General features: G+C 36.0%; 1 protein-coding gene across 1 annotated transcript; it reads right to left on the minus strand.

The window, feature by feature from the left end:
- Positions 1 to 17,933: 17,933 nt before the first annotated feature.
- On the minus strand, positions 17,934 to 19,319 carry PDHA2 (pyruvate dehydrogenase E1 subunit alpha 2). The gene has a single exon (XM_015081960.3). The coding sequence runs from the start codon at positions 19,221 to 19,223 to the stop codon at positions 18,048 to 18,050; it is 1,176 nt and encodes a 391-aa protein (XP_014937446.1). The 5' UTR covers positions 19,224 to 19,319; the 3' UTR covers positions 17,934 to 18,047.
- Positions 19,320 to 72,089: the final 52,770 nt, after the last annotated feature.

Raw genomic sequence — 72,089 nt, forward strand, 5'->3', positions numbered from 1 at the left:
CCTAAGATATCACTTGCCCCTTTCACTGTATAAACATTTGCATTGATTGTTTAAAAGCAAATACGAGCAAAACTGTTGTCACTTTAATCAGAAAAAAATGCAGTGGCAACAAATTACATTAATAGTCTTTATTTTTCTCCATCATGCACACATAGTTACACACACACAGTTGCACTCATAATATCCTGATGAAGCTCTAAAAATTACTGACTTCATTAAACCTTTACTCTTGAACATATGATTATTATAGTATTTGATATGATGGAGCATGAAGTACACATTACGCACTTCTGTTGCCTACTGAGGTACAATGATTGTCTTCAGGGGAAAACTCTCAGTTGAACTAGCATCTCATTCCATGGAACATTCTCTTCACAAGAAAGAATGATTGACAGACAAACTATGGTTATTCAGACCTGAATATTTGAGAGATATATTTTCTAAAATGAGCAAAGCGAATCTGTCACTTCAAAGAAAACAACTGACCTGGCACTACTTATTGCCAATGATAAAATCTGAGCTTTCAAGCAAAAATTAGAATTTTGAAAAATTATATGCATCACTGAATTTGACAGCTTCCCAATACTTAAAGAGTTTTCTATGGTGATATTAACAAACATGATTTTTTTTCATATTATATAACAAAATGTGTCAACGCTTGACAATCCTTAATAACTTAGGGAAACTATTTTCAAAATGATCCATGCTCTGGGAAAAGGACGATTCAAAATGTAAAATGCAAAATAGATTTTAATGTAACAGTATCAAAAATTAACTTGGTTTTAGATTTCACATTGCAACTAATCTTTTAGAAACTTCCATTTGTCAAGTTTTGATGTAGCATCAAAAAGGAATATCCACAATTTTCTGTAAAGGCTACTAAAATAGTCTTCTCTTCCAACTACGTACGTGCATGAGGCAAATTTTCTTTATCCACTTCACCAGCATTACCATACATTGAATGCTGAAGCAGATGTCAGAGTGAGAGTTCAGCTATCTTCTATTAAGTCAGAGAATAAGATTTGCAACTATATTTTTTAAGTTTATTTATTTTAAGAGAGAGAGAGCGAGACAGTGCACAAGCAGGGGGAGGGGCAGAGAGAAGGAAGACAGAATCCCAACCTGGCTCCATACCATCAGCACAGAGCCAAATGAGGTGCTCGAACTTGAGAACTGTGAGATCATGACCTGAGCCGAGATCAAGAGTCAGATGCTAACTGACTGAGCCACCCATGAGCCCTAATATTTGCAAATATTTAAATGATACCACTCTTCTCACTATTTTTTTTGTTTTTGAAAATATACTTATTCTTTATAAAAATATGTTAACATGCATCAGGTTGGACATTATTTTAAACAAACTAATTAATAAATATTTTGACAATTCCTTTTTTTTTAATTTCTCAGTTTTACTTTTTAGAGTGGAGACTATTGACAGACATACACTTTTTTAAAAAAGTTTTTTTTTTTCCAAAACAAGTCAATAACTTCTAAAAATGCAAAGTGGCCCTTACATCAAAAAGTTTGAGAACAGCTGACTTTGAAAATCTACTAACAAAAAGTCATCTTGAGTAAGTACGCAAAATACTAATGAACCAGTAACCTTAGATATTTCACTTTCTTTCTTTTTCTCAAAGGAAGTTTTTTAATTGAGGTTATCCTAATCCAACTCCACAGTTTATATTGGGAAAAGATATGTTCTCTTTTGGTTTAAAAACTATAATCAGAAGATAGCTTAGGGTGGGGGGGTGCATATATTACACATGAAGGGACATTGCGCCAAAGGGTCGATTAGTGGCAGAGGCTGCCAGTTGTCACCCAATATCAGTTGTCACCTTCTTCTCAATAATAGACCCCATGAATTTAAGCTGGGCAAATGAGCTGCCAAAGATACATTATTTGCTAGGTGTTTTTTGTTTGCTTGCTTGCTTTGTTTTGTTTTGTTTTTTTCAGCTACATGTGACCCATGGAATGTAAGCAAGATGGTAACACAGCTCCTGTGAAGACTGCAATGTGGATGTGATACCTAGAACTGGAAAATATATTTTGTAAAATAAGATGAAGCCACACATTACAGATGGTAGATCGCAGGAAGAGCTTGGGTCCCTTTGGATAATAGAGCCATCATATTAGTCATAGTCTGCCAATAACTTTGTGAAAGGGAAAAAAATTCTATCTTGAAAAAGTTACCACAATTTGAGATTTTCTGTTACTCATAAATGAACCTAATTTTAACTGAGAAGTGACTCAGCAGTACTGTTAGGAATATAGGACTCTATTTTATCTACACAGTTGTTCTCTTTTTCTAGTGTCGATGATTTTCTTTTAGCAGTACCAATGGAGTTTTTCAAGATAGTAGATCACTATTGAAGGTGGCATCTCAAATTCTCTTGAGATATTTGATAATCTTATTTCTATAGCACATGTCCACACAGAGCTACTGATACTTTTTTTTTTTTTTTTACTTACTGGAATATTTTAGAGCTAGTTCGCACTCTAATACACACACAGACACACACACACACACACTCACACATGCTACCTTATTTTGCTTGATTCAATGAACCAACAAAATACTTTTTATTTATAAATTAATAAATATTCCATCAGTAACTAAATTAAGGTTATTAACACAGGAAATGAGCTAGGTATAATCTTATCATCATCGAACTATAAGATGTTAGAATTAGGGGCTCCTGGGTGGCTCAGTCAGTTAAGCGTCTGACTTTGGCTCAGGTCATGATCTCACGGTCCATGAGTTTGAGCCCCACATCAGGCTCTGTGCTGACAGCTCAGAGCCTGGAGCCCGTTTCAGATTCTGTGTCTCCCTTTCTCTCTGCCCCTCCCCTGTTCATGCTCTGTCTCTCTCTCTCTCAAAAAGAAATAAACGTTAAAAAAAATTTTTAAAAAGATGTTAGAATTAGAAGATATCTTAGTACATCCAATTCAACTCATTCCTCTTTACACATAAAGATGTTTAGTGCCACAAGGAACTTGACTTTAAGAAGATTATTTAGAAAGCAGGGACACATAAAAGCACCTATTAATCAATTCTCTAGCACAATTTTTATAACCAGTAAGACCCACTTCATCAGCTTGGGACACTGTAAGTGAACAGCATTTCCTTTTTTTCTCCGTTTAATTACGGAAGACCCTATCTACTACGTTTATTGGCAGGAAGGCCATCAGCCTTCCTTCCAGATTGCTGTAGAACACTGTGTTCATACTTACTTCCGGGTGGTAGTGAGAATGTAATGAACTTGATCAATCACCGAGCTGGGTCACTTTCTCTCTTCTATCTTTGAAACAGATTCTTCCTTGGACATACAGCATTTATTTTATATCATACAGATTTTATGTCACAGTTTTCAGTAGTATAAGTTTATCTAAAAACACTGTAAAATGTGTAGAAATCACAATTACAATGCAAAGTTCATATTATACTTAGTAAAATGTAAGAATTTTAAGTTGATAAAATAAGAATTTATTTTTATTAATACAAATGTGGTTCTTTGATAAAAAATAGTTTAGATAATGCTTTAAAGCTGACTTTAGGAATCTTTAGAGTCTTCTGGGGTCTATTTTATCTAACTTCCATAAATGATGTCTTTCTAAGAGATTGCTTTACAAAAAACTTACTTATGCACACAATCTTTTCAGTAGATGGCAATTATACTTTAATTTAATTCATTGTATCTCTGCCCACTGCATTGATCTTTTGTCTTTTTCCATGCAAGTTAACTTATTTTGATATTTTATGTCATGAATCACTGTAGAAATTTAATTAAATTGATATATTAACTGTGCTGTAATTGCCACTGAAGTATTGTAAATGTCAGGCCACTCTGCTCCCATCCCAGATCATGACTGCAAATAAGATTCTCCAACGCACATTCTTTTATCAAGAGATATACACAAAAATACATAGCACCAATAGCTGATGTTCCAGGATCTGGAATTAGAATTGTACCTTTCAGACAGATATAATAAATGCTTTTGAAGAATATTTGATTAATTAACTGTAATTATTTGTTTCAAATTTTTCTAGTGTTCCCACCTCTAATACTCCTCTGTGTTCATGAACTGATCATGGATAAGTTGTCTGTCAATATTAATGTTATTTGCTTTTTTAGACTCTGATTTATTCAGCTTCTTTTGAAAACATAAGTTAGTTTCATGTCAGTTTTGATTGAGATTATTTTACAAATCTTTCCTGATAATTTATTTTAAGAAGTGCCATTGCTACTTGTTATCAATATAAAATTCTTATAAAAATAAAATACCCAGGGGTGCCTGGGTGGCTCAGTCGGTTAAACATCTGGCTTTGGCTCAGGTCATGATCTCACAGTTCATGAGTTTGAGCCCCGCGTCAGGCTCTGTGCTGACAGCTCAGAGCCTGGAGCCTGCTTTGGATTCTGTGTCTCCCTGTCTCTCTGCCCTTCCCCCACTCGCTCTCTCTCTCTCTCTCTCTCTCTCTCTCTCTCAAAAATAAATAAACATTAAAAAAATAAAAAAGGATAAAATACCAAATCTTGCAAATTCATATTCTGAATACACAGGAGTGATGATTACATACCTTTATTTATCAATTAATAAATTACTACTGACATATTAGTATATGTTGTTAATATTTTACATTTCTATAATTAATGAATTAATACTGAACCATTATTAACTCATGTTCATACTTCATTCATATTTCCTTAGTTTCTATATCAACTTCCTGCTCCTAGATCCTAATAAGGATACCATTGTATTAGCCATCTTGTCTCTGTAATCTCCTCTTGGTAGGTTCTCAGACATTCTTTGTTTTGGATGACCTTAATAGGTTTGGGGACTACTAATCAGACATTCTGTGTAACATCCCTCAATAGGTATTTAATGTTTTTCTCATAATTAGACTAGGGTTACATGTTTTGGGAAGAAGACCGTGGAGTTAAAGTGCCATTTCCATCACATCATTTCAGGAGTACATACTATCAACATGATTTAGTATTATTGATGTTGACCTTTATTAGTTGAATTAGGTGGTGTTTGTCAGATTTCTCCATTATTGAGTTACTATACTTCCTTATTTCCACCCTCTAGTCTTTCGAAGGAAGTCACTATGCATAACCTACATTTAAGAAAATGGAAGTTATGCTCCACACATTTGAAGGTAGAATATCTACAAAAGAGTATTTGCAATTTTTCTGCATGGAAGTTTTCTCTATTATTTTCATTTGTTATTTGCTGATTCAAGCATTTATTCACATCAGTATGGAGGAAATTCTAATTTAATTTTTTTAGTGTTTATTTATTTTTGAGAGAGAGAGAGAGAGCACTAGCAGTGGAGCAGCAGAGAGAGAGGGAGACACAGAATCCAAAGCAGGCTCCAGGCTCCAGCACAGAGCCCAGTGTGGGACTTGAACTCACAAACTGTGGGATCATGACCTGAGCTGAAGTTGGAGGCTTAATCGACTGAGTCACCCAGGTGCCCTAGAAAGACTAATTTAAATCAATAACATCTAGTACCAATGATAATTACTGAATGGAAGGATTGTATAAAAATACTTATGTCAAGAAGGACAATATGAGGGGTGACTGGTTGACTCAGTCAGTTAAGCATCTGACTCTTGGTTTTAGTTCAGGTCATGATCTCACAGTTCATGCTGACAGCTCAGAGCCTGCTTGGGATTCTCTTTCATTATCTCTCAGCCCCTCCCCCACTAGTGTTTTTTTTCTCTTTCTCTTTCTCTCTCTCTCTCTCTTTCTCCCTCAAAATAAATTTAAAAAAAACATTTTTTAGAAGAGCAATATGAGTTTTAATATATGATTTTCTAGCCTTTGGATTGGTAAGGTGCCTCTGGTACTACTCTACACTAATGATGGTTAAAATAAAATAATATTTGCCACTCTTTTCTTTGATTCTCTCTTACATCTTTAAAAAACATGCATCTTTCAGTAAAGAAAGAAAATAAAATCTATTCTCAGTTCCTCTATGGAACCCTTTAGGAAAACTAAGATGGAGAAAGAAAATTTTACCTAAGAGTAATTTTTCATTTTCTCTTTTTCTAATCTACAAATCCAGTTTTCTCCCTTTTTTGGTAAAACTATATATTTGCTTTATTTACTCTTTATTTATGGAGCACTTACGATATGTTATGGGCTGAGGGTAATAAGCAGGTTTGCTATGGTTGACTCTTACATAATATTTCTTATAATTAACTTCAGTTTACTTGTAGTTGAGGAAAGTAGAAATTGGATAGAGTCAGACCTACTGCATTTTTTAATCATGAGACTAAAATTATGTTAGCTATCCTGCTTCAAATACTACATATCTTCCAATAGACCTTAGAAATGTTCAGTTCAAGACTTTGGAAGGTGCTGCAAATCACAACTGGTCAGTCACAGAATAGAAGTCAAAAGAATTTTCTTGGTAAGGCACGGATAATCCAATCTCCTCAATCATAATAGAGTCTTATCCACCAGACCTCTATGTTATTTGCATGTATATAAGATTAACATATATAAAAATGGAAAGATGATGGAACATTGTAATTAGCTTGCATCTTGTATATATTTGCCACCTTCAAGAAAAATGGAAACCTTAAAAGTAATGGAGTGTGTTTAGCATCAGAGATCCCATTTTTAGATAGTAACTCAAGTGAAATTTTATAGATATTTAAAAAAAATATTTTTAAAAATGAATTAAACAGCTTCGGAATTCTGGCCAAAAAACTGGTCCTACTTAAGAATTTATGTTCACTGGGACACCTGGGTGGCTCAGTTGGTTAAACATCTGACTCTTGGTTTTGGTTTAGGTCATGATCTCATGGTCCCTGGGTTCTAACCCCACAGTGACAGTGCGGAGCTTACTTGGGATTTCATCTCCCTCCCTCTCTCTCTGTCCCTCCCCTTCTCTCTCCCTTTGTCACTCCAAATAAATAAACTTTAAAAAAAATTATGTTCACTATTATTTAACTGTATTTACAAAACCATGCTATGATATACGGCTATAAATGTTGACTTATCCAAGAAGCCTCATCCAAAATTGTTATGAAGATGAATAAATGTAGTAAATTTTGCCTGCACGTCACTGTTCAAAAACTAATCATCAACTGCTGGGTGAACAAATCTATACCAAATATAGCTCAAATTGAAAGAGCTGAGAAAAATTTAAATGTAATTTAACTCCAGAAAGATCCAACTTGAGTAGAATATTTGTGAATCAAATTTCTCTGCATGTTATTGATATTTTGCTTTCCTAAATGTTTTGCTTCCGAAAATACTATTGTTAGATGATCATCCTGAACAGAAGCATTTTCCCCCAATTGTACTGTACTTATCTATGTAACATAATTATATTTGCTTGTCTTTGGAACTCTGTGTAATTCAAACGAGTCTCTTTTACTTGTAGTACTATGGCCTTGGATAGCACTTTCTTCTGAAAAATACCTTTTTAGAAATTTAGGTAAGGAAAATGCCAAAACAATTAATGATACTGAAAACATTTGGTATTTGCAGAATTAAGTTGAATTGCATAGAATGTCAGATGGAAAAGAAAAAAAAAATCAAGTAAATATCCATGTAATCATTGAGAAGTTATTGTGGGCAGAGAAATAAGGCCATAGTTTTTAATTTTTATTACCAAGCTCTAGTAACTAAGTAATGATGTATTTCCATTTACAGTAGTGTGTTTTAAAAGATGGTATGTAATGAATCAAGCAACAATAACAGCTGTTTACAGATCCTCAAGCTATCCTATGTTAAAATAAAGATTTCCCTAAATAGAATGTTTTGCAAGCATGCACATAGGTTAATTTACAAAAGAAGATGCAGTCCTGAATCAAGGTATGATTGACTAAAAATATAGACTTTCTCTCTAAATGCTGATAGTTGTTTAATCTTAGAACTTTTATATACTGTATCGCTAATAATAGCTGTAAAAAGAGAACTATCTACTCAGCAGACAAAGACTCTAATTCTGTGGGGCAGAATAGAGCCAGCAGATTGACATCTGTGCATTATGCAAATAGAAGAATAGAAACAAGTAGGTCCTAATAAGCAACTCCTATTCAGATGGAAAAGGGGAGTGGGAGAAAGACTCTTCTGAGATAATTATTAAAGTTGGGAGGGCACTTCTTCCCAGGGTGCATCTCAGGGAGGAATAGTTTGTTTTGGCTTGTTTCCTCAAGTGGAAATTTAAGTGTGAATTAAAAAATGGCATGCTGAGTTTGAGAAACGGCTTCTTCTCTCTTTGCCAAAGAGCAGCATTGGGCAGAGGGCAACATGTCATTGATTTTGAAGCTCCAATGCGCTTTTTATACCCGTATGGTGAATAGTAAGTAGTTTAGTGCTGTTTACAATAGAAACTTTATGAATAATGTTAATAAATAGAGTGTTTGTACTGCTGCTCCTTTAACTTGACAGAATGTTGCCACCTGCCCCTTAATATGTTGATTAGCACTAAAATAAAGTCCTTATTAAGAAATAAAAAGAGTAAATGTATTCTCAAAGGAAACATTTATGCACATGTATTGTGCATATGACAATTCTTTTTCTACATTAGCTCATATAGGAAAGGTTCATTGCATTTTAGAAATTTGAAAGGTTACATATTATTGACATCTTTATAACAAGTGCTATGCTTCACATTAAAATTTGACAAGGGAAGGTGATAAGGTTTTTAGAAAATAAAGAGGCTCAAAGTGGATAAATAGTCTGGATAATAAGGGTAGGCAAGCCAAACCCCCTGGCAACTCATGTCTATACTACATATGCAGTAAACTCAATTTATAGGCCAGGTAACATTTAAATTGTCCACCAATGACCTGTGTAATGTAATAAGAACAATGCTTAGTGAGTTTCAGGAATCACTGAATAAAAATTGTGACTAAGCTTTTAGAATGATGGATTCAAAACCTAAATGACATTTGTGAATGCGAAGAGCCAGGAATGTTTTTCTGTAAGGGTATGTGAGGAAAGTCAAGCCTTTAACATAAGATAGGAGATAAAAGAGAGGAAGGGGAGAAGAGAAAACATAACTACTGTTTGGAACACCTAATGTGTGCCAAGCACTAGGACTTCATGTATGCTATTTCCAATCTTCACAACAGTATCACAGGGTAAGTGTGATATTCCCCTTTTCTACAGAGTAGTCAAGAATGCTTCCGGAAGAACTTAACTCATGCAAGACCACACAGAAAAAAAAAAAATCAACATCAGTTGTGTCAGACCTCAGGTATATTTTAGAATTGAGTTGACTCTGCTCTAATAAGAATTCAGCTCTTTTTCCTCTGTTAGCACAATTCAATGAATAAATAAGAAATAATTCACTGTCAAAATAGTGAAACCGTGTTTCTACAATCTTTAGACCTGTCAGAGTTTTGTTTGTGCAGGGCTTTTGGCTCTAATCTTAACAGTTCAGAAAGATACATGAAAACACACAAAGGGTTAACAAGAATATTAAAAAACAAAACAACAGTGAGAGAACTGACAAAGGCTTTTCAATGTTGATTTTCAATCACAATAATTATGTCTCCTCCACAAGAAGTAAGGTCTTAATGTGCTTTCACACTGCTAGTGGACTCTGCTGCTTGGGTTGCAAAATATGTGATGTTCCATATAACTTCTACAGCCTTTCGTCTTAAAGGAAGCTGTAGGATTTCACAAGATATCAGTGACAGAAAAAGCTCTCCGATTCTTGGAACCTCAATGTCTCCCAAGGAAGCGATGAGCTGTTCACTCTGCAACACTGCAGCCCACATGGATGGTGATGGAGAAATTCTCTGGGCACTGTTGGCAAGTTACTCTCAGTCTCTAATGGAAGCAAATTATATACTTTCTAAAGTGACACTATCACTCAAGTAACGTGCAGATAAATTGCTCCAGTGAAATCTAATAGCTCACACTCGCCAGAAACATTATTAAAATAATTGCTTCCTCCTACTTTTTTCTTCTTTTTTGGCAACGTGCTACTTCATGTGGCAGTAAGTTTTTTAAAAGAAGGTAACATAAACGATAGCAGGACACAGAAACTACAAAGGCAATATTCTCCCTCGACTAATTTTAATGTATGACTGCTGCAATACCACTGCAGCCTGGAAAGCTGCCTTCTACCAGAACGTTTGGGGATAATTGAACTCTTGCTCATTGTTCAAAAGGTCATGAGGTTTGAGTGGGCTCTTTTTCTTTTGGTAAATTATTCAGCTTGAGTATTTATTGGCCCGTCAAAAGGAAAGTATTGTATGAACTGTCTTTGTTGCTCTTCAGTGTTTCCTAATTTGATTGTGTTCTTTTCTGTGCATAAACTTGGCAGAAAATTTCCATCTCTCTCAATTCCACTGCAGAGACCTCTCTTCTTTGCTCTTTGCTGTATAAATCAGCCTCATGGATCAAACAGACGTGAATGAAGTCAATGAAAAAAATATAGAATACTGATTGAATGAGAGTTTTGGCTGGCGTTTTGTTTCAAGCCTGATCAGATCATTGTTTGCATTAATATTTTGGAGCATTCCTTAAAAGGAATCCACGATAAAAAGAGTGGGTCTAATTTTGAAGCAATTTCTAGCATGAGAATATCCATCTATGTTATAATATAATGGAAAAATCTGTACTCTTTCTGCCCTGATTCTACCAAAGTAGTATCTGTGCAATATCTACATGCTTTAGTGTATGTAGTTAGCAGATTGAAAGCCCTGAGTTCTGAACACATTTTGGGTACAAACTGGGGAGTTTCATTATTACTACATCATATTCTACCCAACCTTGATGGCATTTCATAACTACTTTTTGTGTCAAATGCTGCCTGATGAGAATTAGTTAAGAGAAGACGATGAGATATTTTTTCTAATATTTTTTCCTGTGAGTAGGTTTAAAGTATGAAAAAAGTTTAAAATTCAGTGTAGCCTATAATTACGCAGATATAGCATGTCACATGTGTTTTAGTAGCTAAGCGTGCCATTCAAAAAAAGATCACTCATTATTTTCAGTGACCAAAACCAACCACTGTTGTGTAAATACAGCCTTCTTTCTCTGTGCCTAGCTATAATTGGCTTTTGGTGTTTATAAATTGGATCTTAGCATATGTGTGCTTTTCACTATTAATACACTTTCATATGACTAAAAATATTTTAGTGTTATTTTTAAAAATTTCTTAATGTTTTTTTATATGTTTTTAAAAGAGCGTGAGCCGGGGAGGTCTAGAGAGGGAGACACAGAATCTGAAGCAGGCTCTAGACTCTGAGCTGTCAGTGCAGAGCTTGACGCGGGGCTCGAACTCACAAGCTGTAAGATCATGATGTGAGCCAAGTTTGGATGCTTAACTGACAGCCACCCAGGCACCCATGTTTTAGTGTTATTTTAATGGCTATGGATACACATAATTGATGTCACCAGTCTTTCTATTGTAGAACTTACTGTTTATAGGGGTTTTCTTTGTCGTTATAAACAATTCTGTAGTGAATATCCTTGAAACAAAACAAAACAAAACAAAACAAATAGGAGAGAGAGATCATGAGAAAACATAGGGTGGCTAAATTTGTGAAAATCTATTCCACACACAGCTTACATTGTCTTCTGACCACTGCAATCTTTATACCTAGCTACCTACATAAAATTGAAGACTCTTTTTATTGCTTTCAGATGGCATAATCCCTTCTCGCCCTATGGGTCAGAAATTTTTATTTATTGAATCTTGAGTGTACCTGGAACTAAGTTAGATGTTACTTCATTTCTTGCTCTTCATTTAACATTTACAACAATCATATGGATCAACTGAATTATAGAGGATGTGGAGATACAGAGGTAAGTCCCTTGCTCAAGGTACCATTTCTCTTGATTTGAATCTAGATTTAAATGACACCAAAGTCCAGACTCTAATTTATTTCCTTGTTACATAAAGGTAAGGCTGCTTTAAGACCCAATGATACTGGACTAGAAGCATTAGGTTCTAAATGGCCTGTCAATACATGAGGTGCTAGTGATTCAATTCATTCAATAGATTCTAATTTCCATGATAATATAAAGTTCATCAATATGCACACCTATGACTTCTAGTTTCCTTGCCCTTATTGGTTACACCTTTCCATCTCATTCTCCTGGCTTCTCCCTTAGTCTTCCGTCTGTCTCCTCTCTACCTACTGATTTCACTCAGTTCCTGATTTCATTCTAGGTTTGCATCTCAGGTTCTGTAATCCTGAGCCCTCGGCTGCTTGGATTCCTCTTTACTACTTGGGTAGAATGGACATGGGTAGCCTTGAACTCCCAGGGACTTGTTCACATACTACTTTGGCACTTCAAATTCTGGCTTTGACTCATCAAAGCCTGATACTCACCAGTCAACAGAAAACTTCCATCTGGACTCAAGACAAGCCTCAGTCAGTGAAATTGCAACTGTAGTCTTCAGTGTGTTTCTTGACCTATGGTTGACGTTTTACTATAATACCAAAAACCTAACATTGTCATTACTTTAGTTCATCCCAAAACCAGCCACAGATGGTGGGAAAATGTATGTTGAACAGTTGTAATTTTGTTCCTAGGCTTTCTTTTCTGTTGGAGACTTATCTTTCCCCATCCTTTCTACTTCTAAATTGTGAACGTCTGCACTGATATATCCAAGAGTAAGGAACAGCGATGTCACTACTATATGACATATATACTATATGACTATATATACTGTGATATCACAGTATTGTGGCCATCTATTATCTGTTTTACCTCCTATTCTCTGTTTCCCTCCCAATTTTTGTTTTTGTGTTTCTACACTAAGCCTAAAAATCTGAACTCAGATGATGGTGGAGTGATTGACAAAAATCCCTTGGTTCGACTTTAATTCCATTCGTTCATTTGTTAATGTACTTTTTTAAAAAACCTATTGTGTGGTTGAGTATAATTAGAAGCAATGCTTAACAAGCAGTACAAAAAAAGTACTTTTCAAAATATGAACTTTGTTGCCGGTTTTGAATCTTGCCTCCACCATTTATAAATTGTGAAATCTTGAGCAACTTCTTTAACTTGAGTCTTAGTTTCCTCTTTTTAAGTGAAATTAAAATGCCTAATTTATGTAGATATAATTTAAGAGAATAGTGGCTATGATCAATGGCTATATGATCCTGAACTAGCAACCTAATATATTTGGGACTATTCTTCTATATATAGGTTTTTATTATATTATAATTAAGAAACTCAATTTCTGGTTATACTTATGGTTATTGTTTATTACAGTGAAAAGATACAAATCTAAATCAGCAAAGGGAAAAGACACATGGAGAAAATTCTAAGAGAAACTAGGTACAAGCTTCCAGTTATCTCTTCTCAGTGCAGTAACATGGGGACACGTTATTAAGATAAACTTATCTGGACAAACTAGTACAGTATGGCCCAAGGCCTTAGGCATACAGAAAATTCTTATCAGGAAGAATATTCTAGGGGTACAGAAGTTATCTCCCAGGAGTATGAAGACAGACCTTTCTCTGGGATGTGCAGGTTTTGAGACACCTAAGCTACTGAGGTAACCCTTTCCTTGCCACATAGTACTATGAGATGCTAATAATAGGAGAAACTGGGTGTAGGGTATATGGGAATTCGGTACATTGTTCTCAATTTTTCTGTAACTCTAAAATTGTTTTAAAAACTAAAGTCTATTAAATAAAAATCCAATTAGAGTAAGTCATATAAATTGAGAAATATTCAAGTTGAAACTTCTGCTTGTTTTTGTTTTTTTAATGTTTATTTATTTTTAAGTTTTTTAACGTTTATTTATTTTCAAGAGAGAGAGAGAGAGACAGAGCACGAGAGGGGGAGGGGCAGAGAGATGGAGACACAGAGTCAGAAGCAGGCTGCAGGCTCCGAGCTGTCAGCACAGAGCCAGACGCAGGGCTCGAACTCACGAACCGGGAGATCCTGACCTGAGCTGCAGTTGAACACTTAATCGACGGAGCCATCCAGGTGCCCCTCAAGCTGAGAATACTTTAACGTGTCTTTAATTTATTTTACCTAATTGAGATTATAGCAGAAGGATTCTGTTGCATTGCCTTGTCCTAATAATAACTTTAAAATTTCTATCGTACTTGTGTTCACTAAGAAACAGTTTTTTAACTTTTATTATTGATAATAACCAAAATGTCCACTTTGAAAAAATCCAAATGCCCATCAACTGATGAATGGATAAATAAAATGGAATGTTGTTCATAAAAAAGAGTACCAAGGGGCACCTGGGTGGCTCAGTCGGTTGAGCGACCGACTTTGGTTCAGGTCATGATCACATAGTTTGTGGGTTCAAGCTCCACGTTGGGTTCTGCACTGACAGCTCAGAGTATGGAGTCTGCTTCATATTCTGTGTTTCCCTCTCTTTCTGCCCTCTGAGCCCCACCTTGTTCACACTGTGTCTCTCCCTCTCAAAAATAAATAAACATTTAAAAAGTTAAAAAAAAAAAAAGAGTACCAATATATGCTACAGCAAATTTGGAAAACTTTATGCTCAGTGAAAGCAGACACACAAGAGCACATAATTTATGATTTATATAGACTGTGAAGAATACCCAAGTCCAAAAACCGAAAAGTAGATTAGTACTTTCCAGTGGGTGAAGAGATAGGGAAATGGGAAGTAACTGATAATGGATATTGGCTTTTTCTTTGGGGTGATGAAAATATTCTGGAATTAGGTAGTGGTAAGGATTATACAACTTTGTGAACATAATAAAAATCACTGGACTATATACACTTTTTAAAGATGGATTTTATGGTATGAAATTTATATTTCACTCTTTAAAAACAAGCTCTTTCCCACAAATGATCAGGCTAAGTTTCACTAATATCTGCTGCATTTTTTGTATACTTGATTGGCAGGCATATCACATTTTTAAATAAATGTAATTCTTGTGTATCTAAATATTCCCTTTATATATTTTTCTTAACCTCCTTCCTTTCTCATTCCACTCCATCGATATGCACACAATCCTTTACCTTTCTAGAGTATCATAAAGGTGAAGATAGTAGGAATTCCTTTTCTCTCAGATATTCTAGCATTGTTGCAACAGTGAAAATTTTATTATAACCATCATGGCTTGTTAAGCCTTCTAATACCTGGATAAAATAGACTGAATTACATAGTATTATGGGTAGGAAATATAATCCAGCTGCTAAATTTCTACACCTCTCTAATTTATAACTTGATAAGTAATTGCTATTAATAATTTATTGTTTGACCTAACTGAAGACAACAGGGGGGTTTTGTTTTTGTTCTTACTTTTTTAAAATTTTTGCATCACTACAGAACTCTGTGCAGTCATACGTGTATCGTTACTGAATGTACACACAAAAGTCTGGACATTTTTTAATATGGAAAACATTGAAAACTCCTGCTTTAATGGAATTTGATAATGTGTATTATGACAAATGTACTCTATAACTTTAATAGATAAAGATTGGATTTTTCTTGAAATGGATTATCTGTGTATCATGGTTTTGTGATGGATTAATCTCTAATAAGTTGTTTGTATCTTAATTTTTATGGATATTAAAATAATCCATAATATAAGCAAAATTTTAAAATTTCTTTATAGTATATATGGAGAGTTAGCTTTAAACAGCTTATGTTCCACTTGCAAGTTTATAGAAATGTAAGTATGCCAAAGTTAATAAAGAGTAGAGGAATTATTTGTCATATAAACTATGTGATTATTTTTATGGTATTATGAAATGCTTTTGTTTTTAATGGAAGGGATCCAATCAAGGTACCTCTATTTGCATAGACAAAACATATTAGCCAGTAATATTCTTGATTTATAAATACACCAACACTCATCTCCACTTTCTGATTTTAAAATGTTGAGGTTATTTTATGTGCTTAAATCTTTTTGGAGTAAGGCATGGAGATTCAGCCTACACATATGTGTACATATGTTCAAATACTCACAGGTCTCTAAGCTTTTGGTTTTCTCTTAGAGTTCTTAGAAAGTATCTAGCTTTAATTTGTGGAAGTAGATGTTGTACAATTAAACAAAAAGGCTAAAACCTTTTTTACAAATGGAGATACAGTTGACACATAGCAGGATATTGGTTTCAGGTTTACAACATAATGATTGGATACACATATATATTATGAAATGATCACCACAATAAGTCTACTTAACATCCATCATGATGCATAGTTATTTTTTTCTTTGATGTGTTTTAACTTTTAATAACTGATTCTTCTGATGTTTTCTACAAACTATTTCTTAGGTCACAGGCAAATTCTGTTATCTGATTTAGTTAAGTGTATCTCAGAAAAACAAGACATGCCAAACATCATGTTCAATAGGATTTTTGATCATTACTCCACTATAACCAAGTAGAAATGTTTTCACAAGATCATGACTTGTTGTCGTGGTATTGGACTGCCAAGAAAACCAAACCTATATGATCCAAGTTAGATTTTCCTTTGAAAAAATTGTCTGCGAATGTTCAGTTCTAGTCAAGGCAGTTTTTACTTTCCACTTTATTATTATTATTATTATTACTAATACTACTACTATTTTAGAGAAAGAGAGAGTGCAACCAGGGGAAAGGGGCAGAAGAAAAGAGAATATGAGCATGAGACAGAATCCCAAGCAGGCTCCATGCTCAGCAGAGAGCCCGATGAGGGGATCAATCCCACGACCCTGGGATCATGACTTGAATGGAAATCAAGAGTCAGTCGCTCAACTGACTGAGCCACCCAGGTGCCCATCAACTTTTTTTTTTTTAATTTTAATATATATGCTGCTGAAGCAAACATTCAACTTTTTATGAGTATCACCTCCTCCTCTTTCATTTATTTCTTTTGATGTCACCATATCTGCTCTTTTTTCAGTCTGAAATTCACCAGGATAGTTTCTTTAAAATATGGAACACATAATGGTACAAGTGGATTGAAAAATGAGAGTAACTTTAACTTGAAGGTTAAAGCAAAATGCAGTTTTTCCTAACTTTGTTTACATTTTTCCTTTAAATTGATACACTAAAAATATTGCAAGAAAGTACATGAAAAAACTTTCTTGTCCCATCTCCCCCTGCCCTGTTATGTAGCATGTTTCATTGGGAAATGATCAGTATTAACTGACTTCAGCATCAACATTGAGTAGGCACTCATATGCTTATATGTGTTCACAGGCACACTATTATAGTCGGCAATGGTTAATTCACGTAAACTATTGTAAGTAGCAAAGCTTCAGGGGACCTAACAGCTTGGTGTGGTTTGAAACTCTCTCTACCTTATGATAGTGACTTTACACACAAACTCCTGTCAAGGTGGAGAAGGGACCAAAGAACTATTTTTCCTTTAAATAAGAGTACTTACAAATATAAAGTTAAATCAAATAGGACTATTATAGCAAGTAATATGAGAAGTTAAATAATCTTGTTTTTCCCAATTTAGACTTGTAAAAATTAAAAATTATCTTTAAGGTATTCACATTGTTTAATTAAATAAGGAGGCCATCAGACTAAGGTGGCTGTAATGCCGTGGTAGCCTACTTAAGAAAACCAAAACCTAAGCCAGAGTCAATGGACTCAAATTGAGAAAATGACACTTAAGAGTAAGCAACTACAAACAGCTAGCTAGGCTTTCCCAGCAGCACCTTAAGGTATAGCCAATAAAATAATTTCTTTGCTTTGCTTCTGTATAAAAATGCTTCCCCTAGCTCCTGTTGATGGAGCACACCTAACCGTCTCTGGTCTGGCATTGCCTGATTCCTACTGATGCATGTTCAAACAAATTCTTGAAAATTTTCATGTGCCAGAGTTTACCTTTCAACAACGCTAAATGATTAAATGAATGATATCTTTTAATGCAACAATGTACAATTGAATGAAATATCCTTTGTAATTAAATGTACATTTTTTCAATGATCTCTTTTATTCTCTTCTAATAATCACTTAATCATCTCAATTTATTTTAGTAAAAGTTTACAGGGCCCTTATTTAATGGGTTTTAGTCCTTCATGGGTTTTATTCCTGCTTAGCCAAACTGGGCACACAGTTTCTTAAAGTGGACCATGAACATTCCCATGAAGGACTAAAAGTAAATTTACGTAAGTCTCCCTTTAACTGAGGGACTTGAACTTGATCCACTGGTTTGCACCACGAACTTCAAAAGCTGGAGTATTGCAGTAGATGTGATGAGCTAATTCTTCCAAAGGTGGTTCAGGATCAGTCATAGCAAACTGGGCTGCATCCTCAACTTCTTTCCTCACTTCAACATCAATATCCTTTAGTTCCTCAACAGTGGCAAGCTTACTGTTTACCATTCTGTCTTTGAGAAGCATAATAGGATCGCTCTCCCTTCTCACATTCTGAACTTCTTCTCGGGTACGATAACTGATCCCAGGGTCACTCATACTGTGTCCATGATACCGGTAGGTCTGCAGCTCCATCACTATGGGCCCCTTTCCAGATCTACAGTAGTCAGCTACAAACTTAGTTGCCTCCCGAACACCTAGAACATCCATTCCATCTACCCTTAGTCCAGGGATAAAATTTCCTCTCTTATAGTAATCGGTGCTGGCTGATGCTCTCTCAACAGGGGTTCCCATTCCATAGAGGTTATTCTCACAGATGAAAACACAGGGTAATTTCCACAAAGCTGCCATATTGTGAGCTTCAGCTATCTGACCCTGATTCGCAGCACCATCCCCATAAAGAGCCAAACAGACCTCCTTGTTTCCCTTGTATTTACAGGCCAGAGCAATACCAGCTCCCAGGGGCCCCTGTGCGCCAACAATGCCATTGCCCCCATAGAAATTCTTGACATACATATGCATCGATCCTCCTTTTCCTTTAGCACAGCCTCCCCTTCGTCCTGTCAGCTCTGCAAGAATTGATCGGACAGAGAGTCCACGAGTATAGCACAAGCCATGAGCCCGATAGGATGTGATGACATGGTCGGTGGGATTTATCCCGGCCTCCAGGCCCACAGAACAAGCTTCCTGACCATCGCACAAGTGACAGAAGCCACGGATAAATTTTTGTTTATACAGCTGATCTGCCTTCAGCTCCATTCGGCGAACAGTCTGCATCATCCTGTAGTATTTGAGCCCATCCTCCCGAGTGAGCACTGTTGTGACAGGGGGACCCTCTTCTAAGCGATAAAGATCACATTTCTTAATTGCAAACATCGCATCATTTGAATAGTTACAGGATGCCACCAGCACTCTGCTAGCGGGCTTCTGCGTGACCCCGGACAACACGCGGGAGATAGCGGCAGCGAGCATCTTCCTCATGGAGAACAGCCCAAGGTGGTGGCCCCGACTCTCAGCTGCCCAGAGGCCTGGCTGCGCCGGTCCCCTCCGGAGCCTCCTTCCGCGTCAGAATGCCATCGGCGCCACAATGACCACGCTGGCAACAGAGGCCACGTCGCGCCGCTCCGTGTCACCAGGTTGCCAGACCTGACGGACTGATTTTTGCAGTGCCTTCCAACTGTAATTAAGAATAAAGGTTGTTTCGTTTCTTGAAAGACTCGGCTGAACAACCACCCTATCCTAATTAGTGCCATCATCATTGCCTAAACGTAACCAGAGTCCCTTCTTCGTGCTAAACACTATATAGAGCGCTTCTTGACCCTACATCAATGGAACAGAGGCGCAAACACAGTCCCCAAGGGACATGAGGGATCCGAGAGGTTAGGCCAAAGATATTCTTGCCAGTATTTCTTTAAAGTCTTTAAAATTTTGTTTTGAATATGTATGGATATTTTATCCTACTCCATAGTATACCATATTTATTTGAATGTAAAAATAAAGATGCAAATTACTTGTAATTTAAATATTTAACTTTAAACACACACAGACTTTTTAAAGAAAAGTTGGTGTCGCCAAAGAATACGGCACATTTACCCTATGGCTTCTAGCACGTGTGTCACCTGAGGGAGGGGTGGAGAGTGCAAGGCAGGTGATGATACATAAACCCCAGCCAGAGTATAGCAGTCTAAACCCAATAATAAGGTTTTCCTGAAGTGGGGAGATTAAAGGCAGAGTTGAGATGCAGATTGCGGTAAGTTTTTGATATGGCACCTTTCCTTGTGTTTCTTACAATCCCGACTCTTATCCCTTTTTGTGTCCCTCTATTTTCTGACTAATTTACCTTTTTTGTCTTTTCCTTGTAATGTCTTCAACAGGCTTCCATAGAAAACATCAAGATGCAAGTGATGCTGGATTTTGTTTTTATATCAACCTAAATTGAATCAGTCTTAGTCCACGAAATTGAGAAGTGTTTTCTTATTGTTATTTCTTATTACCTTATTTAAAAAAAAAAACTTTCTTTTGCTTATTTTTGAGAGAAATACAGAGCATGAGTGCGGGAGGGGCAGACAGAGGGTGACACAGAATCCCAAGCAGGCTCCAGGCTCTGAGCTGTCAGCACAGTGCTGGAAATGGGGTTGGAACTCATGGACTGAGGGATCATGCCCTGAGCTGAAGTTGGAGGCTTAACCAGCTGAGCCACCCAGGCACCCCATATAATATCTCTTTATAGTAAACATTAGAGAGGGTAACTTCTTATAAAGTGACCCACTAAACAGTGTGCAGTTTGGACTGAAAGAGAGCAATAGAATTTGCTTAAGTCACTGGTAACAGTTCAATCATAGGACAAGAGAAGTCATAGGCCTAGTGTTATAGAGATCACATATCATTTTCCTCTTTTGCACTTTTACTAGTAAGGTGATTTTTGTACCCCAATAATCCAACCACATCCAGGAATCTGGTTCTATGTAGACTATTAAATCATTCACCTTACTGAGTCTTCTGTTTTATATCCATTGCCTATTTGTAAACAAAGATACAAATAAAATACAAAATCCTTGTTTGTCAATAAATCTTTAGCCAAATTTCCCTATGACACGTTCAAAGCAGCTGCCTTCTCTATGTCTAGTTGCAGGTGTTATGTTGGACACTCCTTTTGATATTCAGGCAGGAAGTAGAAAATAGCTTGTAAAAAGTTACAATATCTCTTAAAACTTGACTCCCCCCAACTCCTTCCCATCCAGTCATTTCAATGGGCCTCATCTTTTCGTTCAACTTAAAATTCTGCTGTTGGAATTCATGGTCTTGCTGTGTTATTTGCTCTCTCTTTGATAGTTAGCCTCTCTCTGCTGTTCTCTTTCATTCCTGCAGGTATTGGACATCTCCAGGGAGCATTATCTCCATGAGAATGAGAAAAATGACACTGCAGGATGGAACAGTAGTGTTAATGGGTCACTGAGTGACAGCTGAGCCTTCTCTCAGAGGTATCAGCCAGGCTAGTCCTGCCAGGAACACAAGAGTTATATAGTAAAGTGTGCCAATTTAATCTTGTCATGTGTAGCCTGGGCTGCAAAGATAGAGTTCCCCATAAAAGCCCAACGTGACAAGGCTAAACCCAACTCATTGCAAAGGAGAATATGCAAAGATGCTAATTGGAAAATAACTGTGCTACAGGTCCCACAGAAGATAGCCCTGTTTAAGCAACAGGGTCTGGTTAAGATAATAAATAATAAAATGTGAAACTTCCAGAGGCCTCTTGGACATCATATATAATTAACCTATATTAACCTAGGTTCAACCTAAGGGTAGGTGCAGTTATATGTACAGAATATGATATCAAAGCATTTCCATTAAACTGATTAATCCCCATGATGTTGTTGTTTGTTTGCTCACTTTTTAAATTTTTGTTATGTTCCTAAGCCCATCCACATTTTTAAAGTAAAAGTGAAATTTCCAGACAGCAGTGTAAAAGTTTAAAACTCACCAAGGAGATCCTGAGCTTCTGAGTTTCTCCTCTTATCTGCCCTCAGCTAGACAGGATTCAGGCTTATGCATGGACCACAGAGCCGATCAGGTCATACTGCTCTTCATATAATTTATCTTTTGTCCTGTCGTTGTTCAATATCGTGTTTATTACAAAACAGAACTAATAGTCATCTGCATGCTCACCATTGAAATGCTGTTTGCAATTAAAATCCCCATAAATTCCAAGTTTTAATTAACACCAAATCTTACTTTTAATCTATTTGAAATTAAAGGAAAACAGATGAGCACTTTTATAAGGCCAATGGTAGACTTTACATTTAATTAATAAAAAACCTAATAAAAGTGGAGCCAGTGATTATAGTAGCACTTATTCATGTCTGTGTGACAGAATTTCACATTTCATGTCTAATGGTTGATACTCCAGGGGCATTTCTGAATTTATCTTAAAAGTGTCACCCTACTGCATCAATAGCGTATAAAATACTTTTTAATAAGTGACAAGGAAATGTAAAAAAAAAAAAGAACAGTATATTTTAAGGGTATTTCAATTCCTCCAGCAATAATTGCACTCTTTCACCAAATGTTAAGTGAAAAAAACTGTTAAAAAGTGAATATGTTCCAGATAAATAATATCAGATTTCATGATATGATTAGTGGCAATGTATTTTTTTCATCGCTCTAAGATTTGGCAATTAAGAGTGATGAGTAAGAACTTGGTGAAAAAATTAAGAGTTATATATAACTCAGGGAAGAATTTTTCCCATTTGGTCTATAACTTTATCTCCCTCGGAGAAAAGGGAAAATGTCAGTACCATATATTCTGCAAAATAATGACAATCAAGCAAAGTTCCTATTTAATGTTATAATAAGCGAGGTTGTTTCAGAATAGTTCAGAGCCCTGGGCAACCAATATTTTTTTTCTTCTCACCCCCACGATAATTCTGAGGTATTGTTAAATAAAAATTCAGGACAAATTATTATGAAGAAAAGACTTAATTGAAAACAAGATGTAAAGTGAGAGCGCTCCTCATTCCACCCAAACAATGATGGTGTTAGAAAAGGAAAGACATTGTGGGTTAATTTTTAGTAGCAACTGATGAAACCACCGTCTTTCTTCTGCCAGATGAACAAAATCAATCATCTGAGTCGTCATCCCTCAATATGTGACCCCTTATCCTTAAAGTTTGGGACCAGGGTCTGGCAGATAATGGTAAAAGGGATCGTTACACAAAACTATAAAAGAAAACTTTTCAAACTTTTAATAAGCTTCCTATAATTAGAGCTGTAATTGAATGTGGCCAAGTGAGATAAGAAATAAAAATTTATGTATAACTTGGTGTCGAGATTTAGTATGGTCTAATGTCTCAACCAGTAAATTATTAGTATAGATGTCAGAAGTTGTAAATTCGTTTCTGCTTAGTACTTTGAGTTGTTTTATAAAATCGGAATCCCCATTCAGAAGAAAAGTCATCAATTCCATACATATTTCTAACAAATCAAAACAAATTGATGAAAGCCTAAGTCACAGTTAGGTCTATTTGCATTTCCTCCAGAAAGTATTATTTACACTTCCTGGGAAAGTGTTTTGTTCAAAAGATTTTAATTTTCACATAATTAAAAACTCATGTCTCAAATTTTTATCTTTTAAATAAACATAAATGTAGCCTGAGAACCTTAATTTTAATAGAAATAAAATATATATTAAGTGTGATAGTAAAAATAAACTATGAATTCAATAGTGAAATGAAGGCTTCTCTGGATAGTTTTTAGTTTCTCTTAACTGTACCATTTTTGATGTTTTCTTTATGTACGACCTCCAACAACTTTGGGTACACTCTTACCTTTTTCTAATATCGGTATACAATAACAAAATTAGCACATTTATTTCTTTTCACTTTGCTTCTTTGAAGCCCCAAGTCGCTCACTAAACTAGGTTTAAAGAGACAAAGGAATGTTGGCAAAATTCCAGGGCACTGCTGCCCCCTAGAAGGAAGTTTGAGCAGCACATTTGACCATTACAGGCAAATCGTGGGAAAAAGCACTCTGAGGAAGAAGGCAAATCTTGCACCCCTCTTTAACAACCTACTGTTGGCCACATCATCAGTTTTCTTTGCCCTATTCCTGTCTAAGCTGGGACACAGTGTTGCCTACTACACCCTAAATTGAGATCCCAATAGATTTCATGGTTCTCTTGGGAGATCCTTGTGAATATGTATAGATACATACAAGCAACGTTTCCTGGCAAAATAATATTTTCTAAAAATAAAAGATGAAATTTTAAGCTATCATGTGCATCAATTTGATATTTAAGGCATCGTTGTAAATATTGCCCAGGTATATGATAGCCTTGCATATCTTTGCTGGAGATACAAGGTTTGTTTATGTGATATTCACAGAGACAGGTAAAGTGGCTTCTATTATTTGTCAATTTCCGTGTGAGGAAACTGAGGCATAGAGAGTTTAGGTGAAAGGCAAAATCTACAAAGCCAGTAAAAAAAAGTGTAATATGCATTCTTCACTTATTCAGCCCATATAACAAAGTGCTTTCCTTCTATATGTCTCCTTTGTGTACTAAGTTGTAGAAATACAATGATGACATACAATTAGATTTCTCTCTACTTGATCCGGTTCATATGGAAGTGTTGTGCTGTGAGCTTTCCCAGATTTTCTGGCACTGGGTGTAGAAAAGGACACATCATCATTGAATGACAGAGGAAGCGACACATGAGCAGCTGTTATAGAGGCAATAAAACTAATGTATTGCATTCCAGGCAATGGTTACAATGACAGTTTGTCTTTATTAGGATCAATGATGAACAAATTAAAAATAGAGTACTGTCAAACTGCAACATTCAAAACAGAACACTATAATTTTGTAAAGTTGTGTTGTCTTCTTTAATTTGGTAATACAGCAGAGCTGAAAAAGCACACTGGGAAATATGAAAATCAGGATCTCATAATTATGCAATACGTTGTGAATATGAATGCAGTTTCTCCAAGCAACCTAAGACAATGCTGTAGATGTTTTATGGAGCTTTCTGTGCGTGAGAATCTTTCTGTTCCCACGGACCCACTGTGCATCTAGTTTCTAAGATATTTCCATAGTACCCAACACTGTAAATCTAATAGGCCACCATGGGAGAAGCCTCAGAGAGGATTTTAAATAAGAGGCCCAAGAAACATCATCCATATTGGTAAATGAAGATAGGCGCAAGAAGTGATTTTAAGCTCAAACATCTCAGGCGCTTCTCAAAAGTACCATATTCAGAAAGCAAGGTTACTGGGGGATTGTAGAGAAATTTAACAAGCTCCTATCAGGGCCAGCTGGCTATGCTGTTTCCATTCTCTTAGACAATGAACACCCTACTGACGTTTATGATGAGTTTCTCCAAAAACTCTTAGCTTTTATCTGCCCTCATCTAGTCCTCTTCCCACTTCATTCTACAATAAAATCATCATCTATTTACAAGAATGCATTACAACTTTTAAAGGGATTTTCCACATTTTATGGACATTTTCCATATTATATGGAAAATTGTATGGAATTTTAAATATTAAATTTTATGGAATGCATCATATCCCCATTGACCTGAAGAAAAGCAGACCTAGGGAGGTTAATAAGCCCAGTAAACATTAAGCATGTCCTCAGGTTATGCACCTAGTTCATGCACAGCCAGTCTCACCTTCGGATGTACTGTTCCTTGCCTGAATGTACTACACTGCTCTCCCCAGCCCTGTCCCCTGGTGAAGTTTTATGTCTATGAAGGCTTCCTTCCCACTAATCTTAGCAAAAGAGGAGTTGTCTTCTTATCTGGAAATCTAACTCCTCAGCCCTTGCCTCAGAATCCACTGTTCATTCAGAATGAGACACCCCTGTCTCTTGTACACTCCCCACTCCGTCCCCCACCAGAGAATCATCAATTCTGTCTTCTCCTTTGGCCTTCTTTCATGCTCATATTTCCAAAACTCTGAAAGAAGAAACTTAAGTCGCCATTGCCTCTTTTAGATCTCATCCTACAGCATTCCTTTTATCTAGTCAAGTTCCACAAACATGCAGCCAGTATCCACAGTCTCCATTTACTTTCCTCTAATTGCTTCCATATGTTTCTACAATCTGTGTCATCAACAATGAACTGAAAGTTCTCACATCAAGGACTTGGCTAAATTTAATGACAGCTTCAGTATTATCAATTTCTGGAACTCTTTGCCATATAACATAAATGTTTCTCCATGGATATTACCTTACTCTAATTTTAAGGAAAAAAAAAAAAAAGCCATGTTCTTGTGCTGCTTATACCCCTCACTTTATTCCCTGATATATCAACCTTGACCCACCCAAAAAAGTAAATGTGGGTCTACAGCTTAATACTGTGTGCTCTATTCTCACCAGCTTAAATGATTACCCACAGACTGTCACGTGATTTATTGGTTTAATTCTCACTAGTAGGGAACTGCCAACTCTATTTTCAACATTAACTTCCTTCATTCTCTCTAATCTACCAGGGAAAAACTACATTTTAAATCTCAGTAGTTATTTAGGCCTGAAAAAAAGTCTAGAAAGAAAGAGCTCTTGCCATTTACCCACTTAAATAAAAATATCTTCCCTTCCCAATTTTCTTATTATCATCAGGAACCCATTCTGGGGGTTTATAAATTCAACATATACTATGACTATAAAATATTGTTGAAAACTCTATACTGTAAATGTAGAAAAGCAAGAGAACAAAATATTTAAATAATCCCAAGATAATTACTTTTAAATTTTAATTTCTCTTTTCTTTTTTCTAATATAATTCCCTTTATTTTTTAAATTTCTAATAAAATTAAGATATATTGTGCATTTTTATCTCTTGAGCTATTTTTCTTAGTGTCATATATAATTAATATCCAAATAATCAAAACCTATTTGAAAGATAATTTCAATGGCTGCCAAAAAATCTCCATTATATGGATGTGTCATAACTAAAATGTTCCCCTAAGACTGAACACTCCTGTTACTACTAATTTCATACTATGTTCCAGGTGTTATGTATTAGGGAAGTACTGCTTTTTTTTAAAGAGAGAGATTGAGAGAGAGAGAGAGAGAGAGAGAGAGAGAAAGAACACATGCACATGGGGCAGAGGGAGAAAGAGAGAGACAATCTTAAGCAGTCTCCAAGCTGGGTGTGGAGGTGGGGCTCAATCTCATTACCATGAGATCATGACCTGAGCTAAAATCAAGAGTTAGACGCTCAACAGACTAAGCCACCCAGACACCCCGGTGACTTTAATAGACAATTATTTATTGACTTCTTAGTATGTTCCAGGTACTTTGCTAACTGTTTTGCAAGTGATATTTTAATTAATGTATCAATTCAATGACATAAGTGAAATTGCATTACTTATTTCTACTGATAAGAAAACTAAGCATTTAATAGTAAATATTTCCAGAAACCAAAAGCCAGAAACTTAAATCTGATTTGTCCAACTCTAAATCTTCTAATATTTTGTCAATGATTATACAAGCTCTAAAAGGATGATCTGTTGAGAATTGATGGCTCATTATAAAGGTAAACAAAGTGTATATGTTAAAAATGTTACCAAAAAAAAAAAATTGGGGGCGCCTGGGTGGCTCAGTCAGTTAAGCGGCCAACTTCGGCTCAGGTCATGATCTTGTGGTCCGTGAGTTCGAGCCCCGCGTCGGGCTCTGTGCTGACAGCTCAGAGCCTGGAGCCTGTTTCAGATACTGTGTCTCCCTCTCTCTGACCCTCCCCCGTTCATGCTCTGTCTCTCTCTGTCTCCAAAATAAACATTACAAAAAAAAGTTACCAATTTTGTCAAAAGAATGAAATACAGGTATTTAACAGTTCAAGAAATAAGTATGTTGAAGAACAGACTCTTGACTCTGATTAACTCCATGAAATCATAGTTTCTATAAAATAACAAAAAACCAAGCAGAGATAATAAACATGAGGAAACAATGCAAGTGAAACAATAGTCATTTACTTTTTAAAAGAAGACAGTGAGGTTCAAAAGGTACTTTGCATTACACTCAATGCCCTTTAAGCTCAAATCTTATCTATTCCTGAAAGGTTACTGCATTTATCTGCCATTACTGAAAGTTGTTGAAAGATAACAAGTTAACATGCAGTCCATTATGAATGAAGAGGAAGCATACATGACACTTTGTTAAGGGAAATTGTGTATGCATTTGCTTTAGCAATTCAATATTGTTAATTTGTGGTTGAGCCACAGCACAAAATTACTTTAAATCTTAAATAACAGAAGATTAAGGGCCCCAAATATGAAAATATAGATGGCTGCATACCATTGACAATAAAGTAAAACAACAACAATAAGCAAAAAAAATGAGGATGATGCTAAAACAAGAGTAATTTGTAAATAAAAAGAAGAATATCAACTGTCAGACATTCGGTGTACTTCAGACATCATCAATATGCTATATCAAGGCTTTCGGTAAGCTATGTGCTAATTTTGGATTATGAATATGAAATGTTAGTAACCACATATATCTTAATCAGGAGGTTAGTAGTAAATATCCCTTAATCACATGTAAAAAACGGCTCTTTCAAACTTTGTTCATTCTCCTATATAATAGAATAAGAGATTTTCATCTTTGGATAAATTCTCAGTCCATCAAGAGGATCTCTTGTGGCTTTTCAGTAGGCAATTAGATAATAATTTAAGCATCCTGGCTGAGTAGCAGGAGCTTCAGAGGAAGAAGAAGAAGAAGAAGAAGAAGAAGAAGAAGAAGAAGAGGAGGAGGAAGGAGGAGGAGGAGGAAGGAGGAGAAGGGGAAGGAGGAGAAGAAGGGGAAGAAGAAGAAGAAGAAAGAGAAGGAAAAAAGAAGAAAGAGAGGAGGAAAGGAAAGAAAGAAAGAAAGAAAGAAAGAAAGAAAGAAAGAAAGAAAGAAAGAGCACATTTAGGGGTTATTCTACCACTGTCGATTCACCTGTGTGGTGGGGCTGGAATAGAAAATTCTGGGTTAAGAAGTTCATTTCTTTTTCTCTTCAGCTAGCTTGAGAAGCAGTTCATGTTGGCGTGGGTGGGGAAGAAACAAAAAGAGGGAAGAGGAGGGTAGAGAGAAAAGAAAGGAAGGGAAGGGAAGGGAAGGGAAGGGAAGGGAAGGGAAGGGAAGGGAAGGGAAGGGGAACTATATTAGGAAACACTACAAGAGCCACAAAGTCTTCATTCTGAGAAGAATACCCTATCATTTGCCTCTCAGTCATCACTGTTTGCTAAAAGACAGAATGTTTATGGGGTATCTGGGTGGTTCAGTTGGTTAAGCTTCTGACTTTGCACGGTTCATGAGTTTCAGCCCCGGGTCAGGCTCCGTGCTGACAGCTCAGAGCCTGGAGCCTGCTTTAGATTCTGTGTCTCCCTCTCTCTCTGCGCCTCCCTCTTTGTGCTCTCTCTCTCTCTCTCTCTACCTCTCTCTCGCAAAAACAAATAAACATTTTAAAAAAGGATGCAGTAATGACATGGAGCATTAACACAAGCAGTTGTCTGTGTTACTTAAGGCAAGGGAAACAGTATAACTAATGAAAATTAAAAAGTGACACATAATATTACCATAAGACCTCACCTCCACTTATCAGCATAGTTCAGTGGTTCTCAACCAGGGGTTTCAGAGTTTTAAGCCTGGTTCTCAAGCCTTTGAACTTAGACTGAATTAATATCAGCTTTTTTGTTCTTCAGTTCTCAGATGGCAGATTATGGGACTTCTTAGCCTCCATAACTATGTGAGCCATTCCTCTAATAAATCTCTTCATATCTGTATCTATGTCTACACCTATACTTATACCTATACCGGTACCTATATCCATATCTATGTCTGTATCATATCTATATCTATACCTATAGCTATGCATCTATCTATCTATTCTATTGGTTCTATTTCTCTGGAGAACCCTAATACCCTTGTATATTAAAACTTCCATTCCCTCAAGTAGAAGACACATCAGGAACTCAGGCTCCTTCCCGTTCTTTGCTTCCTTATCCCAGCATGTAGCTTTTGTTTTTACACTTCAAGATGGTTGCTAGATCTCCCAAACATCTCCCCTCTGCTTTTCAGGGGGCAATATAGAGAGAGAACAAGAAGTACAAAAAAAATAGATGAAGGGTACATGCCAAACATCTTCTAAGTAATTTACCTTGAATTTACACATTTTTCTGCTTATATTTCATTGGCCATTAATTAGTGACAATGCACATTTAATGAACGGCAGGAAAGCTGGAAATACAGTCTTTCCATGAAGCACATAAATAAAATAGATGATACAATTACTAAAGAAGAAGAAGCAGGGAATTGATTTCGCCAAAGGTAACTATCAATTTGTCACAGAATAAATTAAATAAACACTAGAGGCTACACTGTTACCAGGGCTAAAGTTCCACTCAACCTAAATGATGTCCAGTCACCTATTTCACGTCCATTATCAGAGATTTTGCAGTGAAATTGAAAGAAAGTGATAAGAGACTCTGATAATAAAAGCTGAAACAAATATGATGACAAGGTGAAAAACTTTTTCCTCAATTGTGGCCAAAAACACAGAAGCATTTCGAGAGCATCCAAGAAATGGAGAAAAGTATTTGGGTTTAGCCTCATCCGGATGCTAATAACTTCTATAGACTCAAGACTTGTGAACTTTAACGAAGTTAGGAGCAACCTCTCGCTAGAGTGAAATTTTGACACTGCACATTTGACCTCTCAGAAGAAGGAGGTGGTGGAAGTCTCTCATGTCTACCACATCCTCTCTCAGAGTGTCGTTCTTGAGAAAGTTTCAAAGTGTTGCAAGACACAGTCACCTAATTTTACTTTTGGCTTTTCTAAGTCATTATCTTCCAAAGTCTTTTAATATCTTTTTTTTTTTTTTTTACTTTGAGTCCCTAGCCCTTGATGTGGCATTCATGGTGAGGTCTGTCTAGAATACAGCCACCACTATTTCTTGTGAATCAGCAATTTAGCCCAATGTCCAATTGCTTCTGCCATTGACTTCTTTCTGAACTGAAGCTGCTCTTGACACTCTAGGCTTCTAGGGTTGGGAAGGAGCAGCTCCACAGGCTCAACCTCTTGCCACCATTTTGCTGCCACTCACCTTGCCATTCCTCATTTTTGAACTCCATAAAATGTTTGGGAATGTTCTATTAGAGCACAGCCAAATCCTGCAGGCCAAGTTATAATTGCCAGATCATCTTGAACCACACCCAGAAATTATTTGAATAATTTCCATTCTTAAGACAACGAGCAAGTGACTTGAAATTAAGAACTGTTCTTCCAGATTTTCTTTCTTAGTCCCGAATTTAGAACAGAATCTTGAATTCTACTTCTACTGCTGACCTAATGTAGCTTAGTGAGAAAGGTAAATGGGCTTGCTGACTATGCTCTATAACTAGGCAGACTTACCCACCAAGATGCCAGCTATACTATGAATTTTCCCACAAGAAAAAGCAGAATTGTGGACAATCCACGGGAGGAAATACATTGAACAGGATCCCTGGGTTGTATTTCCCAAACTTCCAAGTCAAATAAGCCCTTCCCCTCCCATGAGGTAAAATGAGTTAAGGAAGGAGCATTCCAAATACTGAATGACGGGTCTAGTAGAACACATCAGTTATAAAGATCCTTCACCCTTGCCCAATAATTTTGTTGGGCCTAATATTAGATAGCTAATGAAATTATTTATTTAAAATTTTAATAAATGTAGAGATCAGAAAGCTAATAGAAATTTTAATAAAGGACTTGATCTAGTCTCTCAATCTGTATTTCTCAGTAGGGACACTATTTGCATTTTGAGAGGAATAATATTTCAAGGTGCAAAATTGAACTCACACTGTGGATCCTTTAGCATCCTTGTCCCTGTGCACCAAAAGGTAGCCTCATTCAGTCCAGCCATCATCATTATAATAAAAAATGCTTCTACTTGTCTTTAAATAGTTTCTAAGCGGTGTCATCTCCCTCATTTGCTAATTACTACTCCAGGTGTTCCAGAAGAATTCTCAGAGAAGAAAAAAATTCCACTCTGAATTCTGAAATATGAGTAAAAGTTGGATTCTTGGGGATGGGAAGAAATTGTTTTCCAAGCAGAGGAAATAGCATGTTGCATGACCTTGAAACCAGGAACAACATGATGTATCAAAGAACTCAAAGAACACCTTTGAGTTTAGAGTCCAGATATTGGGAAAATCTTGGCAAAGGAGACTTTGGTGATGCATGCAGGGATCCATGTCTTATTAGTGCAAAACACGACAGTAGTTTAATAAGGAAATGGCCTATTGAGATTTCTGTTTTAAGTCAGTCCTTTTATTACATGACTATCATCCATTATAAGCTCATTATCAGTAAATACTCATTGTTTGCACTAACTAGAGCAGTTTTCTAATTCTCATGAGTTTGTCTTTTGTGTATATGTATGGATGTTTGCTTGTTTGTTTGTTTTGGGAGATTTTATTTTGCAAATAGAATAAAGGCATTTCACATAATGAAAACAAAGCATCTTTTAATTATCCATGCTTTCACTCCTCATTGATTTCCACAGCACGTTATTGCATATAACATGAAAATAAATCCAATTCTTCCATACCACACATACTGCACAAGAGCCTCACTCTCACAACGCTTAGTCTTTAAAACTTGAGGAAAGAAAGCTTGATAGATCTGCTGATGAAGGTGTTCAGTTAATTAACAAAGAGTAAAGTAATGAAGACTTACTTTAATTGTGCATTTCCCCACTCCCACCCTGAGGACAGGTCCTTTTTTTTTTTTCCTAATAAAAGAACACAAGTGCTGACAAAAGGGGAAAATATCATAAAACAACATAATTACTCCAAAAAATATGAAGAAATAGACTGGATATTGCACATTCCTTCTTTAAAACATTTAATGATGGAATATTCATTTTATTTTTAAGACAAGATACGGTGATTAACCAAGGAACAATATACACCTTTCTATAATATATACAGGAAAGTCCTAGTTAATGCTGCTTGTAGAATGAAGTCATTATGCTCAAGGGAGAGATTGTAATTTCAGTAGATCTGGTATACCACAGGAAGCTCAAGGTTAATTTTTTTCCTCCATTTAACTAAATTCATTCTAATTGTCTGTAATATTCCTCTTGAAATTTTAGAATTCATCCTTTTACCCTTAAGTGATTAGATAGAGACTTTCTCAAAACTTATAAAAGCTTTTTCAAATAAATACCTGACAGCCTTCAGTATTCATTATATCAGTTTCTAGAAAACCAAACATATAATTTTGCAGTAAATTTAGGAACTAAACTTAACATGAAATATTTTAATTCTTAGCATATGCTTTCTCCAGAGTAATTACATAGCACATAAAAACTTTATAAAACATGTATTTTGGAATTTTTATTTCGAGATGGCTTTCAAATTACAAAGGAAATATCCAAGATTGCTTCATGCTAACGAGATTTTTGAAACCAGCAGCAAATGAGACCCATGAAAAATATAAGCAATTATTATTTTATCTGAGGAAAGCTTCAACACAATTCTGTGCATTGCCTTCCTGAGAATGCCATAAGGTCAATGAAATTAAGGATTTAATTTTAGACATGCTAAGTTTGAAATGTTGTAAAGCAGTTTGACTATTCAGTGGGCACGATGTCTCAGGAGAAAGATTTGAGCTGGAAATATCAATGTGATTTTTAATAGCATGGGCATGACAATGAGTCAACCTGGAAATATAGACAAGAGCTTAACAGCATGGGCATTGATGCCATAGGGAGGATGAGATCGCTTATTAAAAGTGGGTACTAATGGCACCAGGGTGGCTCAGTAAGTTAAGTGCCCTACTCTTGACTTAGGCTCAGGTCATGATCTACTGGGATTGAGCCCTTTGTTGGACTCTGTGCTGACAGTCCAGAGCCTGCTTGGGATTCTCTCTCTCCATCTTTCTCAGTGGCTCCCCCAATCACGCACTCTTTCTCTCTCAAAACAAATAAATAAACATTAAAAAATAAATAAGATTAACATTTAATCAATAATTCTATTTGTCCTCATAGAACTTAGAAAAACTTTGTTGGATAATGATTGACAACATTATCCTGGGTGGCTCAGTCAGTTAAGTGTCAACCTTGGCTTGGGTCCTAATCTCACAGTTCCTAAGTTCGAATCCTACCTAAGGCTCTGCACTGACAGTGCAGAAGCCTGCTTGGGATTCTTTCTCTCCCTGTCTCTGTCCCTCCCCCACCTGCTTGTGCTCTCTCTCTCTCTCTCTCATCTATCTATGTATCTATCTATCTCAATGAATAAACTGAAAAAAATTTAAAAATCAAAAATAAAAGTGTATACCATAAGAGAGAGAAGAAAATTGAGGCTAAAAACCTGAGAAAACTAATATTAAAAGGGCAGGAAAAGGAAATGGAATCCTTAAGAGAAGATAAAAGCAAAAAAAAACAAACCATAAAGGAGGAGAAAGGTAAGGCACTATGTTGCTTTGCTTACAAACTAAAGAAGAAGGTATCAGTGTGGAAGACAAGGGTAAACATAGTCACATGCTATAGGGAGCACAGGCAGGATAGAGTCAATTTTTCTTAAGGGAGACTCTTGTATTTACAACTAAAGTTATCATTCCAGGGGCCAGAAGTCTTGTTTTTCCAATGTTTTTTTATCCTACAGAATGTCTAGTATATTATATATGTATTTAAATGCTTAACATGGTGAAAATGTGATAGAATCTGTGTTTTATCAAGGCAAATCTTTTCAATGCTTTAATTAACACTATATATTTTAAAGGTCCCTGGATGGTTCATTTGGTTAAGCATCTGACTCTTGATTTCAGCTCAGGTCATGATCTCACAGTTTATGAGTTCAAGTCCTGTGTTGGTCTCTGTGCTGACACCATGGAGCCTGCTTGGGATTCTCTGTCTCCCTCTCTCTCTCTGCCTCTCCCCCACTCTCTCTGTCTCTCTCAAAAATAAATAAATAAACTTAAAATATATATACAGTAAACTTCATATATATTGATGTATGTGGCATAAATACATTAAAATTTTTTTGTGGCCTTTAAATATTCAAATATATATTTATATTTATATATACTTAATAATATATTATATAATATATGTATGTGCATATATATATTTGTTCTGACCCTTCATAAATATGTATATATATAACCCTTTAATAAATAAATAAATATATATATATATATACATATATATTTATGACAGAGCAGGCTAGCTACATTTATCTCTATAATAATAATAAGCTTTCTCATTAGTTACAGGTCTCTTCATTGATATACTGAGTATGATTTGTCATATTTATTACTTATATTCATATACAGTTGACTCAAACAATGCAGGTGCTAGAAGTACTGATCCCTCTCATAGTCAAAAATCCCCATATACATTTTGAGTCCCCCAAAACTGAACTACTAATAGCCTAATCTTGACCAGAAGCCTTACTTATTATACAGTCTATTAACATATACACTATTTATGTTATACACTGTACTCTTAAAATAAAGTAAACTAGAGGAAAAAAATGTAATTAAGGGGGGCGTCTGGGTGGCTCAGTCCTTTAAGCATCCAACTTTGGCTCAGGACATGATCTCTCCATTCGCAGGTTTGAGCGCCATGTCAGGCTCTGGGCTGATGGCTCAGAGCCTGGAGCCTGCTTCGGACTCTGTGTCTCCCTCTCTCTCTGCCCCTCCCCCACTCATACTCTATCTCTCTCAAAAATAAATAAACATTAAAAAAAAGAAAACGTAATTAAAGGAATCATAACGAAGATAAAATACATGTACAGTACTGTACTGTATCTTTACTTTTATCTTTAAAAATATACATGTAAGTGGACCTACACATATCAAACCTGTACTGTTCAAAGGTCCATAGTATACATGGATTCTTCATTTTATGGCACAAATATGGCAATTTTAGAAAGGGAATATACTTTATTCACTTATTTAATAAACATTAACTACTAGGAATTGCCAAAAGGATGGTCAGACTTCCCTGCAGATATTCAGGAAGTTATGGGTCATCAAACTCACTTGTAATAACAACTTAATAACATCAAATAGCCTGCCTGCTCTTAAGTCCAGCTAAAACCTCACTAGAACTTTTAAACTAAGTACTGGCATTCTTGCTTATTTAATTTTTAAACTTGAAGGGATTATTCCTGTAGGTAACTATGGTTAACAGGATTGAAAGTGACTCTTTCCCTTTTAGACTTACTTGTTTTTCTCAATAGTGCTACCCTCAATTTGGATGAAGGATATTTGAAAAACATTTTAGGATGGGGTTGCAATCAGGGTTTCTAATCTCAAATGCTCAAAGAGGCCAGTAATAAGAGCAAAGCTGGTTGGTGGTTAATGCAACATGTTATGGATCAGACCAGTGAAGAGGGACTTTATGTCCAGATGAAGGAGGTACTACCCAGCTGCAGGCACCATTTGTTTTCCCCATTCTATGTTTGAAAACTGATGCATATGTAACGCAGTCACTAATGGTTACCACAGAGAATAGGAATGTTTCTTTGGGGTATAATTCATGTTTATATACAACATCAAGTATTAGACATGTAGTTTTGTCTTCACTACCATCTTCTCTCGTCTGTACTTATGGTACACTTGGTTTTCCTCATGGATTGTGGCATTTGGTATTTTAATTAAATAATGCCTTTCTTCATCCTGTTCTAACATGAGAAAAGTTTGACTGTGTAATTGTAGGGTTCCATTTTATTTTCATTGTTTAGATTACCACTTTCTTTTAATTGTATATCTTCAGAAAGAATTATAGGAAAAAGTCTGAGATGGTTATAATTATAGTGGCACTTAGGTTAAATAGTAGAGAACATATGTTCCAAGTCTAAAAGCACATTCAGTTCTCCAAAGGTCGGAGATTCAGAGTATTGGACTGAAATGGGTGTAGCACTGTTTGATTTGTTGTGATTGCTGTATGTTTGCTTAAAATTTTAACCAGGACCAAATAAGCTCTATTGCTGAAAGAAACTTTTTGAAAACATAACCTCCAACATTTTTAATATGGAAAGCTACAATGTGGAATACAGGTAGCCTCCAAGAGAATACTCATGTCTGACTTCAAAATATCTGTTGGTCATCATGAGTTCATTCCTGTAAGGACTCCCTCAGCTGCTTGGTGAAGATCAAGGGGGAAAAAAAAGCTCTTGTCTATATCCATCCGTCTGTTGTTGACTGTCTTTGTGAAATAATGGGGGAAAGGTCTGCCTTTTATTCCTAAGATGGAGTGTGGGATTGTCTGCTGGAAATGTTAAATGATGCTAGAAGGCTTTTTGCTCTCCCATCAACCTCTTTTCCTTGACTGGAGTTAAGACTGAGAAGCGGTGGTTTATTAGTTTAAAAAAAAAAAAGAATGCTTTTAGGGATTTCTTTCCCTCAGAGCATTTCAAAGTTCAATGTTGAAGAACTTGGTTTGGATTTGTGTGGACTGGGGTTCCTTTCCATACTTTCCATTATCAAGTATAGAGAACACGACCTTGGGCCCTTCCTACTTGTTCACTTCACCTTAATATGCCCTATCTCTTCCTGTTTTTCCATGACCTGCTTAATTCTAGGTGTTGGAAAATTTCATTCACTCAATCTTTTCAAATCTCAGCCTCTGTCCTTCTCAGTTTTCAGAAGAAATTACATTCATGCTTGGGTGTCAGAGAGTTGATGGTTTGGGGAATTATTCCCACAATTATTCTCCCAAACTCCCCAAGCTGCAGCCTTTATCTTATCCAATCTTCCTTCTCCAATGGCCTCAGTCACGAAGACTTGGCTGGGGGGCGGGGTGGGGGGGTGTTTCTTCCCATTCATTGATGTTTTTCAATTTCCCTGCTGGGACAAGAACCTTCCTATAAAGGTTAGGCTTGGGCTTTGGGCTATTTTTTACAACCTAACTACGGTCACAGTTTTTCTGTAAGGATTATTTTTTGAACCCATTGTCAAGGCCTCCAGGTGTGCTTTGAACAGGAATAGAGTTCCTGGGTTTAAAAAAGGTAACTGCTGCTTATAACATAAGCTTGGGTGATTCCCAGTCTGCTCTGCTTTATCAGCCATTATTTGGATTGCTAACACCTTCACACCCATGCCACCACTACAGATGAGATAGACCCTCCACCACTAACCCATGTGTATTCCCAGTTAATTTTGCACTTGTCCTCTGCTGAAAGTATACCAGACTATTGGCTAAAGGTTAATTGGCTATGTCCTCATCAGCTACCCGAGTTTTTAATAAGAAATGAGTGACTAGCTAAAAGAGCAGAGTAACAGAATATATGAATAAGAGTTCTCCTTCAGTAGGCAGAAATGGAACCTACTGAAATATATATAATTTGAACTCCAGAGGTGGTCAATGTAGCATTAAAGTAATAACTTCCCTTCCAAATTTATCTCCATCTTGCCTCCTTTTAGCTCCCAGGGGGTTCCTCAGACTCTCCTTCCATCGCTAATATGAAGCCTTTCACATCTTCACATGCCTAGTACACGTATTGCTATTGTTTTTCTATCACAAAGCTCAACTCCAAAAACACCATACATGGTAAAGCCTAGAATTTTCTTTAAAGGGTTTGCCTTTTAGAAATAAGTGTGGGTCCAGAGAAACTGATTGGCCAACTTAGGTGATTGCAACCCTAGCTACTAAATTCTATTCATGTATGCTCCATTTCATACAGCATCATGTTTACAAATGCAATTGTGAACAGAACTGAAGAGAACTCTGCTTTATTCTGTCGAGAAAATATAAATAAATCAATGTTAATAAATGACTTAGAAATATCTATGTGTATATCTCCACCTGCATTATATATGTCTCTACATCTATTTATATCTATCCATACATACTCTACCTATACATCTGTATATATCTATCTTCCTATATAAATATAAATTTAGATTTCAAGAACTTCTGGAAAAATATGTAACTTTTGCCCATGATCAGAAATAACAGTCCACCAGTCAGTGACCCCAGCCAAACTCACAAAGAATCCAGAGGATGGTACAAAGCAATTAGTTACTGATCCCCATGGGTTGTTAGAGTCTGGTATGAATCCAACTTGAATGGGTGCCTGGAAGTAATTGCTCCCTTGGTCTCCATTCCCCTTCCTTTACTCCTCTACTCTGGCCTTTGTGTCATAATTCCAGCATGCTGCATTCCCTTGAAATTAAGGCTAGAGTGATAAATTTACAGTTCCAAGCTAATATAACTCAGCAGATTCCTACATTCTTCAGATTGGAGCAAACACAAGAAAACTAATATATCACCCCCCAAATAAACAAACAAAAACACAGCAAAAGAGATCACCACTCAAATCAACAAAAACAACAAAAAAGCTTCTCCTATGTTCATTTTTATCACCTACTTCCTATAACATCATGTCAACTTGATAATCTTTGTACTAAAAGGCCTCTTTAGTAGATGGAGGAGGAGGATATGGAAAAAGAGTGAATAGGACAGAGGATCTTGTCTTGTTCAGTTATGACCTCTCTGTCTCTCTGTCTCTGTCTCTGTCTCCCTCTCTCAGTATGTCTCATCACTCTATCTCTATAGATTTCGTTTTCTGTGTGAGTATATGTAAACAATACATTGAGCTAGCATGAAAACCAGATTCTAATAAAGTTGCATTTCATTTTTGTCTTCCAATTTCCTTTTATATTCAATGGTGGTAATCTTCCCCTTCCTTCTGATGACAATTCTAGCATGTCAAATTACTTTTTTTGCTTACTTACAGACCATGCCTTAGTATAAGTTAAGAAAAATATCTCAAGTTGGAAATTATGTCCATTTCATGATATGGATCAAAATTTTAACCTTAGTGTATCATTAATCTTTTCTCCAGACTCTCTGTTAGTCAATATCATATCTTTGAATATTAGAAAAAGGTGCCCCTTTCTTTGAGCACACTAGAATCTCCTCCAAGGACAAGGGCTGGGCAAATAGAGCACTGGCTGGATTTCAGACCCCTCTCATCCATTCAGTGGATTCAGAATACACCATGGTCAATGTTGAGGGTACACCCTGTACAATCATATAATCACAACTCCTCCATTCTCCTACACTGGGAAGGCAAGGCATGGTTCTTTCACTAGACCTTCTCTTTCTGGTCTCCTCTCCTCTCAACAAACTAGCAGATGCTAACCTGAGATCAGAAATGTGAAGGAAGGCAAAGAATGAAGGTCAACATAGTTCTTATTTAACAGGACAACTCTGTACTCTGACCACACTGAGGCTAAAAGCTGTTTTGTGAGGTACGTACAAGGGATCTTAACAGGTTTCATGTTGAGCCCCTTTCTCCTGAAGTTTCTTTAATGTAGGCAATGTCCTTTCAACACTTTTTTCTTCCTGGTGGCTCACTGTTGTGCCCCAGAAAAACAAATGCATCTCTTGCCTAGACAAAATGTAGGGCTTCAGACCAGCAGATCCCAATAAAATGACATCCTCTCATTTAGCTACCAAACAGTATTTTCCTTACCCCCTTAATTTCCAGAGCAAAAGTCAGATCCAAATCCAACTTTTACACGCGTGGTTCAGGTTCCAAACTTTTGTGTCTACCAAGTTCAAAGAATACCTTTCAAGATTCTCCAGTGTCCTGTCCTGATGCTCTCTAATTAAGGTTAGCACTAGAAAGCAGCTACCTCCACATCCTCCTCCCAAAATGTGCAACATGAAGTGGGAAACACAGAATGCAACTGCTGTCTCCAAACAAATCCATTTATTGATCACAGAATCGTCCTTCTATAAAAACGATCTTTTAAATTATCCTTGTGTATACATGACTCAAAAATGTGAAGCAGGTCCTAGCTAATGCCTATGAAGTGCTGTACAAGTTGATTTCTCTCAGTTGGCCTCTCAAATTGGTACTATAGTCAAAACTTAGGCAGAAAAAGCCCTATTCATAAATACTGTTGAACACAGCTGGCGTGTGTATCAGTCAGGAGAGAGTTAAAAAAAATAATCCCCAAATCTCTGTGGCTTAAAGGAACAAAGGTTGATACCTTGCTCCTGTTTTATGATCATTGGCTAGGGATTGACTCCACATCGCCATCATCTTCACTCTGTGGCCTGACAATTCAACCATTATCTGGAACACTGACAGCTTCAGTGGCAGAGGGAATGAGGAATGTAGAATAGCACTCATGGGTTTTATCTGGACAAAAATAAAATTTTTAAGGTACATGGATGCACTTAAATTTAACAGGTAGAGAAACATAATTTCTTGCAGAGAGAATATTACATCGTTGGAAATATTTAATTATACCTTCTATCACACCACTTTAGCCATTCCTGTCTTGGAGGGAAACTAGAGAGAGGGCATTCAGTTGTCTACTCACTGGTTACATGAGAGAATGAATGACAAAGGATCAGATATGAATCAGGAAAGAAAACTTCATCTACCAATACTGACTTCGGGCTTACCTATTTGATAGAGGGGATATTGTAAGTTATTTTTTACAAAAATTTTCTTGCTTTCATATATTATAAATATACCTGTTTTAGCGGTTATTGTCCTCAGTGCTTAATCAGATGAGGAAAGGACATATAGGCCAGGATGTAAAAATATATTAATATTAAATAGTATATAAAATACATAAAAAGAACAATTATTAAATACATATTATGTGTTAGACATGTTCATAGTCACTTAACATTGTTAATATTTAATTCTTCTCTGAAGTAGTAATTATCATCTCTGTTTGTATAGGAGGAAACTGAGGCTTCTAGAGTTTAACCGATCAACAGTGATTGTTTTTCTGGGACATACTTTCTTTTTTAGTATTCTAATATTGTTCTTAGAGGATTCTTAAGGCTATCTTTCTTAATAAGGATTCAGTAAATCAACTTAAATACAGCAGGGGAATTTTTGTTTTGGTGGGAGTGGTTGTTTTGTTTTTAAACATGGTTCAGCCTACTTTATGAACCAGCTGATGAGCATTTTGCTATTCAAAAAGCTACTTCTTGCATTTTCACAATATGCAGAGCCATCACATACCCTACTTTCCAAAAAAAGAATTATTGAAAGGAATAGAAATTAGTAGGAGGGTGGGAAACAGAAGATACCAGCTGACTCTACCCCCTCTCTTTCATATGCTTCCTTTGAGAGCCATATGTCCAGCTGAAAAATAAAATCATGAAATTTTAGACTTAGGAAAGAACGAGCTCATATGATAAAATTTCCATATTTGACAGGTGAGAATAAAGAAAATTTATAAGCCTAAAGGTTAGTGCTTATGATTGTCAGCTGCCAAGATGGCCACCAGTGATCTTCATCTTTATGTCCTTATGTAATCCCCTCTCTCACTGAATCAAGGCTGACCCGCGTAGTCAATGAAATATGGTAGATGTCACAGTATATAATACTCAAGGCTGTTTCATAAAGGCATCAAAGCTTTAGATTTGATATTTTACATGACTTGTCCAGGTAAATCCAGCCTCCATGTAGTAGGGACACTCAAGAAGCCCCATGGAGAGGCCCACATGGAAAGGATCTATGTTGTCAGTACCAGCTTGCCAGCCATGTAATTGAGTTCCCTTAGAAATTGAGTCCCCTTGAGTTCCCTGGATCCTCCAGGGCACCTGGGTGGCTCAGTTGGTGAAGCGTCTGACTTCGGCTCAGGTCATATTCTTGAGGTTTGTGGGTTTGAGCCCTATGTCAGACTTTGTGCTGACAGCTCAGAGCCTGAAGCCTACTTCTGATTCTGTGTCTCCCTCTCTCTCTGCCCCTCCCCCCTCTCAAAAATAAATAAATGCTAAAAATAAGAGAGAAAGAAATGGATCTTCCAAACCTAGTCAAGCCTTCAGATGAATAAAGACCCAGTTGACATCTGACTACACCTCATGAAGATCCTGAGCCAGAGCCACCCAACTCAACTTCTTATATATTTCTAGCCTGTATATCCCAACCTTGTGAAATAGTAAATAACCACCATTGTTTTAAGTCATTAGGTTTGGGGCTGATTTGTCATGTAGCAGTAGATAACTAATACAGAAATTTGCTTTAGGACAGAAGAGTCTTTGAAGGGAAGTACACAAATAGATAGACTTTCAATCATCTTCTGAACTCCAACACACTGGGATTTGATATTAGAGTATTGTGCTTTCCCCATGGCCAACACCACCATTATCATGTACCTATATCCTCTCTGTTTCGTCCTAATATTTCCCTTGTTCCAGAATATTTCTAATATCATACAATTATCCTACCATTTTTCCTACTTAAAAAAAGAAACTATTTTTTCTTTTACCCAACATTCTTCTCCAGCTAGCAACCCATTCCTAGGATCCACTTGATAGAAAAACTCCTCAATAGAGTTATCTATATTAGCTGCATATAGCGTCCCAGTTCCAACTCTCCTCTTAAACATACCCCACTCATTTGAGTATCCATACTTCTCTGAAAACATTTACAATAAGATTATCAGTGACCTCCAGATTGCCAAACCCAAAGGACAATTCACAAGTCATAACTACTCAACTATACCACAGCATTTGATAGAGTTGATGATTGACTCCTCCCGGAACTACTTTCTAGGGGTCCCAGACACCATACATTCCTAACTTTGTTCTTGTTTCATTATTTCATTTTATTTTGCTTACCCTCCCAGCTATTGCTGCCCTCTAAATGTCAGAATGCCTAGAACTCAATTTGGACTTCTCTCCTTTATGATTATTCACTCATTTGGTGATTTCAACTAGGCCCGTGACTAATGACTCTCAAATGTAGATTTCTAGCACTCCGTGCTCCAGATCAATGTATGTAACAACCCACTTGATAGCTGCACTGGGATGTCTAGTAGGCCTTACAAATTTAATGTGAACAAATGAAAACTCTTGATTTTTCAGCCTAAGCTAGTTTGCTCTCAGCCTTTTTCACTTCAGCAAGTACAGTCAGCAAATCTGGTACTCCACAGTCTTCTCCACTCACTTGGGTGAAAATCCCTCAAGTCATAACTGTGTTCTATCTTTCATATATAACCCCTTCCCCTAAATCACCAGTCATGAATGTAATATTTACCTTTTAAATATATCCTGAATAAGAGTTCTTATAACTATAACTTTTAGCCACTGCCCTAACTAAGTCACTTTCTATCTTCCTTGGACCACTAGTGTATTACATTCCCACTGGCCCCTCTGCATCCTTTCTTATTCCACTACAGTCTATTTTATGCATAGCAGTTAAAAAAATCCTTAAAACTCTGAAGTGGCTTCTCGCTATAATTAGAATAAAATTTGTGCCATGATCTATAAGGCTTTAAATGAGCTGGTTTGCCTGGCTCAAACTCTAATCTCATTTCTGCCCTCACTCCCCCTCTGAGTTCATGGCTTTCTTGAATGTGAAACACACAAAGCTAATCCCCATCCCAAGACTTCACACTTCATATTCCTTCTGCTAGAAATGGTCCTCCTCATACATTCACGTGCTTCACTCACCCATTTCCATCAAATTCTTCTCTAAAAGCACCTCTTTTAAACAGGCCTTCCCCAATAACCCTTGTAAAAATGCATCCTTTTCTCATCCTCTAAACCTTATCTTAGTTTGATACTTTTTATCGAATGCATAACCCTCTGTCATATTATATCACTCATGTATTTTATTTTCTGTTTTTCCCAGCAGAATATACACTTTATGAGGCAGGGACTATTTTATCTTTCACTACTATAGCACCAGGGCCTCAACTAGTGTCTGACACATAGTGTATGTTTGATAAATGATACTTTTGAATGAATGAGTGAGTTAATGATGACTTGAGTACTCAAGAATCCACTTCAGCAAGTAGATATTGAATGTTCACCGCTGTGCCTCTAGCACTGAGTCCTTTGGCACATAATGGGCACTCCATAAATACTGATCTAATAAGTACATGGAAATGGTACATGACCATGGAGGCAGACATAAATCCAGAGTAACTGAGAAGTCCGTGCTTTGCCTGATGTTTCAAAGTCATTGCTCCCTCTGAGCACCATGCTTAACTAATAGCAAACCCTAAAGAGTACATTTTGAGGAAGTGAATGAATTCTTAATGAAATACATTAAGAAGAGAGAAATGATAGTAACTGATCTGCATATAACATTAGATTCAGAGTATAAAAAGTGAGAAAAGGGATTGGATTTGGTCACTAGAAAATGGTGAATATATTCCAAAAGAAAAAAAAAATTAGTAGAATAGTTAGGATAGAAGCCAGGTCACATGAGATTAAATAAGTTAAACCATGGTGGTTTAATATCAGGCAAAATTTAGAAGAGGTTGGCAGAAAAGGAAGAATAAAAGGACAGTAAGTTAAGTGGGCAGAAGAGTCATTTAACATTATTTTACAGGAAGGATTGATGATTTCCAGCCATGTTTCAATGTAGAGATTGTAGAAAGTGACAATGTCTGTATTTTGAAATGAATACATCTTTTCCTGTTTTCAGAGTCTTAGGAAACAGATTGAGAATATCTAACCAAAGCAAAATGTCTTCCTAGGGAGAAGTGTGACCTAAAATCATCAGAGATTTTGTTTCTCTAATCTCTCAGGCATTGTTATGTTTAAATTATAAACTAATAGTTGGTAATAATTAAGGATTATGGTTTAAATAGAATTATTTAGTCTTTTTAGAAGTTACTGATACTAAGGAATGTAAATTTAATAAATGAAAAATAATAGTTTGTAGTATAAAATTTATGTAACTTATATTTTCTAACCTATAGTAGTTTAGAAATATTCACTTGTTAATTCTCATAATACCTCTTCAATATTAATAGTGTCTGGCATGAGATAATATAGTTTAAGATATTTTTCTTATGTTATTCCCCGAGCAAAATAGATTTTTAAAGGTCAAGGTAATGCAAAAAGTTGTCAGAAATCAGGTTGCACATCATGCCTAAGGTGTAATATTTTCTATGTCGTGGAAGATGATTTTTATGATTATTTTTTATGGGGGGGGCAATGTACTTTTGAAATCTTCACTTCCAATGTTTTCTTAGAAATAAATGACAAGTATCAGTAAACAATGAAAACATAAGTTCTTTGTTGTAAGAGTTATTAAACATATAAACATTATTGAAATTTTTATTTAAAACAGTATGTGATACATATAAAGTGATATTAACAAGTTGAGGGTTGCAATATCTAGAACTAGAGGCTAAGCACTGGGGAAAAGTTGGTATAGCCATAAGCATCTTAGTTTGTGTGTTACCCAAACTGTGAGTGTTTTGTATGATTTTTATTTAAATATTGTGGAAGTTTATTTTTTAGATATTTTAAGAGAATGTTATATATTCTGAGTACTTTAGGGTAGATATATACTCTACTTGTACACATTTATTGACTAAATAAAGTTTCTATCAAATGTGGCTTCAGATATGTCAAATACAATGAGATTACTGTCCTTATAGTAATTTTCCTATTGAATTGCAGTAACAAAATAAACTTTTTGCCTTTATTTTATGGGAATCTTAAATAAATCTATACATTTTTACCTTAGTAAAAAGTGATTAACTCAGAGTGGTTAGCTGAGTGCCAGGCAAAGTTAAATGATCAAAGAAATTCGTATTAATATTGAGGTCCTGAGAGACTGAGATTCTACCTAAAGCAAGATTCTAAGAAAGTAGAAGATACACTGATTTTATTCTACAAAAAAGACTCTGAAATCTACTCATCTGAAATGTTCAGATAAAATCCCAAAGAGTTTTTTTTAATTATTATTACTAAATGCATACTTAGATGTCTCAGTTGTTGACTTGTATGCTAGTTGGTATTTGATCATTTTGTAGGAACAGATTTGTTAATCCCAAATATTCCCCTACCTCATTTATTCCTTAGTCAGCCAGGTAGGAACGGCCACCTCACTTTACAAATGGAGCAACTAAAAAGTGAGCTGACCTAAGACACGTACTTGGCAATAGGCAGAACCACACCTCAATTTCTGACTAGATCTCAAGTACTTCTCCCAGCCTTCTGCTTTTCTCATGAGGATCCCACCACTAATACTAAGACTGTACCCAGCTGGGAGTCACAGAAACGTGCAAAATAGTAATGGCTTAGTCTAAACAGAAATGTCTTCATCTCCCCTCTGGAAGGTGCTCTGCTCTAGAGTCTTTGGATGGCAAGGCCACTGATTTCAGTTCCAGGAACAATTTTAGTTTCAGTTCCAGCAACACTTTTATTGCTCTGCCTGTGCATGTAGACAAGTCTTCTTTGTTTTGCGTGACCATGTACCAAGCTAAAGATATATAAAGTAAGGGCACTAGGGTGGGAAACCTTCAATCTCTGACACAAAGAGAAATAGACATATACATATATTTACATACAAATAAATTTTATATACAATTACATATGTATTTATAATTTTATATATATAGTTTTTTCTTCTGTATCAGGGACTGCATCACTTAGATTAGATTAGATTAGATTAGGTTAGTTATATTCAGTGTCATTTGTATCTGTACATATTTAGATGTAACTATATGGATAACTTGGAAGTTATCTACTTTCAAGTTTTAAAATTGGACATCGTTTCATGGTTTTGATTGTAATGAAATAAGTTCTTGCATTATCCTTTACAAGGCTCAAAATAAATTTTCTTTGAACCAACTGAAAATCCCCAATTTCTTTTCTTTTCCTCTTCTTCTTATTTTTATGTCTTATGTTGCTTTCTTTTTATTTGCTTGTTTTGGCAGAATAAAGGGACAGTAATGCTCCCATCTACAGTATGCAGATGAGCAGCCCATAGCTCCAAGGCTCAAGGGGACCACTCCGCCCCTTCAGGCCCTTGCCTCCTTTGAACAGTTTGAGAGTTCACAGGCAGAACATGGAAGCCTCCAGTAGCCCTCCAGTGGCTAAAGGAGTATGATCCACAGCTTCTCTGTCCCAGTGGTGCAAGATGGCCCTAGCTTCTTCCAAATGCAGTTTCTATTTTAGGGCTATTTATTGTTTATTGAAGTTTTTTCCTTAGTCCTAGGGAAGTAGAAAAGTTGATTCCAAAGAACAGGGTACATGTTTTTAGGGCCCATAGGATCGCGTAGGGATGAGAAATTAAAAATCATCATACTTAAAAGACAATATGTCTTTCCAAGTCCACAATATGTTTTTCCTTCCCATACCATCTGCTTTTTCTTTTGTTTCTGCAGCGGAACTCACATGCCATTCCTGGTACAATTAGAGCAACTTCTAATTGTGGGACTCTGTTGCCTTTTTGCAACACTTAACTTTTTATCTTAAAAACCAGTCTTTATAAAATTACTGCCTGGCAATGGGAAATAGATTAAAATAACCCAGAAGAAAGTAAGTAGCAAAAACATTAATTACATTTAATACTAGATCATAGTCTTTGCTAGATGGTCTAACAAAGGATTCATTCTATGCAGTCATGAAAATAATGTGGTCAAACGAATTTTGTGCTCACTTCTATATACCACATGGAAGCTTTAATTAACCTGTTTGTGAGTCACTGAGCCTTTATGAGTTCCGTTTATATTGCATTGTGGGGATATGACATTTACTTCTTCACACCATTTTGACTCTTTTCAATTATTGCCATGAAAAAAATTTATTGAGCAAATGTCACTGAAAAGAAGCCATGCTCCAATAGTGGCCATTCCTCCAGGTATCTGGTATTGACTGCTAAAAAATGGGACATAAAGGAAGGGCCTGGCGTTTCCCAATGTGACCTTTAACACCTAGAAACACTGTCCTGATCTTGTTCATTAAGTGATTTGGAAACATGCACAGCAAACCCAAAGGAAAAAGCCAGCTTGGTCATTTGTAAAAATCTGAGAATTCATTTTTGCCTTTGAATTCTCTGAAGCAAAATAGAGTTATTTTCATCCATTAAAGACCACATCTGCACTTCCTTGATTTTGATATTCATGGCACAAAAGATGTCAAGCTTGTGCTTGATCTCTCCTAGGTACAATAATATATGTCAGTGACCAGTAAAGTTACTGCGTCAAAGCCATCTGCACAGTTCCAATCCCCTCAGCACCTGAGACAGAGAAGGTTATTCTTTGTATATGCAGAGCCTGACAATCTTTCAGTAATTAGGGCAACTTTTCACTGCTTTGCAGATGCTGAAAAAAGAAAAATGTTATGAGTGTTTAATGAAATACACCATGACCTTGCACTAAGATAATCGTATTTTCTTATAAGATAAATAGAAAAGGCAAATAGATTTTAAAGATGCAAAATAAGGGCAAATCTCAAAGCAATGCACAAAGTAAACATCAGGTGAAATACAAAGGCCTGAAGAATTGATTATGCCACTTGGTTGCTCTCCTGAGGAACATAAAAGAAGCAGGGACATGCTCTGTTACTCCTTGCATGTAGAAGTCGAGCTTGGAAACAATATACTGACATTTCTGCCATGCAGATAACTCCAACAAGCTAATGTGCTGAATCAACTATTATCATTTAGGAACTTTCTGGGCCCACTGATTGACAGCTACAGAGTATCTTAATGGTCTTCTCTTTGCAAGCCAGTTTTAATGAAAATAAAATAAAATTACATGGAAGAGAAAGATCAAAGGCAAAAAGCAAAAATGGCAACAGAAGTTAATATATCAAAAATATTTGCACCGAAGATGCAAATAGCCAGTGGGTTACTCTAGTACTAGTTACATGATAAAAGAAACCTACAACCATTATCCCGTGCTTGGGCACTTCACCAGAAATACTGGCAGAGTGCTTGTAATATTAGATGTTTACCAGTGTTTTTTGACAGTTTCGGTTAATAGCTTCTTATCATTATATTCTGTCTTAATGATCACGACCATACTCATTGGCCCTGATGTGAACACCACAGATTAGATAACCAAGCTCTTTGACATCTTACTGAATAATTAGTGATTGTCAGCATACATATAAGGGAGCTGGTTAACCATCTTATTTGCATTTAACATCCATTGTTGCTACAATTTCAAACTCAAAAGCCCTTTAGCTCTGAAAGAAAAACAAACACTCGGTCAAGCCTATTCTGCTCTAGATTCCAAGGACGCTTTGTCCCTCTTCCCATAACAAACACCAGTATCTTTATTTTTTTTCTTCAATGATGCATTTAAATTCAAGTTAGTTAACAGACAGTGTAGTATTGGTTTCAGGAGTAGAATTTAGTAATTCACTTACATATAACACCCAGTGCTCATCCTAACCAGTGCCCTCCTTAATGCCCATCACCCATTGAGTCCATCGTGCCCACTCACCTCTCCTCTAGCAACTCTCTGTTTTCTGTACTTAAAAGTCTTTTATGATTAGCCACCTCTCTGTTCTGATTTTATTTTTCCTTCCCTTCCCCTGTGTCCAACTGTTTTGTTTTTTAAATTCCACACATGAGTGAAATCAAATAGTATTTTTCTTTTTCTGACTGACTTATTTCACTTAGCCTAATGCACTCTAGCTCCATCCAGGTCATTGCAAATGGCAAGATACAAAAGTACAGAGTTGAAGGGGCACATGCGCCCTAATCTTTATAGCAGCACTGTAAATAATAGCTCTGTCCAAAAGATGGACAGAGCCCAAATGTCCATCAACTGATGTGATGAATGGAAAAAGGATATATATATATATCATTTTATATATATATATACATATATATAATATATAATATAAATAATATATATAATATATATAATATATAATATATATTATATATATTATATTATATATATTATATATATAAATATATATATAATATAATATATATTATATATATATTTATATATATGTATATATGCATATATATATTTATATATATGTATATATGCATATATATATATATCTAATTACACTATATTATACTATATCTTCTTTACATTATACCACCGCTTCTTTATGCATTTGTATCCTTTGGATAAATACCTAGTAGTGCAATTACTGGGTGATAGGATAGTTCTATCTTTCACTTTCTGAGGAAACATCACACTGTCTTCCAGAGTGGCTGCATCAGTTTGCATTCCCAACAGTGTAAGAGGGCTCCCATTCTCCCCAACCTTGCCAACATCTGTTGTTTCTTGAGTTGTTAATTTTAGCATTCTAACAAGTGTGAGGTGGTATCATATTATGGTTTTGATTTGTATTTCCCTGATGATGGTGATGTTGAGCATTTTTTCGTGTGTCTGTCAGCTATTTGCATGTCTTCTTTGGAGAAGTGTTTCTTAATACATTATCTTGATTCCAAAACCAGACAGAGACCCCACTAAAAAGGAGAATTATAGGCCAATATCCCTGATGAACGTGGATGCAAAAATTTTCAACAAGATGCTAGCAAATCGAATCCAACAGTACATTAAAAGGATCATTCACCTCGATCAAGTGGTATTTCTTCCTGGGCTGCAGTGCTGGTTCAATATCTGCAAATCAATCAGTGTGATACAGCACATTAATAAAAGAAAGGATAAGAACCATATAATTCTCTCAATAGATGGAGAAAAAGCATTTGACAAAATACAGCTTCCTTTCTTGATTAAAACCCTCAGGAGAGTAGGGGTAGAAGGAACATACCTCAACATCATAAAGACTATATACAAAAAACCCACAGCTAATCCCATGCTGAATGGGGAAAAACTGAGAGCTTTTCCTCTAAGGCCAGGAACATGACAGGGATGTCCACTCTCACCACTGTTGTCCAACTAGTATGGAAGTCCTAGCCTCAGCAGTCAGACAACAAAAAGAAATAAAGGGCATACAAATTGGCAAAAAAAGTCAAACTTTCACTCTTCACAGTCGACCTGATATCTACACGGAAAACTTGAAAGACTCCATCAAAAACTGCCAGAACTGACATGAAAATGCCACAGTCACAGCACATAAAATCAACATACAGAAATCTGTTGCATTTTTATACACCAATAATGAAGCAGCAGAAAGAGAAATCAAGGAATTGATCCCATTTACAACTGCACCCAAAACCATAGGAATAAACCTATCCAAAGAGGTAAAACATCTGTACTCTGAAAATTATAAAACATTTATGAAGAAATAGAAGAAAACAAAGAAATGGGAGAACATTCCATGCCCATGGATTGGAAGAACAAATATTGTTAAAATGTCTGTACTATCCAAAGCAATTTACACATTCAGCACAATCCCTGTCAAAATAATACCAGCCTTCTTCACAGTGCGAGTACAAGCAATTCTAAAACGTGTATGGAACCAGAAAAGACCTCGAAAAGACAAAGTAATGCTGAAAAAGAAGTGCAAAGCTGGAGGCATCACAGTCTCGGACTTTAGTCTGTATTACAAAGTTGTAATCATAAGACAGTATGGCACTGGCCCCAAAACATACATATACATAGATCAACGGAACAGAATAGAGAACCCAGAAACAGACCCACAACTCTATGAAAAGAATATCCGATGGAAAAAAGATAGTCAACACCCAAACGGTTTTGGGAAAACTGGACAGCAAGATGCAGAAGAATGAAACTGGACCACTTTCTTACACCATTCATAAAAATAAATTCAAAATTTTTGAAAGGCCTAAATATGAGACAGGAAACCATATAAATCCTAGAAGAGAACATAGGCAGCAAACTCTTTGGCCTTGGCTGCTGCAACTTCTTATTAGACATGTTTCCAGAGGCCAGAGAGACAAGCAAAAATGAACTATTGTGACTTCATCAAGATAAAAAGCTTCTGCACAGTGAAGGAAACAATCAACAAAACTAAAAGGAAACCTACAGAATGGGAAAAGATATATGCAAATGACATATCAGATAAAGCACTAGTATCCAAAATTTATAAAGAACTTATCAAACTCCATACCCAAAAAATAAATAATCCAGTAAAGAAATGGACAGAAGCATGAATATCTTTAAAAACCCTGTTAAAAGTTATCAATATTTGCCCATTTCGAGGAAAGTTCCAAGCACATCAGAAAAGGTAAGAGAATAATCAAATTATCTGGAATTTTTTTAATGTTTATTTATTTTGAGAGAGAGCGCATGTAGGAGAGGGAAGGGGAGAGAGAGGGAGGGAGAGAGAGAGTCCCAAGCAGGCTCCACACCATCAACTCAGAGCCTGATGCAGGCCTGGATCCCACAAACCGTGAGATCATGACTTGAGCCTAAATTGAGAGTCGGATGCTTAACTGACTGATCCATATGACACATGCCCCTAAATTTTCTGGAATCGTTTAACTTGTTAATAATTTTCTTTGAGTAATTTGAACTGCAGAACATACACAGTATACAGAGTTTTGTGGGTCTTGATAAAAGAGGAGTTGATGGATTTACTTTAATGATAGTCTATGTTTTTACAGAACAATAAATGTCTATGTTTTTACAGGAAAATAAATATAGGAAGTAATATTGATAACATTAATTTATAATTTATGTCGCACCTACATCTATTAATAATTTAAGGTGACTTCAAGAAGTGGGGTCAGTAGTATCCAAAAGAGCAAAATGTATTGTTCAAAAGTCCACAGAAAACTGAGGATATGGATACCTGAGAAAGGCTAATAATTTGACATGCCTTGAAAGTGGTTTTCTTTAAATATTTATTAAACATTATTAAGAAACAATCCTGAGTACTTTGTGATAAAAAGGTATTCATTGCAGTGGTTCTCTCTCTCTATCCTTGTCCTTAAAAATTCAATTCAGGCACAATTTCACATGCTCCCTGCAAGCAAATCAAAGGTCAACAGTTAACTGGACTCATGCACTTAGAAGGCAGTTCACCATCTGCGAGCTAATAGAAAAAAATATACATATATTGGTCTCTGTTCCAGGTTCCTGACACAGAACTTCTAAGACCCTTGTAAATTTCTGAGTGATAAGAGCACTAAGAGTATCTTTTTTTTAATGAAGTGACTCTGTTTGAGCTCCTGGATGTCTCCTCGGTAGGGAAAGGTCACCAGAAAGACCAAGCCATGATTAGAAACTTGAACTTTTCAGCTTGACTCCCCCACCTCCCCACAAACCCCATTTGTTTTTTCCAGAGAAGGGAGAGGGACTGGACATAGAATTAATAATCCCAATAATATGGGGTTTGGAGGGTTTCCAGATTGGTGAACACATCCACACAGGGAAGGTGATATATCCCAAACCACACAAGGACAGAAGTTCCTGCACTCAGGATGCTGTAGACCTTACCCTGTGTATCTCTTCACCTGGATGTTCATCTGGATCCTTTATCATATCCTTTAGACACTTATAAACATAAGTGACTTCTTTCCTGAGTTCTGTGAGGAGGTCTAACAAATTGATCAAACCCAAGTCAGAGGTCATAGGAACCTCTCAATGGGTGAGAGGTCCAAGTGAGAACCCAGACTTTATTTTTAATGTTTTATTTACTTTTGAGAGAGAGAAAGAGAGAGAGCATGTGATTAGGTTAAGGGCAGAAAGAGAGGTGGACAGAGGATCCCAAACCGGCTCTGAGCTGACAGCAGTGAGCCCCAGTCTCATGCGAGGCTCGAACTCACAAACTATGAGATCGTGACCTAAACCACAGTTACATGCTCAACAGACTGAGCCATCTAGTTGTCTGAGAACCTGGACTTTTGATTAGAATTTGAAGTTGAGAGGGCAATCTTGAGGGACTGAGCTCTTAATCTGTGAGATTTGATGCTGTCTCCAGGTAGATAGTGTGAGAACTGAGTTACATTGTGGGACACCCAACTGGTGTTGCAGAAAATTGCTTGGTGAGAGAACACTCCCCCACACACACATACACACCTTTGGTAATGAGAAGTATCAGAAATGTCGATAGTATGCTAGCAGGGTTACAGTAAAGGAGAAGCATAAGAAGAAGACTGAAGGTTTTTTTTCTAATATACTATCTATTGTTATTTGACAATCCTCTTTGGTTATCTCACTTTCCTCACATCCCAACCATCTTATTCCTTACAAACATATATTCTACTCATCTGATTCACAATAAGTTGAATTATTACCAACATTTTGCACCCAAGTGATGTTTTGGCATTATTTAGATTGTCTCCCTGGGCAATTAGCCTGTGCTAACTTCTTTAATACAGGGCTGAGGTCCAAATTACAGGACTGGCTAAACACAGAGAGGGTAGGATCTCCAACACTTACATATACATTATGGGTAAACTTCCTTATCCTCCCTAATACTCTATTACTTTATTTATTTTAATTATTGTTATTTTTTGCCTTGAACAATGATTATCCAGTTGTTCATAGTTCCTATGGGTTGCATCCAGAAAAGCCTCCAAGAAGGAGCAGGTCCTGCGGTGGGAAGAGATGACACAGAGCCAAACTTATGAGGACCCACCATGTCCCTCAAGACAAATATTCAAGCATAAGTCTACTGAGATGTGTGAGGAAAGAAAAAGATAAAAGTGTTTCTTTCCCACAGAGCATCGGGCTGGACAGTAGGGAGAGTAGTAGGTCAGGAAAGATTTTCAATTATCAACTTGATCTTTTGTATCATCTTTAGGGTGGGTGCATTTTTCAAGCCTGCTTTTAGCCTTAATGAAAAAATAAAAATAGAAAACATTCAACTCAGATATTCTAACAAAGCAAAACACATTTGAAGAAGAAGAATATTTATTAAAAAAGAGATTATACATGATGATTGGTAGGAAGACAGTGCCCAAGGAAAAACAACAACAACAACAACAACAACAACAATCCACAGAGAAAGGAGCACTGAAGAAACATACATTTTAAAATGCCAATAAAGAAAAATACTTGGTACAATATCTCAAGGTGAAAGTGACAGAATAAATGTCACTGAATTTGTCTATAAAAATGAAAAAGCAATACCCGTATTAAAAATAAATTAAGCAGAGAAATTAAACAAGGATATTGAAATTAACCATGAACTAGTAGAATGATGCTTTACTTTGATTTTTTTCAAAAGCAGACTCTGAAACCAGGGTTCAGAGCCAGTGGTTCATTTGAGGGTTAAAGGGAGCATCCATAGGATAATGGGAATGTGAAATAAGGAGGAGAAAACAACCACCAAATGGCTACCTTATCCAGCCAACCAAGATTGCAAAGGGTCTGAATCTTAATCCTTATAATGACATTTGGGAGCCAAGGTAAAACACATAACCTCAGAGTTAATCTCTCCAAGAAGCAAAGGAAGAAGGGTATTTATATATCAATACTAGTCAGTCATTGGAGTCTAGTCCTCATTGGAGGACTGCTCCTGGGGCCATTCAGTCCTCTGCAATTACAGCATGCCAAATAGGAAACAACATTGGCTATAGATGCAGCAGAAAGCCCTCAGCAAAGCAATGCTGACCAAGTAGTAAGGGCACATGAAACTGAGACACAAATGGCATCTCCCACAGAGGCTTTATAGGGTCTAATTAAACACATAGAAAAAAGTCTGTGAAATGCTGGAATAGTATTACTGTATTAAATGCTGGAATGTGCATGGATCAAATCTGTTAAATGCTGGAATTTGAATTTATAAATGGAAAGATTAATTAGCCCCACCCTCATGAGGGGTGTTACTACTCTAGGTCACCAAAAACACATTCTTTGTTTTTTAAAAATATTTTTAATATTCAGTGAAAGAAAAATATAGGCCTCATCAAAAAACATATAACACCTTCCATGCCCTATGGTAAAGGAAAGGAGGACTTCAATGGGTTGAGATAGCAGACGCTAACTCAAATTCCCCCCATCACAATTGGGTAAAGAAAATGCATATAAGCAAATTAGCCACTTATTCCTCAGCCCTTGAGCAGATAAATGCATGTAAAAATGAATCGGAGGCCTGATGTTAATATATGAAGGATCAGAAGTCTTTCAATGCTAAAATAAATGTCTCTCCTAGAAGCCCCAATGGGAAGTCAACAGTGGGGGAATCCCCCAGAGCAGAACACTTGCACAGAATGTTCAGAGATGGGACAGTGTGGAGGAGAGCGATTCACACCCCCAGTGCGACATCTGTTCTCAGCCTAAAAACAGAACTGTACCTACCACTTCTGTCCATCTGGTACCTGCAACAGGATTTAATTCATTTCAGAATGAGATGGACGCACTTGAATTATGGAAACAATTAGAAAAAATTAGAGAAAAACAAATTTCTTCACTATGATTACATATTTCTGGAAGAGATTTTTGGGCACCAATACCTATAAACATACCAAAGTAAAAGATCAGATGATGTGTTCAGAGAAATTACTGAACTTAAAGGAAAATCTCATGTTGGATATATGATGCTATCTGACATTTTGCCAAAAACATTCCCTGCACTTCATAATAATAACCTCAAAGTCATTTTAGGCATAGTAACTTTTGCATGCATTTCAAGCAATCTAAGGATTACTTTTCTTGGTTTCTTTATTTGCTTGTTGGAAGCTGTTTTGTTTTGTTTTGTTTTGTTTTGTTTTATTTTATTTTTGTTTTGTTTTGTTTTGTTTTGTTTTTAAGTAGGCTCTATGCCTAGTGTAGAGCTCAGTGAGGGGCTTGAACTCATGACTCTGAGCCACTCAAGTGTCCCAAGAAGCTACATCTTTTAAAAAATCCATTGTCTGTGCACTGTCAGAACAGAGTTAGCAATGTCATTCTGAAGGCAGCAGATAAATTAAAGTATTCTCAAAATCTAATGGTAGCCATGGCTGGTAGTCATGGGTGCCCAGTTACCACATGTCTTGGTTACCTACTGCCACTTACCATATAACCCCAAACTTTAGATGGCTATAACAGTATTAATCAGTTACTACCTCTCATGGTTTCTTTGGATCAGATGGAAAGTTGGGGATATCATGATGCCTGGGGTATCAGCTGAAAGATTCAAAGCCTGGGGAGTGAAATCATCTAAATGTTTTCTTTCACTCACATGCCTGGTAGCTGCTATTGGCTCCTGGCTGGAAGCCAGTTTGGTGCTGTCAGCCAGAACACCTACATGTGGACTCTCCATGTGGCCTGGGCTTCTTCACAACATAGTAGCAAGTGTCCCATGAAGGAGGTCAAGCCAAATGGGAGCTGTGTTGCCTTTTAAGGTATAGCCCTAGAAGTCAGAAGCATCACTTCTGCTTCATGCTATTTGTTGAGAAAAATAGAAAGGCCTGACTCATTTCAAGGAGAGAGAACACAGACTCGACTTCTTGGTAGAGGAGCATCTAGGCCACATCAGAAAAAAAGGTGGGGTGGGGGGAGATGCGGGATGGGTTTGATATTGATGTAGCCATTTTTGGAAAATGTAATTTGCCACCCCACAACATATGGTCCATTGATCCTATACCAGAAGGATCTTTTACCCCATAGCCAAACTGTGCCTAGCATCTATCCTTTATAATGATTAGTTATTATACTGAATAGGTTGGGAAACCTCTGAAGGATTTTCATTGGAATTCATTCCTTCTAAATCTTTGAGGGTGAAAGAAAGAAGGAAAACAACAAGTGAAGAGTAGTGATTTTAATTTAATTGTGCATTCTGCCATATTTACCTTTCCAGATTATTATAGTTTCTAATAACATCTCATCATCCCTTCAAAATTATTGTAGAACTCAAATAATTGTGAGTTACTGTGCTTCATAGATGTTTTATTTAAACTGTAAAGGAAACAGCATAGTGAATCATAGCAGATATCTTTAAGAAACAAATTTTCATTCCGTGAATTTCTATTAAAGAGTACATTCTTCTTTCTGAGGGAATGGCTAGTCTGCCTATACCCTTTTAGTCTAATCTGTGGCCCATTATGACAATTCAGTCGTTTTTTTTTTTCTTTCCTTTGCATGATTCCTTTTCCTCCAAAAGCAAATTTTAAGGTATTTTACAGAATAGACTCCAACTATGTTTTTAATTCTGGAGTGAATTTAATGGTGCTCAGTCATATCTGATATAGGTCTTTAAAACTCATAAAATAAAATTTAGTTTATGATCCTTATTGATACTAAATATGGTTGTTTTATTTTTAATATTTTCTTATTTGATATTTCAAAATGCTAATAATTCTCCCTCAAATATAATCAATTTAAATGTTAGTTGCATTTTAAAGAAAATAAAATGGTAAATATTGAAGAGTGAGTTTCATTAAAACTATAATAGTTTTAAACTACTAAAAACCAGGCAGCTGTTAATATTCATGTAAAAAAATAGTTAACCAAATTATTAATAGGTAAGAAAATAAAGAACATTTTAGTCAGTACATTCATTAAAAATTTACTACATGGATACAAATACAAATGGATACAAATAAATTGTATTTGTATCAGACCCAGAAGTGATGTAACAGACTAGGAGAAAAAGGACTGTGTAGAAAATTTTCTCAGATTTATCATACCTAATCTCATTTCTAAAACTGCATTCTGACTATCCCCAATTGCTTCTAATTTTCTAGGCAGATTGTCCCCAGTCTCTTCATACTCTGTACTTCCCCTTCATTCTTTGAATCAAAATTGCTTTGGATGTTTCATATTGTTTCTTAAACCCTTCCTCACCTATTCAGATTAAAACCACCATTGCCATTATTCTTGGCAATCATGAATGTCCCAAAGCCTGAGTTTCTTTTCTTCCTTTTCCCATTGCGTAAAATTATCCAAACATGCTCAGACCATTCTGTGATCCCCTAAGGGGGATTACTGAGTACCTTCTGTTTCATACTGCTTTCTCTTACTTTCTGAGTGAGTCTTAGAGCACGAGCCCCTGCACTATTCTGGATAAGTGTTAAGTTGCAGTAAGAGGCCCAACAATACAGCATTCAGAAGTCTAGGTGAGTGGTCTAACACATCAACTTGATAGTGCTGAAGATACAGTCGTCTTCTGACTTACTGCTCTGCATCCTAAACATGGAGCTTTGATCTTGAGACCAAGTGAGCTGTGAATGCTCGCTCCTCCATAACCATCTTCCAGCTAGTGGCAAGAGGGAAAATAAGAGGGGAGAGGACTTCCTCTTTATGGTTATGGCACTGAAGTTTTGCTGCCATGTCCACTAAGTAGAACTGAGTCTATGGCTTGCCTTTGCAGAAAAAAAAAAAAAAAAACTGTCATAAAGCTACTCATATAAAGCTTCCACTAAAACAGAGGAGAGGAGGTCGAATAATGGGAAGCAATCAGTACTCCCTGCCAGAACTTTATAATCAGATAGATTTGAGCTTTAATCCCAATTCTGTACTTTATTAGCTACTAGGTCTCATGAAAGCCTAAAAGCTTAAGTATGCTCATCTGATCTCACTTATTTCAAAGAAAGATTGAGAATATTGCTTCCAAAATGACTATAAAGGGTTTAGCCTTGTATTGAGACTATAATATGTGTTCAATAAATGAGAGCTAGTAAAGACAGGAAAGCAGTAGTAACAAAGAGATATAATATTGAAGACTCTGAGTGGGGATTTATGTGCATTGGATACTTGCAGGCAAGAACTCTGGTTGGCTGGGTGCCTAGGCTGGAGAGATAAAGGCAGGTAGGAAAGATCTCAATTATTTAACTATAGGTGAACATGCCAAGAACATAAAGATGGAGAGTAAAGCAGATGAGTGAAATACTGGAAGCAAACTCAGGGTTGAAATATATCCCTAATTTCTTCATTGATTTTTGTTTCTTCTAGCCATTTATAAACAGTCATAAGAGGTCAACATTTTCTCCACTTACATATATTAAATGCAACACTCTGCATTAATCATGATTTTCTTACACTGATTGAATGTGGCAACTGCCAAGCAAGTTCATCAAGCTCAAAAAAGAGTCAAAACTCAGACCAGTTATTCTCCTTCTCTCCTAGCTACTAGCTTTTGTTGAAAAGTGATCTAAATCCTTACCAATAAGGATACTAAAACATGATACAGAAGTGCATCATACATTCAGGGTTGGTGGCGAATAGGGGTTTTCGCTAGACTTCTTAGCATTGAGACCCAGGGAAAATTCTACATAAAAGGTGAAGGCCCAGTAGTCAAGACTCTCCTCACCCCTTCAAGCAGAACATATTAGGGTCCTCTTTTGTTTTTCTTTGTTTGTTTGTTTTGAGCTATAGTCTTTATTCTCCTTTTAGAAAAAAATATGATTTTTTTTTCTGTCACAAAATTCAGGTTTTAAGTGCTAAATGGACTCACATTAATTATTTCTGAGATCTTTATTTGCAAGTTATTCATTGGCATTAGCTACAAAGGGTATTTTTTTCTACCAGAAACTTTTTAATCTACTGACTCACTCATTTCTCCCTAAATGATGCACTTCCTCCTTTGTTACACCTAACATGATACCTGGTATATAAAATTCTCAATACATTTAGCTGAACAACTGAATTCAAGAACGAATGAACACTAACTTTCACTGACCAAACACACCCCTATCAGAGCAATCTCATTAAAGATCATGTCATCACTAAGATGATTTAGCATTATAGAGTGGAAAGAATTCTGTGCTTGAAATTAAAAAAAAAAGTCTTGGTTAAATCTCTCATTTCTTAAACTCTTGAGTCCTGAACTAAAGACAAATTCTTGGCAGATTTTAACAACACTCAGCCTTACTGGCGTTTGTTTTTTTTTTTTCCTGTAAAATAGAAATGACATTGAATATAAGAGCCCAAGTGAAAAATATACATAAGAACACTTTGTAAGTTATAAAATTCAAAGCAAAATTAAGACATTGTTATTAAATCCAAACTGGAATCAATTTCTATTGGGTTTGCACAGATCTTATGCTGATATAATACAATGAAAGAAGTTTACCTTTCCAAAAATCCCATGTGTAGTGCTCAGTGCTAGGATGAGATTGTGATAATATTTCCACCCTAAACACAACTTGTAATTTCCAGACAGATTCTTATTTGTGAGAAATTGGTGCTTATACAATTAGACACTTGAATATTGAGCCAATAAAACTAATCGAAGAATAGGAGGAATTATTTTACACTTGGAGTCATTGTTTCACATTTCTGAAGCTCCCAGTGGGCCTCAAATATCAGATGTTTATTGTACTCTGCCTTCCCCATTGTTCTTGTCCATAACGAGTGCCTTTAGATATCAGCATGGAGTGTATGAAATTCTTTGGGGTAAAGTTGGTCTTTATTTTATAGCAAATTTTAATTTATTTAGTTCAGTTCTAAGCAAAAAAATCTGTTGATACAATAAAATTTATAGGGGCATAATAAACCAAAAATCTCCACTGGAAAGATCTCAATTATGTTTTTGTTAATGGGACGTGGTAAAACACTTTAATTCTTTCTTAATGCATTCCTGCTGCAGCCTGTTTCTCTTCATGATTATAAACAGAGTCCCTGTGACTTGGGATCAAATGGATATTTTGACTCTATCAAATATCAGTTTTGGAATCTTGAGCATGTTGGTTAAATTTCAGAACTTGAGTTTCTTCATCTATGGAATGATAATCATCCCTATGCCGTGATACCTTAGCAAAGAATGAGCACAATTATTTAGTGCATAAAAAATTGATCAGTATCAAGGAGGAGTTACAATTATGCTCCATAATAGTAGAACAAGGGCCCAAGGGCCAAAGTAAAAGCTACATGGCAACAAAACTGTGCATTACAGTAAAAAGTGGTTAATCCCCAAAACATGGTTTTATTTGAACAACTTTATCAGGATGATGATACCACTGGTTAAGAAATCCCAGACCAGAAGGGAGTTCGGAATAGATTATATGTGGTTCTAATGTAAATGCTCTTGCCTAGGATATGACATTACTTTATCCCCAGAGAAACCCTCTATTATTCATAAAATGAGTATCATACATCATCATTGCACTTATTCATACTTTAGCTTAATTTGGGCAGGGTCTTTGTATTTAATTCCTCATTAAGTTTCTCTTCTTTTATCCAAAGGTAATATTTACCCATTTATTACCCATTTAATACACTATGACTATTAAAATTATTAGACATAAATGTAATAATTACAGATGTTCTTTTTTTTTTACTTCTCTCAGATGTCTTTATTTTTTTTAATGAAATTTATTGTCAAATTACAACACCCAGTGCTCATCCCAAAAGGTGCCCTCCTCAATACCCATCACCCACCCCCCCTCCCTCCCACCACCCATCAACCTTCAGTTTGTTCTCAGTTTTTAAGAGTCTCTTATGCTTTGGCTCTCTCCCTCTCTAACCTCTTTTCTTTTTCTTCCCCTCCCCCATAGACTTTCTGTTAAGTTTCTGTTAAGGGTCCACATAAGAGTGAAAACATATGGTATCTGTCTTTCTCTGTATGGCTTATTTCACTCAGCATAACACTCTCCAGTTCCATCCATGTTGCTACAAAGGGCCATATTTCATTCTTTCTCATTGCCACATAGTATTCCATTGTGTATATAAACCACAATTTCTTTATCCATTTGTCAGTTGATGGACATTTAGGCTCTTTCCATAATTTGGCTATTGTTGAGAGTGCTGCTCTAAACATTGGGGTACAAGTGCCCCTATGTATCAGCACTCCTGTGTCCCTTGGGTAAATTCTTAGCAGAGCTATTGCTGGGTCATAGGGTAGTTCTATTTTTAATTTTTTGAGGAACCTGCACACTGTTTTCCAGAGCGGCTGCAAAGGCAAGGGAATTAAAAGCAAAAATGAACTATTGGGACCTCATGAAGATAAAAAGCTTCTGCACAGCAAAGGAAACAATCAACAAAATGAAAGGCAACCAACAGAATGGGAAAAGATATTTACAAATGACATATCGGACAAAGGGCTAGTATCCAAAATCTATAAAGAGCTCACCAAACTCCACACCCTAAAAACAAATAATCCAGTGAAGAAATGTGGAGAAGACATGAATAATTACAGATGTTCTAAGCACAGTTACATATGGATAAATATAACTAGTTAATTTAAACTAGCTCATCTAAAGTGTCATAGATTAATGCCCACTTATGTAAACTCGGAAGAATGGCACAGCCATCGCATATCTCATCTTCTCTATCAACAAATAATTTGATAGTTATTTATCTATTACAGCTTGTATTAATCCCCAAATTTTCTCAATTCAAGCAGCTTATTACTGTTATGTTCATTTGTACTTGCTGGTTTACTATTAAAATCAATGCTATATTTTAAATCACTTGATCACATCTAGGAACGGCATGTCCAAAGTGCTAGAAGCCATCCTGATTTTGCATGAAAATATTTGTACCTAATAACAGTACTCTTTTTTCTTCTTCCAAGCTTCAGAGCAACTTCTTCAATAAGAAATGTCAACTTTTTGTAAGCTCATAAGTTGACCCGCACAGGTCAAAATTCCTTTCTAGCATGGATGTATATGCTACCTTTGAAGGCAGGATAGTCTGCACTGATGAGAATTTTCCTTCTATTTACTAGTCTCAAGTTTGGGCTAGACATATTTCTGCATGTGTCTTATGTAACAGCAGAATTTCCGTCCTCAATCTCAGAATTTAGCTGACATATACTATGCGTGCCCTGTTACAAACATATGAGTGAATTTGGAAGGATGAATAGAACAACTTTGTATGCAAAATACAAATGGGAGATCTGTATATCTCCAGTAAATATGCATGCCAGATGTTTTTCCTGGTATCAGGTCCTCTCTATTATGGAGGGAATGGTGTGAAATAAAATGGAGGCATAAAATGCATGAAATAAGATTTCTTCTCTCATATAGAGGAAAACAGACTCTCTTTAAAGTATTTACTGTCATCAGCAAGTTTGGTAGCAACTCCTCAAATATTTAATATTAAATCAATGTTCAAAGGCAGGATAAGCAGAAGATACCCTACTTTTAAAGGCAAAACAAAATGCTCGTCTCTACATTGAGGAAGAAATTATATCATTTGAAGATTTCATTTATTAAAGAGTAGAGAATTTAGTTTGTTGGTGGAGGAATTCTGCTTGCCTAAGTAATTTTTAAAGTCTCTTTCTGATTACACCATGTTAAATGTACTTCTTTAGTATAGGCCAAACAAACGTCAGGTCTTCATAAAACACATTAGTTGAAAGATTGCAGAAAAGTTGAGATTTTTCAGGTAAGAATGGACCACAGAGCATGTTGGAAACTGCTGAACTTGTCTCTACTCAGGAGTCCCTTAGAGCTGTGCTCGACAATAGCCATTAACTACCATGTGTTCATTGATTTTTCAGCTAGAAGAAGAGAACAGCCATATAACAATTCGGATCAGTGGCAAACAGCTAATTCTTTATATCTTTATCTACTTTATGACTGTTCAGATATCAAAGAAACATAACAAAAGCTTTGTTTTTCACATAGTAGATACATTAATACATTTTTTAAGTAAAACAAATTGACATAGTCTAAATAAGTCCTTTTGATTTGAAATATGATTATTGAGGAATTATGTAATTCTCCCCAACCCCTACCAGGTGGTTTTGGCTCCAGAGAAAGAGATGCTTGTAAATTGTTCTGAACTTTGTTTCCAGCACAATGGGACAGCTTATTACTATCTTTTCCACAAAGAATGCTTTGTGGTCTTAGAGCACAATAGATATTATATTTCTGTTAGCTAAGTAGGTATCTAAAGCCAAATAGCACAAACCACTTCACCCAATGAGAAGAGTGGGCCGACTAATGTCTTTTCCTTTCTCCTACTTCTGTGACCACAAGGCAATAGCCCTCTTTGCCTTGTTTCTCCTGATCTTCCTTTTCTCCCTTCTGCTACAGACTGGCTTCTGCTAGTCCAGGTTAGTGCCCAGACTTACAATTGGGTTCATTTTCCTAAAAATTCAATGACAGAAATCTGCTTTACAAGTCACTGGAAATGTCCTGTTTTTCCCGAGATTGCCGCAGATCCTGGAGGCAACACAAAGAAGTGAAGGGAGAGGTGGAAATTGGTGAAATTCTTTTTGGGTTTGGTGACTGCAATTTTGTCTATACCAAAGTTCTCTTCAGATTATCAATATCCATTTGTCTGTTCAACAGTTAGGTATAGCTTTGATAGAACATGAAATGTACAAACTATAGTCACAAGATTTAAAACATAACACAAATTCTCTGCTTTCTTTAATAGTATTAAACTTACATGGAGAACACGTACAAACATATGGAATTGCATGTCAAAAATTAAGTTAAATTGTTAATTTCATTTTGCCCATAAAATAAGCTATATTTCTAGTACCATAAACCTCAACCATATGCTTAATCTTGTGACAAAAATATTTCATGTTCTTAAAACTAAAATAAAACATATTATGAATGTTCTCTTTGTTTTAGATGCTAAGTGGCAGAAAAACCAAGTGGGCTATCCAGGAAGTTCTTTTAAGAATATTGATAATATAAAACAAACAAACAAAAAAGACAAAATCAATAGTGAGATAACATACAGCATAGATATCGATTAGAACTAAGAATTCTAATAATGGAAAATTATCAGTCTTTGCAGGTGGCCTCTAGTCTCATTTTTCAATCTGTGCACTAATATATAAATATTAAAAGCCATAAATATTTTATCATGGCTTTTAAGAAGAAACAAACCACATGCTACAGTAAAATGCATATATAAGATCATTATGTTCACAATTTAGGGTCATTTAGAAACTTTTAAATAGAACTAAGACTCCTCTGGTTCTCAGCAAATGCTTCTAAATTCCTATCTTCCTAGCAAGATCAAAAGCTCTTAGGATGACAGAGTGTGTCCTGTGCTAGTTCTAATCTCCCACTTTGCCTTGCATCGTGCTTGCAAAACTAAAGAAATGACATCCACGCATATTTGTCAAGCGCCTATTATCACTTTTCCTACATCGTATGAGGTATAGAATTAAATGGCATTTTTTCTGCCAGAAGTTTACAGTATTTCAGGGATGTTAGTTGTTTCTTTACTTTTTCTGAGCTGATCGGTTTACAGAAAACCAGGGACAGACCTGTCCAAAAAGAGATAAATTGAAGCAAGCTGAAGTTTTATGTTGCCATTATTTTGCCTGGCTTAGGACATTCAAGCTGTACTTCCTGCAACTCATCAATCAAAGAATAGTCTTTTGTTTCACCAAATTGCAAAAATATGTAATATACATTACATCATAAATATGACAGTTCTCATTCCCTAGGCCTTTAAGTGTAGAAAGTGTTCCTGCTTTCTAAAGTACATTACTTTTTTGATGCCACTCCTTTGATAGTAATGAAAAGTATTCCTCTTAATTTGTGAGATACCTCATAACTTAAAATTTTGGTCCTTCCTTTCCCAGGTCCTGCCCACAGTTCCTAAGATTCTAGACGTTCAGAAGAGTTATACTACCTTAACCTGTAATCTTTCCCTTTTTAAATTTGGATGAAAATTATTCCAATAACTTCTAAAAATTAATCTTTCCTACGGCTGTATCTAGGTGCTAGTTTCCAGAGATGCAAAGTCAAATAAAATAGGATTTCTCCCTGATTTATAATAAACATGAGTGGTGTACAAGTTATAAGAGGTTGAAAGATGAGAAATGAATCCTGGAATCTATGCCACATAAATAAGCAAATGCAGAAGTGAGCCAAGGAGGACTAAATTTGGCCTCAGGAAGTCTGGCTATAGAGCCTGTGCTCATGGGAGTAATGGTGACATCAAAATAAAAGAACTAGAAGGAGAAAAGTTTGCTATCATCATGAAATACTGGAATTTTTTTTAAATTTCAAAGCTAAAAATAATTCAAGATATGACAGCATATTTATCATGAATATTAATATGGTACAAAGAAGATTCAATTACTTAGAATGTTGAACTGACTCATAAGCCTCACTGTCCAAATTCACCCAATTTCCATATACCCAGAATGTAGGCAGGTTATGGCTTTGCTCCAGATGTCTGTCTTCTGATATGCTCTCTGGTCCCTTATGCCAGATTTGCTGACTGGGAGTAATCCTTAGTATTTTCTTTCCTATTTCCCCCAATTACCTCTCTCAAAACCTCATTAAATTATGTGACCTCAATATACTTGGAATCACTCCTGCTTTCCTCCAGACCTCATTACCTAGTTTCTGAGGCTGGTTGATTTCATTCTAGGTAACTCCCACACAAACACATATTAACCTGTCTTTCTGCCTATAAACCTCTGCTTCAAGCTGCAATTTTTTTTATTATATTTAAAAATTTTTAAAGTAATTTTCCTTACAGGTCCAAATCACACATAAGTATCACAATCCATATTTGTTGAGAAGGAACGACTTAGAATTTATAGAAATCACTTTTTTAGGCATGGCCAAGCATTGGAAAATGTATAATGATATCTCATCCATCCCTAGCCTACCATGTATCAATATACAACTGAGTCAATACCTAATGATGAAATGATGAAATAATCACAAGGATACTGTCTTTTTTTGGCCATTCATATACTTTGAAAAAGCAAATAAATAAAAATGGATTATGAGAAATTATCTTGGGAAGGAACAATAAACAATGAATAGTGGTCATAGTATAGGTTTGGATAACAGAGATATCCTATAGAATAACAAAAGTAACATATTAGAGCAAGCTAGACTAAGCTACAGTAATAAAAACCATGAATACCAGTGACCTAACATTATAAAAATTGGAATTTCTTACTTATGTGTATACCTCTACCTCTATACACGTTGAGCACACTCAGATTTGTAACTCTCCTCATTGTGTCTTTACCATGTCAAAGTCACTTGTTCCCAATCATAATAATGAGGTCAAGAAGATAGCCAAGAAAGCTTACGTCCAAGACAGAAAATGGAATATGTATCTTCTGTCTAAATTCCATTGGTCAGGACTGCTCACAGAAGAACTAAGAAATTGAAAAATATAGTTGTTTATTTTTTTTTCTTTTGTGTGAAAAAGAAGAGAAAACAGATTAGAGATAATCTTTCTAGTCCCCACCATATGTAGCATATTGGTAAAAAAAAAAAAAAAAATCACTGAATGTTACAATAACATAGAAGTTCAAGACTTTATACTGACACTTTCAACTAGTATATAACATCTGGGATTTTGTTTTTAATAGCTTCATTGAAGTATAATTTACATACTATAAAATTGGCCCATTTTAAATGTACAATACTGGGATGCCTGGGTGGCTCAGTTGGTTGAGAATCCAACTCTTGATTTCAGCTCAGGTCATGATCCCAGGGTGGTGAGATTGAGCCCCGTGTCTGGATCTACACTGAACTTGGAGCCTGCTTCTGTTTCTTTCTCTCTCCCTCTGTTCTTCTACCCTGCTTGCACCCTAAATAAATAAATAAATAAATAAATAAATAAATAAATAAATGTATATTGCAATGATTATTTTTTTTTTTAGAAATTTAGAGTTGGGCAAGCATGACCACAATGCAGATTTACTACATTGCCATTAACCTAACAAGATCTCTAATGCCCATTTAGAATTAACTCCATTCCTAATCCCAGTCACAGGAACCATTAATCTTTTTCCTGCCTTTTATTAGATAGTTCATATAAATATATTAATACATATGAGCTTTTGACTCTTGCTTCATTTAATTAGCACCATGTATATGAGATTCATCCATGTAGTAGCATGTATGAACAGTCAGTTCCTTTTTACTGCTGAATAGTATTCCTTTGCATGGATATGCTACTTTATCCATTCACCTTTTGATGGACATTGGATTCTTTCTACTTTTGGCTATGATTAATAATGATCCCATGAGACTGTGCATACAGGCCTTTGGTACCTATATATTCTTTTTTATTCAGGTAAGTACTTACATATGGAATTGACAGGTCATATGATAAATTTATGTTTCATGTTTTTTGTTTCACATATATTTGGGCTGTCTTTATAAGTATAAATGTGTTTGTAATTGTTATATTCTTTTTATGACATTTTTATCTCTAGTAATTTTTTTTTCTTTCAAGTCTATTTTGTGTGATGCTACCATAGCCACTCCAGGTCTCATATGGTTATAGTTTTTTTTTTTTTGTGAATGTTTATTTATTTTTGAGAGAGTGTGTGAGTAGGGGAGGGACAGAGAGAGAGAGAGAGAGAGAGAGAGAGAGAGAACCTAAAGCAGTCTCCAGGCTCTGAGCTGTCAGCACAGAGCCTGACGTAGGGCTCGAACTCAGGAACCATGAGATCATGGCCTGAGCTGAAGTCGGATGCTCAACCAACTGAGCCACCCAGGCCCCCCTAGTTATAATTTAAATGGCTAATCATTCTCAATCATTCTACATTCAGCCTATTTGTGTCTTTCCATTTAAGTTATGCCTCTTGTAGATAACATACACTGGGATCCTTTTTTTCTATCCAGAATGACAATCACTGCCTTTTGGTTACATTGTTTAATCAGTTTACTTCAATATAATTATTGAAATGCTTGAATATGTGTCTTCCATTTTGCAATTTGATTTTGATATATGTTATGTCATTTGTTACTCTGTGCCTCTTTTCATAGCTTCTAAAAATACATTAAAAATTATAGTAAAATATAAAAATTTTGCTCCAGTATATTTCCATTTCCTCCCCTTTTCTTTGGGCAGTCTGTCATATATGTTCCATCTTTATATAATACAAGCTCAGCAATACAGTTTTACAAGTATTGTTTTGTGTAGCTGTCTTTTAATTCAGTTAAGAGAAGGAAAAAGAACAAATTGTTATACTCTTTTGTGTACTTACCAACCTAAAAAATCTATAGTAGTGCTCTTTATTTCTTCACATGGATTGGAGTCACCATTTAAAGTCATTTTCTTTTCACCTAAAAGAACTCTTTTGGTATTTCCTGTAAAGCAAGACTGCTAGTAACAAATTCTCAGTCTGTTTATCTGGAAATGACTTTATCTTGTCTTCAGCTGTTGCAGGATAGTTTTTGCTGAATGTACAATTCTTGGTTGATAGTTTTTTTCTTTAGCCTTTTGAATGTATAATCCCACTTCTTTCTAGCACCTATTATTTCTGATAAGGCATCAATAATCTCCTTGTGATTTCCTTGTATGTAAAAACGACTTTTCCTCTTGTTGACTTCAAAAATTTAATTTTGTCTTTGTCTTTCAACACGCAACTATGATGTGTCTGAGTAGGGATCTCTTTATCTTATGTAGAGGTTCGTTGAGTTCCTTGAATGTGTGAATTCATGTTTCTCATCAAATTTGGAATGGTTTCAACTAATATTTCTTTAAATATTTTCATGCCTTCTTTCTGTTTTCTCATTCTGGGACTCTCATCACACATACGTTGGTACAGTCAGTGGTTTCGGTCTCTGAGAGTTTCATTGTACTTATTTTTCTTTCTGTTACTCAGATTTAATAATCTCTATCAGTTTACCTTCAAGTTTGCAAGTTCTGATCTCTCCTGACCATGTGTGCAGCCTTCCTGAAAACCAAGGATATATATATATATAGTAGCATATTAAGTCCTTCTGTAGCTGTCTTATTCTTTGCATCTCCCTGTTAAATTTCTGGATCAGATGCTGATCTATTCCATGCTCCACCCAGTATCACAATCAAGTATCTGCAACGTTAGCCTTCCCTTAGTTTTGCCACCAAGATAAAAATTGTTTTTGACAACATTTACAAGAGTTAATTTTTTTTCTGTTCTGCTCCCAACCAATTCATCCCTCTCCAGCATCAAGGATACTTGTCGTTACTATCTTTCCTGTTCTGATATAGCCAGAATGCCACAGATCTAAAGGGGAAGTGAGCTTCACCAGGCAAAAATGCCACAGACTCATTATGCTTACAATGATTCAGTTATTTTTTAAATTTTTTAACTTGTTTAATTTACATCCAAGTTAGTTAGCACATGGTGCAACAATGATTTCAGAGTAGATTCCTTAATGCCCCTCACCCATTTAGACCATCCCCCCCCTCCCACAACCACTCCAGCAGCCTTCTGTTTGTTCTCTGTACTTAAGAGTCTTTCATGTTTTGTCCACAATCATTCAGTTATTTATCTTGAATTCTTCTCCACTTTTTTTGGTATGCACTTGGTCAATATTTAGAGTCCTGAGATGGTTGTTTTGAAATGTTTATCCAGTTTTAGCATTGTTTTTTGGGAAGAAACTTTGTGGAGCTCCTCACACAGACATAGTGGAAGTTCCCAACTTGACTATCAAGCTTTAATAAAAACTCTGAATACGGAAGTTGGTCTTTTTCAATGTCTCTTCATTGAGGAAAACTTTTCATCCAGTTTTCTCACTGAACTTTATCATTATCACTTCCAGGAATGTATAAAGATCCCTCTGGGTTGTTTATTCCTTCTCTAGATCTTCCCCTGAATATCAACAGTGTTGGAGTCTATGAGATTTTAAAGTGCAAAGACTTGGGGTGCCTAGGTGGCTTATCTCAGTTAAGCCTCCGACTTTGATGACTTTGACGACAATCTCATGGCTCGTGACTTTGAGCCCTGCATCTGGATCCTTGCTGACAGCCCAGAGCATGGAGTCTGCTTCAGATTCTGTATCTCCCTCCCCTTCTGTCTGTCTCTCTTCTCTCTCAAAACTAAATAAACAATAAAAAATAAGAAAAATTTAAAAAGATATCAAAAAATAAAATAAAATAAAATAAAATAAAATAAAATAAAATAAAATAAAATAAAATAAAATAAAATAAAATACAAAGACTTTGTTTCACTGGGGCTTCTGGAGAATTGGCTTTCCTACCCTGTG

The sequence above is a fragment of the Acinonyx jubatus genome, chromosome B1 (assembly GCF_027475565.1).
Source record: "Acinonyx jubatus isolate Ajub_Pintada_27869175 chromosome B1, VMU_Ajub_asm_v1.0, whole genome shotgun sequence".
NCBI lineage: Eukaryota > Metazoa > Chordata > Mammalia > Carnivora > Felidae > Acinonyx > Acinonyx jubatus.

Excerpts from the sequence above, each read along its gene's own strand:
- PDHA2 (XM_015081960.3), bottom strand. The coding sequence starts at position 19,223 with ATGAGGAAGATGCTCGCTGCCGCTATCTCCCGCGTGTTGTCCGGGGTC.